Source organism: Megalopta genalis, chromosome 6, assembly GCF_051020955.1.
Source record: "Megalopta genalis isolate 19385.01 chromosome 6, iyMegGena1_principal, whole genome shotgun sequence".
Classification (NCBI taxonomy): domain Eukaryota; kingdom Metazoa; phylum Arthropoda; class Insecta; order Hymenoptera; family Halictidae; genus Megalopta; species Megalopta genalis.
The window spans coordinates 26,484,723-26,556,811 of NC_135018.1; the positions used below are offsets into that span (position 1 = coordinate 26,484,723).

The window sequence follows — 72,089 nt, forward strand, 5'->3', positions numbered from 1 at the left end:
CCTGTGCCGTAGCAGTAAAGGAAAGTGCATAAAGCTGTAGAGTGTCTCCACTTGGAAGGTGGTGCTTGTACCTCGGGCTGTCTTTTCTTGACGGGGTGGAGACGAGGGAGAAAGAGAGAGAGGGAGAAAGAGAGAGAGAGAGAGAGAGAGAGAGAGAGAGAGAGAGAGAGAGGACAATTCGGTGCGAACGTTTCGCTCGGTAAAGAAATGCCGCGGATCTTTATTTGCGGCGTTGCACTAGCCACCCCCTGCGCACTACCTTTCATTCGGTATCGCCCAGTTCGCCTTTTAATTAAAATTTCAACAGCGAAAGGTGTCACCGGGCTTGGCGATACGGGATAAAGAGAAGTGGCCCACGAAGTTTTATAGAGTCACCTGGAGGACTCGGCCTGAGTTTATTATCCCGCGCATGACCATGGACCCTGGCGACCTAGGGGTGCGTAAGAATACTCTCTCTCTCTCTCTCTCTCTCTCTCTCTCTCTCTCTCTCTCTCTCTCTCTCTGTACGGGTAAACAGATGAACTGACTCGCGATTGCGTGAAACTTCTGATGGTGTATATCTGATAGTATTGAAGAGAATAGATGGACGATGTGTTCAGGATAGCATAGTCTTAATTCTAAGTATACTCAAGATGTTAGACTAGTTGTTCCTAAGGAGAAAAAACGTCAACGTGACGGGTTGGTTGCTTTCTTTTAAAGAGAGAATATTTCGTCAAAGGTGTGGCTATCTATTGAGCTTCACTGTTTCATACACCAAGCGTACTATAATTATTGTACAACAAGTATAGAAAAATCGATTAGGCTCGGAAAGCAATCGTTACGAGTCCCTGAGCACAGATATATTGGCAATAAAGAATTCCTCAAACGGCAGAAAGAAATTACACTGATAAGCTCCTGAGCCCTCGAAATGCTTATAGACTTTGAAAGAGCACTTCTGTACCGAAGTATCCCGGAGGCTGATATGAATCGCAGTGGCCCGGGATCAGCGCATGACCATGGACCCCGGTGACCCCAGGGGTGCGTAACAATATCCCCGCCGAACGGATAAACAAATGAAGGAACTTACGATTGCGTAAAACTGCGAAGTGCCTGTGGTTTGTTTGTCGGCGGGAGCGTTCTCGTGGCGAAGACCCGGGTAGCGAGTGCGTGAACAGGCCAACAGCGGCGAAGAACGAGGAAGATAGAGCGGGAGAGGCATAGAGCGCGACAGAGAAAGAGCGAGTGAGAGAGGGAACGGGAGAGAGTCTGTCGGAGTTGAGAAGGAGAACGCCGGTGAGAGGGGTGGCCGAGGAGAGACGGGTTTAGGTAGGCGAGTCGCGAAGGATGGGTGAAGAGGACGCGGAGGGAGGCACAGCCGTAGAAGGAGGAGAAGGTGGAAGAGGTAGAGAAGGTTGGAAAGGGGGTGGAAGGGGCGGAAGACCACGAATGTCGGGGGGAAAAGAGGGAAAGAGGAGGCGGGCGAGAGAGGAACGGCCAGGAGAGGGAACGAGTCGGAGGAGATAGATGTATGTAGGAGGGCCGCTCGATACAGCCCCAGCAACCCCCTCTTCCACCCCCTCCCGAAGCCAAGCATCGCATCGCGAGGTTAAAGTGAGAAAAGTCAACCCCAGTCACTCGCCGAGTTCTCTTACGCTGGAATATCGAGAGGGTAGCCGCGACTCCGATCTGGATCGACCCTGGACCGATCGTCTGGAGAAGGTAACTACCCTCCCATACTTTTTGGTACCACTTTCGTTCGGATCGCCCCGACACTCGAACACATCCTTCAACATTCGATAAATTCTCATCGTCTCAAACGTCGAGTAGGCAGAGTTAAGAGGTTGGGCAACTGGAAGGGGTAACTGCTCTCTGTACTTTCTGGTACCGGTCACTCGAGTCGTCTTTACACCTGGATACTCGAACGCGTGATCGTGTGATCAATCCTTTCGCGGATAGAGCGAAATGTCTTGGACGTTGTCAGGGTAGACGAGGTCTGAACAGGATAAGCAGGAAGCATCTTTGCATTTTCACCTCAATACTTAAGGATATAGGTAGGACTTTCTCGAAAGCGGATAAATGTCTTGATATAAAGCAAATTGTTTTCATTCCAATTATGGAGACGGTAGACAGGTCACCATCAAGAAGGATGACCTTCCGATACTTTTAGCATCGTTTGTCCAGATCGTCTCTATTACTTGATTGGATCGCTTGCCAGTAAATGGATGTCCGAATAAATCGATATCGTTCAAATATCTGACGCCTCCATCGAATGGAGATGAGCACCCGAAGAAGTCGAAGCTGTCCATGATTTTCAGTTCTCAAACATCGAAAAAGCTTCAAATAGACGAGCTTGTGGGGCATACAGGAGAAGACGGGGCGCGATTTAACGGCTGAAAACGATCGCAGCTTCGAGCCGAACTCGTGAAGGTTTCGCGGGAGTAACCGGAACGCGAGCTAGCAGTCAGTAGGTGGATGCAGTCCCCGTCAGGCTATCACGCCGCCACTTATCGAGAGACTTTTAAACCCACTTTTCCGAGTTGGCTGCCTTTCAAAATTCGAGTCGAGAGGCGTTCTCTCGCTGGCAGGTCTCTGCCAGCAGGAGACCTGCCGGGTTGTCACTTGGCTGGTTATCCAGGCACTTCCATGCCCGGCCACGCGGATACGAGTGCATAAACATGCGAGCGAACGCCATCCTAGCTAAAGAGTACCTTTATCTCTATCCAGCCGCTCCTGCCCCCACTGCGTCCCCCTGTCCCCTTCGCCGCCCCCCCCGTCGGCCCCGTGGTCCTTCTCTTTTCCTTTCAGCCGGCTCGGCCTCTCTTTCGTCCTGTCCCTTTCTCGTTTGCCTATCCTCCCCGCGCTCTCGTCCTCCTGCCACCCTCCGAACACCCAGGCATTCTCCTCGTGTGACGCTGTCGTGGGTGGAGGACAGGGAGCAGGAGGCGACGGCGGAGGACGAGGAGGAGGAAGAGGAGGAAGCTCACGTAGGTTACTCCTTTCTGCCGGCAGAGGATATTGTGATTTTAGCGTCTGTGTAATTATGGAAATTAGCGACATGGAAAGCCTAGGATAAAAGGGTTGATTATAATCCGGCCGCGGGGGTGAGCACCGACCTCCAACGTCCCGCTCCTCCTACCGACCATAGATTAAAACGCTCCTTCTACGCTAGCGCCTTTGCTTCCACCGACTACCCCTATCCGACGTCCTCCCACCGCCACCCCTCGGCCATCCTGCGCCATTCACTCTCGCAGCGTCACCCCCTGTCCCATTCTCTGGCATCTCAATTTTTCTCCCGATCGTGTGTCCATCCTATGAGTACGACAGATAAGGTCTGCCACGGTCCGAGTCATCCCCGGGATGACTCCGTTCACCCGGAAGCTCGGGAATAAAGTGCCAAGTGGTTAACGTTGAACTTGGCTTCGTCGGAAGCACCTCCTTAGCCGAGTAAAACTACTGATCAGCTTACAAGGAAACTTGTGAACTTCCCATCCGGGGGAGAAAGTTTGATGTCCTCGACTCAGCGTTTGACACCCCGAAGCGTTGGTCCATCGATGATTGTGGATTTTATGGAGGAGGTAGCCTCCGGGAGGACACGGGTTAGAAGAAAAAATGGCGCGGCCAACGAGGAATTGTTTTCCACCAGGCTTGGGTGCAATTGTCCCCCGACCTATAACGGTTTCTCTTTTACCCCCTCGTGTCGCCACGACATTGGCGCGGGTGTTCCTCTCCCTCCGGCGTGTTCATCCCTTTCCATGCATCCCCTCCCTCCCCCGGGCCATGGTCTCCTCTCTCCTCGCCGCTTTTTCCCATCTGGCTATTGGACTCTACCTTTGGGTGTTTCGGCGCGGCGGCGACGGCAGCGGCGGGCAGGAACCTATGATGCGATCGGATATCGAATATCGGCTGGCTCTCTGATTGGTCGTTCTACCGCGCACGGTCGCAGCCGGAGCGCGCCAGTTACGACTGATTTGTTACGTAAAAACGTCGATACCTTCTATACCCTCTCTTGTCCCACCCCCGGCGCCGCCACGCTCCCTCCACTCTCCTTCCGGCCGCCCGGCCGCCCCGGCCGCCCCTACCTCGCCACCCCCGGAGACACGCTCTTCCCGCCACCTTGTTCTCTCCTTCCTTCTTTCACGGCCACCCTTCGCCCGACCGGTCTGGCCACCCCTTCGACGGTCCTCGTCATGCCGCCACCGCCCCCAACGGCATCGCGCGCGATAGACGAAGGAATGGAAGAGAGAAAGGAAGAGAACTCGTCTTTTTTATCGGCGCTGTGCGCCACTGCCTCCTCGTTCGGTCGGGCATGAACGCATTATCGGAGCAATGGCTGGTCCACCGCGCTGCCGATTCTGATCAACCTTTCCGTGTTCCTTCAATCATTGAAAAGTACCGACAAATGACTGATTTTATGCGGATGTTGTTGGCAATTTGCATCGCGTTGTAGGGAAATTTGTGCAATGACTCGCCACCCTCACCTGATCGCGCCGCAGATTCTAAACAAATTTTCTTAAGTCTTTCGATAATTGAAAGATCCTAACAAGTTACTAAATGTTTTCTTTGTGGTTACATTTTAATGCGGGGAAATTGATATTGAATGAGGATGTTTTGTTTAGTGATTTTTTAGGAGTTAATGTTAAAAAGGAGTGCATTCAGTTTATCAACTTATTTTAGTATATTAATTTTATGACTTTTGGTTTTTAGTTTGTAATCTATCTTTTTGGTTTGTAATGTAATGTTGTGCTTTAAATTCATTCATTTTATCAGGTAAAATCAGAACCAGATCTTTCAAAATAAATTTTGAAGACTTCTTCTACCATTTTGCAAGTGACACCAAAGAATTTCTTCAAACTTCTATAATTATTTTTAAAATGATCTGAATAACTCTTTCGTTAATCATTTTTGAAATGAATGTTGTTAATCTGTTCTATTTATTCCCTCCTTGAAACATTAATAATATTTGTTGCAAACTCAATAAGAAATACTATAATTTGAATGATATAGTAATCCCTGTCCACACATACTATTCCATAATATACCATGAGTCTCCTTTGTTTCCTTGGTTCTCTGACCAGAACCGTCCACGTGTACTTAACCAATAAATTCTTTATCGCGCGATTGCACTCGGTTAAACCGATTGATAATTCTTGTTTAACTCTTCCACTCTCGGTAATTCCAAGGCAAAATTATTATAAGTTAGAAGTAAATTTACTTTGAAGAGGTTAAAGGAGGTCGACCGCGACGTCAAGATATCGCAGGAGGAAATCGATAGCCGGAGGTGTCTGATGGAGTTCAGGGTCACTTCTATTTTCCTAAGCATCACCAACAGTGCGGTTGCAACCCTGTTTGTCTCCGTACCAATATTTCGCGTTCTCTACACAATCAATCTACATGTCAATGTATGCAGCCCAAAGAAGCGTAGAAATTTGTTTAAACAAATAAGTCAGAGTTCTAATTTAATCAAAACCAACTTGCGTCAATGTGGCAGATGGTCTACGATATTTTATATTATCTTATCTCAGTGTAGAATTGTTGCGGAACGTTTCCTTTTAAAATTGGAAGTTAACGACTCCTCGGACAGACCAAAAAAGCAAGAAATAGGAACAATAAACAACATCCGCGTACTTGACGGCAAAACGACCAGGTTTCCAGCGCAAGAATGAGTCTTTGGCCCGTAATTATCGATTTCGGGTGGCCCGAAACACTTTCGACTGGATATCCGCTGGTTCGAGGTCGGGCCCGTTCCAGTTCACCGTATCGCTGGAACATTTCCGAGACGCAAGAAGGCTCGCGGCTTCGAATATTCGTATCACGGCGGAGGCAAACAGCCGCGTTACGTAGCCGCCGCGCGCGCTGACCGTATTGTAGAAGCGTATTCAATGGCCGGCCGCCATTTAACACCCCGGCAAGCCGCGAAGTTTCCTGCAATGAAAGCACCGGCGCGGAACCTATTGTGAAAATATCTGACCACTGTCCGGTGCAATGAGGTATGGCTGACCCCGGGGCCGGCGGGTCGGACCTCGGGTACAATGCACGCGCGTGCTAGTGGCCGCTCGTTGCGAAAATATTTCACGCGGCCGCTGCTAAAGGGACATAAACGCACTTAACGACAGTTCCATGTCACCGAGCCGAGCGCCCGTTCCACGTTCCGCTCGGTTTTAACGACGCGGATCGACGCCCCTGTTCCGTGTCGGCATCCTGCATTTTCCTAAGAAAAAATCAACTCTTCCGGTCCTGTTGAAACAAATTTCAAAAATCGAGATGATCAGCTGGATAAGAAGTTCGCGTAGACGCAATGCTCTGAATCTGGATCTGGTTCTGAGTCTGGACCCTGGTCTTGTATCGGGTGTTGCAATAGTCGCAATTGCTTCGTCTGTTACCTGATTCAATTTTTCAAAATAGAACAGAAAAAATTAAGTAACTAATTATAATAAGTTTCTCGGATAGAGTGAGCAATGCAGACGCGGCAACTTGGGTACATCTTTATAGACCGCAAATCTATTTTTCAACTGGTTCCACAAATGGTAAGAAAAAAAAAGGAAATAATGCAATTCATCACGAAAATCGAACGATATGGATATGACAAATTGATCGTCACGTTAGTTTAAAAGTTACTTGAGCACCCGTCTAGCCTTCAATTTTACATTTACAGCTGTCAAAGTCCCACTTTTTACGATGTGTTTCAATCCTTAATTGTGCTGACCGATGACAAGAAGAAAAGAGACTAATTTAGTTTAGCTCATTGGGATTGGAATGATATAATGCGCTACTCTTACTTGGACCCTACATCTGCCTCGACACAGCCTCGACAGCTCTTTTGGCAACTAGCCTGCATCTCAGCTTGTTTTAATCAAGTCTAGTAAACCCAATCAATGGACACCAGGTATAAAGATACCATACAAAAATATTTAGAAAACTTGCTACCATAGAATCCGAATGGACTCGATCATTATCTCTTATGAACTAGTCTGATAATAAAACCGATCAAAATACAATAGGAATAAAAATATTATACAAGGCTATGTAGAAAAATTTCTACCGCGGAATCAAAATGGACAAAATTATAATCCTCGACGAACTAGTCTGCCAAAATCGATAAATGTGCACGACGAATAATACCGTAGAAGGCTATTTAGAAAAATTGCTACCATAGGATCGGAATGGACCCAATCGTCCCCTATAGAGGCATCAAGATCATCTTTTTAGCTTCCCGGTACCATAAAAATGGCTTGCCAGGCGAAGAACCGTGTGTTTCGCGCGAGCATGCTAGGGGAATATCGGCGAAAGAAGGAGTCTGAGGGAAGGAGCTCGGCGGGGGTGGGTACCAGGGAGGGCGGAAAAGAAGTGCGTCCCGAAGATCGGCAGGGAGACGAGGTAGGAGGCCAGCCGGGCGACGAAACGACCGACGAGCCCCGTCGAAGGTATAGAGAGCGCAGACTCAATATCTCCGAACCGAACCCTCCGATAGGTCGAGGTTCGACTTCGAGGGTGGGAATAGATTTCCAATCGCGCGGGGGGTGGTCCTCCGGCGGCGGATGCTCACCGGGCGAGCACCCTGTTAAACCTCCTGCCTGCTTCGGTATGCCGGGGTCCACCCTTTCCTCTATAGGTGGACCGAAACGCACCTACACGCACTCTCCTCTCCTCTCTCTGCCGCAACCCTGCGCCGCTCTACCCCTTTCCGATTCGACGCTGCCGAAGCGGACTGTCCGAGAGAGGGGCAGAAGCTACGACTACAAACAGGAGACAGAACGATTCTATTGACCAGGCTTCGATGCGCGCATCTGGGCGTAACCCATTCGTTCGTTCCGTCGGTCCGAAGTCGGAGAGAGAAACAGAGACAGAGTGAGTAAGAGTGGCACAGAGGGAGAAAGAGAGTCGGATAGACGGGGGTGGAAGAGAGCCAGCCGTGGAATGCGACCGGCTGAGAGAGAAAGAGAGAGAGAGAGCGAGAGAGAGAGTGAGAGAGAGAGTGAGAGAGAGAGAGAGAGAGAGAGAGAGAACAGAAGACTGTACCGCGCCTGCGAATTGTCGTCAGGGCGATGGCGACACTGGAAAAATCGAACTGAAATAAACCGAAGCGTTTTCTTCGCGGAACTCTCGAGAGTACCGGTTCTACCCCTGTCCTCCTCCCGCCAGAGTCCTACACTCCTACTTACCCGTTGGACCTTTCGCTCTCGCTCCACCTCCAGTTTTTATCCTCGTCCTTCTACCCCCGCGCCGCGGCTGCGACGCTGTCGACCGTTCCACTGACGGTCCCCCACGCCGCCGAACCTCTCTCACCTATGATACGGCCCGCGTTCCTTCCTCCCTGCACCGCCAGTTGCGTTACTGCCGGACTTTCTTTGCATCTTCAATCGACGCGATCGAACAATTTATATCTTCCAGGCGACCATTTTTGTATCCTCCCCGCACTTTGCTGGTCCATACGTGGCCTGTGTTAACTGTGCTCTTATAGTTTTCTTTCGTTCCTTTAATGGGAGAACACAACTTTTGCCAGTATGGAATAAGGTTTCATTACGATATAAAAAGATGCACGACAAAATAGCGACGTCAGATGGACTGTGAATTTGGTGCACTTAGAACAAACACGAATAGATGAGATTTGAAACAGTAAAGGCATTAAGAATGTGAATTGACGGATTAAGTTTAAGAATATTTTTAGTGAAAATTCATCGTGAACATTTGAACGGATCTAGCTGTCCTACTGTAATTAATAAAAAAATATCCGCTGCCTCGGGGAAAAGTGGGTAGATACCAAATGTTCTTAGACAGTGAACGTATTGCACCAAAATACATTTACAACAAAAGCCGCTATCAACAAAATGATAATAAAACATATGTATTAGCTTGGAGGCAACGAGCGTAGTGCGAGTGGTATCAGGTTATCAGCTAGACAAGAGTGTGGCGTTCGCGTTGGATTTGATTTAGGTATAGTCTAAGTCTCGGTTGAGGAGCATCAGGTTGTCAGTGGCGAAGGAGGCAGGATTCTCGGGAAGAAAGAAATGGACACAAAGACCCTCGGAAGCTTCTCGGTCGCAGCGGAGGAGGGAGGGAGGGGTTGTAACTCACGTATATTCGCGGCACATAATCTGAGATACCGCGGCAAGGCGGTCTAGCCTCCGGACACGAACAACCCCCTTCGCGTCCAACCCCCCCGTCCGCGACCAACCCCCGCGAGCAGCTCCGGGGCCGAGTTGTAGCTGCTAACTTAGTTTGTGAACTGCAAAATCCTCCGCCACCCACGAGGGCATACAAATAATAATTCTTTGTTTCGCGGGGGCACGGAGACGTGTAAATACCGGCGTGGTTTTCTCCGACTTGCACGGAGCCCTGCCAGACAAGGTACAAGTGAGAAAGAGCTGGCCCCGTTGTGGAGAGAGCGGACCATTCTTCCCGCGGTACCGCCTAAATCGCTCCGACAACTCATCCGCTGAAAGTTGCGACGAGCTTCGCGGGTCTACGACGGAGCTTCGCCTCTTTCCTTGCAAAACACTGCTTCATGGCCTCTTATCCCTCTGTTCCTCTTCCGGCCTAGGGATTTTAGGCTCTGGACCCCGAATCTTCGGTTCTCGATTTCAGGATTCCGAGCTCGATATCCGGTGTCTTCGATTTGAACTCTGAGCTTCGAGATGATATATTCAAGATTTTCGGTTTCGGTTCTGCGCGCCGTGTTCTAGTTTCCAAGATTTGCTTTCTGGGTTTAAAGTTCTAGTTCCGGAGCTTCGGATTCTGGATTCAAGGTCTACGATGCAAGGTTTAACATTTAACGAACGATGTTCCAGATTTAAAATTGAAAGTGCAAAGTTCTGCGTTACAATTAAAATTTATTTTGATCCTGGGTTTATCGTTCGAGGTTCGGGGGATCCAATGTTTAATGGTCAAGATTCAATGTCTATAACCGAAGATACATAATGTTCGAGGTTTCAAGTTCAAGGTTCATGGATCTTGATTTCTAGTTGTAGGTTTTACAATTTGGGTTTTAAGCGCTTCTACAATTTCCCAAAATCGTGAACCCATCTTGTTAGTAAACCGAAGGACGCAATCTACGCACTTGCCATGATTAAATCGCGAAGAAGTCCGGCGTATCGGGAGCTAATAGATCAAAATTGGAACAATTGGTTAGTCAAGAAAGTTCGCTAACGAACCTGCTTGTAACAGAAGCGTCGTGGACAACGACTTGCGGCGACGTCAGAGAAATAAATTCAGCAGAAGAACTACTTGCGAAGATTCGGGACAAGGTTCCGCAATGTCGTAGGGCGAATTTCCACGTTTCTTCTCTACCTGACGAAAGGAAACGCCGTTCGAGTTAGATAGAGAGAAAGAGAAAAAGAGAGAGAGAGAGAGTAAAGGAGGAGGAGACGAAGAGCGAGAGAGAGAGAGAGAGAGAGAGAGAGAGAGAGAGAGAGTGTTCCAAGACTCTGAGAGGTCTCAGTCCGGGGACTTCTACGGAGAACCCAGGGGGTCGTGATGGGGCGGTCGGTCGGAGGTATTGATCTCAACTCTTGCTTTTCTCAACTTTTTATCCGGCAGAACCGACCGGCACCACCACCATCGCCGACCTCGACGACGACTGCCGGAGTCGGCAAAGCCGCAACTTACTTCAATTCCTCATTCCCGTGCGAATTCTTGGCTTGAACTTATGACCGGCTCTCCCAGCCCCCGTGCCTCCAGTCGTCTGGCTGCTCGATGCCTTCCTTTCGCCTCTCTCGAACAGTGAACGCTAAACGAGCCGCCACGAATTCCTCTTTTACCTTTCGTTTCCTTTCCTTTCCTATTCGTTCGCTTCTTTTTCCCCTTCTTTCGACCGGCATTCGGAAAGCGGGGAACTTTGCGCGATTTTCCGGTGAAATTGTGACGACAGTGACCGGAATTTGTTGAAGAGAGCAGCCGACAATTTCTCCAAGTTTACCGACTGACAACTCTGTTTCCTCTTCGAATCTATGGACAAGCGGCAGTTAACGAACATCGATATTAAAACATTCTAAATGGAACTCGATAATTCAATCTGGAATAAGGGTCTTGAGCACATTTGACGCATTTCGAGGTACAGTAAACTCTCCCTAATTGTCCAAGTTGTTTTTTCAAAACTGTCCATGTGTACACTATAAAAACATATCACACTCAATATCAAAATTCCAAAGATAATATGTTCATATAATATGCTAAATATTTATGTTGTTCACTTTTAAATGGAAATGAAATTCAATTTTCCTGTTGTCTATAATATTTTGCAGTTACAATTAACCTAGACATAAAACAAACGTAAATGTTCTTTTTCGTGTAGGAATTTATTAACGATAGAAGAATGTGAATCGACGCAACTATGAAAGAAATCATAGCGCACGGGATATAAGCAATTAAAAAACTGTGCAGTACAAGATTCCTTCACCGTTGACAGTGTCCACAAAAATCTGGTAATCGTTACTCAGAAATGAAATTTTCGGATACAGTTTGAAACGTCATCGAGATTGTCGGTGGCTGCGGGGTTGGGATCAAACGATGGGAAACAATTTACTGGCGCGAAAAATTGTTGGCGGAAAGAATGTTGGTACAGTCACGTAGCAGTTGTACTTAATTCGACGTTCTGCAGCCAGCTGGATTACGGTAGACGGATCCCGGTGGATGTAATAAAGCGTATCTGTCGTACATTATGTGGCGGAGTAGGTAATCGAGGCATGTAGATACACGCTCCTGAGAATTAAAATTCAGTTTCGCGGAGTCTAGCCGGTAAGCAAGCCACGAAGCAAACTCTCATTTCCCATCCGGTGAAATATCGTGTATTTATTTGTCTGTGAAGCCCCCGGTTCCTCGTCTCGACCACCTTCCACCCCAGACTCTCCGATGTGCCGCCTCTTTTGGGCACGGAAGCCCGCAGAAGCCGGGGTTTGCCGGTGCTCTGCCGAGGCAGCAGCTCTCTACGTTTCCACCGTTTTCGCGAAATTAATATATCCCTCATATACTTTGCATATTATTGCAATATTCCGTAGCTATTACTCGTCCGCCTTTTCCCAACCCCCGCCCCGACGTCCCTTCGCCCCGCGAAAGGTGAGCTCGTGCATTCGAATCCACATCGTGAACCGAAAGTAGATTTCCCCTATCCACGTCTCTCACCCTCTCTATCACCCACTTTCTCTCTCTCCCTCTCTCTCTCCCCAGCATCCCGCTTCGATTCCTGGTGTTTAAATTCCCATTCGTCGGAATTTCGACACATAATCGAAGCCATGAATGAAAAATCTCGTTTGGATACGAGCCTTCTAGAAATCTGTATCATTGGTGGTTGAATTTCGAGCATGAAATTCGCTGGCGTTAATTGCCGGATTTTTATGTGTACTCGTCGATTACTCTACTCTGTATTGAAAACTGCTGGAACGAACATTACCGCTAGCATTATTACCATTTGAGAAATTTTCCTTTGCTTCCAATTTTATTGCGCACTCATCCGCTTTCCCGATACTGTTGCTGCGAACTGTTTCACGACTATTCTATCTTCATTTCAACATAGAGTATTAGTACGCTTTTATAGTATTTAGTAACGTAATACCGTTTTAATGAGAGATAATGAGGGAACACTTCATTTGGGACGAGCTGGTAAACAAAATAAAATAAACATTAATGGGATATTAATAATTAGAACGACTTGTTAGAATAATTCTTCTCTGATTGCCGAAAATGACGCGAACAATGTGGTCAGGTATCACAGAATTAGTCATTCTCTCATGTTTAACGTGTTCTCATGTTCTAGAGTCTACTATTTCTCTTTGCTGAATTATTTGAGTAATTTATAAAGGAGGTACAATAGGAGGTATAAATAAAATACGTTAAAGCACAAAAGATATACAAACGATTCCTGAACATGCAACACCATCGCGATGCACTTTCAATTTCATGAAAATGAAGCACATTAACCTTCTGCACCGTAACAACGAATCAAGCTTGTGCTGGAGATTCCACAGATAATCATCTAAATATTGTTACGGCGACTTGTCCAAATCAAGTCGCTGTAATGTGAAACTGCCCTGTTGTGAACAACTCCTTAAAGAATAATAGAAGATAGGGGTTGCCACGGAAAAGAGTGTTACCAACGGACAATCGAAGAGTCGAGATCGGACCGTCGAACGAGCAACATTTCAAATTGAAAGATCTAAGACGTAATTGTATCGAGTTGTGTTATAGTTAATATTCTTTATTGTAAATATAAAATGCCGCGACGCGAGAGAAATGGAGTAATTCGCAACAATATGAATGCTGGTCATTTCTTCCAATTCGAAAGAATATTCTTCTGCTGTTAAACTCTAGGAATAAAAGTAAACGAAGACATAAAGGAAATAGAAATTGAAATAAATCGTAATGCCAATGACGTGCCATAATGATAAATATAAATACGCTTCGAAACGAGAACTTAAACAGAGTTAAATGGTTTATATCCCGTTGTTTTCGGCACGCCGATCCTTCGTTATTGATAAAATCGAGGTCGAACAGTCTGCATCGGCACAAATATAGCAAAATTTCACCAGGACCTGCGTCGGTATCAGCGGAATTAATTAGCAGCCAGTTCAGTGACACTCGCAATTGATTTAGAAATAGAAGAGTCTGGCCTGTTTCTATTTAAAGTTGCTCCGCTCAATAAACAACTTCAATATGCTTGAACATTGTTCGTCTGTCGACCGTCGCAATTTTACATTTTCGAAATTTATTTTCGGCGGTGTCGTAGCCGGGCGATCGAAATACCACGTCGTAATTTTCATTGGGCGACGTTTGGCGATTGCGAACGATTGAATAGCAGCGTGGCGAGAGGCGCAATGATGTTCGAGCAATTAATCGAACACACGGGGAAAGACCGTTCCGAAATGCACCGCGAAATCGTCCTCGACTTGGCACGAATCGGCTGTGGCCCGCAACGTCGGAGCATAGAGCGCGAAACTAACGCGTGGCAAGCCAGCGGAAATAGTAACTTAAGGCTGCACGCTAATAAATAACCTCGCCACTTTAAAATTGTTAACACAGTAGACGCCTCGATTTACACTGACACTTCGAAACTGGCACGGGTCTGTTCGTCAAACGTCGTTTCAAAATTCAACATCCACGATCTTGGTCGTCGCTCGACCGTTTCGAGTCAAAAAAATCTCACTAACTCTGATCCAAATTCGAACTATCAAATGAAACATACACTGAGAGATCAGAGATGCCTGATCCTATCACTAACCCTGACACTTATTGCCACAGTAGAACCTTGATGATTTGAATTAATCTGGGGAATTGTGCAGTATATACAGTGGTCCACGAATATATCGTGATAGAAATTCATCTTAAATCACCTCTAGTTGCTACTTTAAATCGTATAGAAACTAGAAGATCAACGTTTGTTGCAGTCATTACGAGCTCACGCTCTTTCCATCGAATATATCTCAACACACACAGTATCTCATATTATATAAACAACAGTACCAGAAAAATTGGTTTTTAACTGCTGCAGGGGGAATGAATTACATTTGTAACAAATCGTGTAATCGCATTTTTAAGTGAAACTAAAAGATATAAACATGTATAACAACTATTACTATTTTAACTTTCGTGTATTGAATGATTACCAACAAAACTTGTTTGCTACTTATGTAAACGTAAGAATTAACGTTTAATACTACAGACTGGAGTTTAAGATTAAAGACTGCACGAAATATGTTTTAGATAGTGCTAGTTCAATCTCTTTACGTTGATTAATTTTCGATAAAACTTGCTTTACTATAGTAAACCGTGTCCGTGATGGACTGCCTAACAATAAACGTATCTCCACGATACTCGGTCCAAAGAAAATTATGTAAATATAAAAGCACAGCGTAAAAGTAGGGGGAGACGATTCTGCAATAAATCATGGATCGGAGAAACAATTTACGGTCGGGGAAAAAGGTCTCGGCCTCGCTAATTGCTCGCAGCCGGTCCCCACGGGTCTAGAAAAATCCTGGACGGATGATCTATTTTAATCCGTCGGATCGACGATACGCATAAAATGCTGCAATTAATAAATCCGTTCGCGCGTTCACGTGAAACGAGAGACGGTCGCGGGACTCGGTCGCACGTGCGAGCGTAGAGGATTTCTTTGACGATTTCCATTCCTCGAATGGCGGTCCGCGTACGAGAGCATAACGAACCGTGTCCTGGCAGTCGTGGCGCAGGAACAAATGCGGCGTGTTAGCATAAATCTCGAAATCCATTTGAAAGCGGGAGCCTATTATCGCTCCCGGACTACCGAGATCGTCTCTCTGTGGCGGATTCTGGCTAATTAAACAAATGATTCGCCTGGAAATCGCGGGCTCACCCTTTGAGCTTGATCACCGAGTCGCCGGACAACCGCAGCGGTCTCTCTGTCCTTGAGGAAGCCTTCTTTAACTCGAGAATTATGCTCTCCGTGTGCCTCCCAGAAGGCCATACCAGTTTTTCACTCATTTGCCTTATTTGTTTACCGTGTCATTTTACTTTCTAGCTGATTCTAATTCCGTCGCTGACCTCGACCTTTGATTCGTTCTGTGTCGTTACTCGCTACTCCGATGATAGAAGCATTTCTTTCTGTACATTGGTTTTGATTACGTTTGTTCAATATTTTATTTCAACAATTTTACAGTTTGTCATAGAGAAATAATCATTAGGAGATGAATATAATTATTAAGGTCAGTTGTCGTCGGGAAATTGAAAGAGTTCGATGAAAATTCTGATGGCCTAGGTCATTTTATTGGCAAGTTCTGCAATCTATTTTCCTGCGAAAATTACGTATTATTTGAGGCAAGAGAAGATTCACGGACACCGAAGGTTATGGTCGTTGTTTTCTCCCACTCTTCAGACTCGTACATTATGAGTAACTAATGCGTATTGCTTCATAACGATGAAAAGACCTATTTATTTAGACTGTTTGTGATTTTTATTATAATGTATGCTCGGTAATGCTCGGATCAAATATTTTTTATGAAAGTGTCTTTACAATTTTAGCGACTTTAGCACCAAAAATTGCGAAACCGGTAGGTTTAGTGTTGATATTTCGATTACATCAACGATATCTCAGTTCTAGTCCAATTAATTTTTGCATCGCTTCGCGAACAGACTGCAGAACGAGCTCCGTAGAAATAAATCTATTAAACTGTAAGGAGCATTTTCCGAGTACCGAGAATTTTCCTAGGCTACCGCCACGATAGCAATTCCTCGGGGACAATTCAAATTACGAATCCGCCTCGACAAAGACGGGATTACAATCAATATAGGTCTTCCCGGAGGTCGTCTCCGATGGTGTACATAATTTAGGCAATAAAATACGAGAAGCGGGTGACGTTGGTGCTATTAGCGCGAGGGGGGTGTGCTAACGGGTGACGCCACCCGATGCAATTATACTTTATGCCTCCCGCCATCCCCCGCCAACGTCTCTCCGCTATATTCCGGCAACCTTCATTTTCGAAAGAGGAGACGCTCTTTCTTTCCGTCCCGGCTGTCTATCTCCTCCTCTTTTTCTCTCCACCGAGTCAACCCTCCCCAACCTTCTAACCACCCCCCATAGCTCGGTATATCTCCGGTGGCGAGTATAGATTTATAACTACTTAAAGTTTCGCGATTTATTTCCCGCTTATCGTTCGGCCGGATATGTTTACGGAAGTTTACTTATCACTTAGCGAATGCAAATGAAGGCAGCGGAGGGACGGTTCGATTTAAATTAAGCCGGCATCGATTTGACAGCTGCGCGCCCCGGAAATTGACGTTGATCGCCCGCCGACTTTCGGCGTGACGCGGCGCGGCAGGGCGCGGCGTCCGCTGCTAATCGCCGGCGATTAATATTCTCGTGGAGAAAGTTCTCGACACCACTCGTTAAGCAAAACTATTCCTAAGCTCGCGGTCGAGCCTGGAACTCTCGCTTTTGCTGGAAAAATTCAGTCCCCCGAAACCAAACCAGATTCACCGTTCTCTTTATTGTTTGGTAGAAATTTTGTGAATCTATTGAAAAAAAGATCGAGCTGCGAGTAGACAGTTCGATGGCTGCCAGCAAAAATTGTTTGCCTTTAATTAGCAGGCATTCGTGGCGAATACTTTCAACGAAGGAACTTGGAGCATTTGTATACTGAAATTGAATATTATTTTAATCGTTAACGTTTCTGTATATTAGTGTCAAAAATTAACATCCACGTCTTTATGAATCCATCCAATTATCTAGTGTCACTACGTTTGGTCAAAATTGGAAATTATATGATCCTCAGTAGGCAAAACTTGTTCTTCTCTGGTTACATCGCTAGACTACGAATAACAGATTTATAAAATCCATGGAAACCTATGTGTTAATAAAAAAATGTATAAATATGTTAAAGACAAGAACTATCCTTGTCGAAAAACCAATTCTCCCCCGATTTGATTTCCAACGAAATGAGCGGTAAGAAATCGAATTTTCGTAAATATCCCTAGTCGACACGTGATAAATACGTTTGCAATTACTTTGCAGTAAAAATAAAAATCATAGCTGGGTACGAATGTGCACAAATATCTGCAGTCTATATCCATCACTTAAAAGCTGCTACAACTCGAGCAGTGCAAATAGAAATGAATTCGCGCGCATCGTTTCTAAATATTATACTAACAACATTCCCGATGTCGACGTTTTCGGATCGGAGATTCAACAGTTTTAAAAATTGTCCACGTCTCTAAAGGAACCCGTCAAGAAGCAGACAAGCTGTCAGCCGGATTGACTCGATAATATCCGACAGCGAACAATCACGCGGGTAAACCGTTTCGTAGACGGAACAAGCAACGAGACGACGATCGTAGATATATTTGAATCTTCAGTGTCGGATAATTAAAAGAGTAATCCGAGTTTCGCCGGTGGGTTATCCTACGAAAATAACCGGCGATTTTCTATCTGCGATTGTTGTCGCGTCGCGTGCGTGTGAAAGAGCCGTCTTCGATTTCCACTCTATTTCCTGCGTTTTCCTCGAGGAATCTCGGAATCTCCCCTCGTCGGGCGAAACCGAAAATAAACGTCGGCCGTTTATATCGGGCGCATACATTATTCGATTCTTTACGAGACCCGCGTCTCCTCGAATGACTAATTGGAATAACAACAATGGATATATTTTACAGAGCAGAGCGGAGGTGGCCGCGGAGAACCCGTAGGAGCTTTGAAATACATTTATTGCCGCGGCCCGAGACACAATCGAATCCTGTCGGACAAGAAGAGGACCCCACCGCTCTTCCTTATCTTTCGTCGTAAATTAATCTGCCGCGTTTCACCCTCCGGTTGGTTCGCCGGGCTTTCCTCTCCTCTTATTCTGCCTCTCTCTCTCTCTCTCTCTCTCTCTTCCCCTCTTTCTCTGTCTCTTCCTCTGTTTTGCTCGCTAATATCTCTAAAACATCCCCCACCCCACGGTCGAGACGGGGTCCGCTGCAAACGAGACTCTTAAATATTGTTTTCTTTCTCCTCGGATTGCCGCGTGTATTTTTTTCATTTTTTCTCGCGACAAACGCCGAACCAGCACCAGAAGCCTGAGCAAATTTTATTCGCTATACTAGAGCTGCTAAACAAGACGGAATAACCCATTTTTGGAGCTTTCAGTTTGTTAGCGAAATTATAGTGAAGCTTCAGCTGGCGAAATTATTGAGCTCATTTGCGACCTCGATATCTTTGACGAACTGCTCGAGCAATCTTCATTGTTCTATGAATCGTCCTTTGGGATTGATAGCTTCAAAATGCATGGAACAATCCTTATATAGAGCCATTTTAGAATTTTCATTAATTGCTAGTGGTTTATTAATTCTTAATCGAGGTAGTAGGATCGCAAGAAATTTTGTACGATGTTGTAAATTTTTGTTACATAGTATATAGTAGTATCTTGCGAATAACTATGTTTAATGTGCATGTAGAAACCTTATAAGGATTATTTGTACAATTTGCACTGTTTTTTAGTGCTTCAACAGCCCTTAATTGCGTTACGACGTGTAAGATATTTAATCTACAGTCAAACGTGCTCTTGTAATTCGTATTAAATTGTAATTTCTTGTATTTTAAAGATACTATCGAGAAACAATCCTAACACGGTACAGTAACATCTCCCTATTTTGCGCTTAGATTGCGCATAAAAGTGAACAATTTGGGAAGAGGAGAAACGATTATTCGAGCCTTGCGGCTCGTTTTTATTGTTACCGATTGTCAACGAGTTGCAAGGCTCGAATAACCGTATCTCCTGTTCCCAAATTGCCCATTTTTGTGCACAATTTGAGCGCGAATTAGGGGGAAATTACTGTATCATCAACAGTCTTCTCGAGTATCCATGGTCTCTCGAAACGATCATTGACAACCAATGATTCCAATGTAGCCCGATATTTTTAGATCGTATGTGCGAAAAGGTGGAGATTGTTTGGCGAACGAGACGCGGATGGTCCGAGTTCTCGAAAAGATCGGTGTGCGATTCGGTCTAATTTATTACTAACTGTGCAGTAGGACGCCCACTTTGTGCGGAGAACAGGCGTGACCCATCGGTGTCGAAAATAGTGTCGGCAAAGGAAAGTCCAACGTTTTGTCCTGTCGATCGTCTAATCGGGAATTGGTCGCCATGCCCTGAGCGGCAACGTGGCGTCAGCGTGGCCCGAGCCAAGACGACTTGTTCGTGCCTCGTCTCTGTGAAATTGAATTCCCTCGCACACGAGGACAGTTCAATTATTTCCCCCCGAACTCGCCGCCGTTCGTCGATCCCATTCTCGCCGGCCATCATCGGCCACCATCGGCCACCGACGGTGACAGATTGTTTATTTACCGCGTAAATAAACGGTCCATCTAGCCGGTTTTTATTGGACACATTATCGCCGCGGACATTTATTCCCGACTGCGGGCGATTTAAAATGAATTTTCGGATTTACGAGGCTTATTTTTAGCCACTCGTTTCCCGAGATTCACTGCTCCACCGCTGAGTAGGTGTAACGGGCTTAGACACCTTCTAGTCGCTGAAAGGATCAGAGGCGAGATTGATTTGTTTGCCACGTCGACACGGTTGTATTGTGCAATCGGAGGGTTTCGCGATTCAGTATTTTGGAAAATTAAGAGGTTTGAGATTTTCAGGATATCGCATTCGAACTTTAATGCGTGAAATCTACGAAGTCTGTACAGTTGCAGATTTTGTAATTTTAGTATTGAGAAATGAAGAGATTTGAGGATTTCAGGAAGTGGTATTGGAATTTTATCACTCGATCAGCGGAGCACGGGTCGCGATTTGGACCAAAAGAATGAAGAATGAAATATGATTACCTTGTTTCTGACAATTAATTGAAATTTATCGTGTTTCGAAGTACTTTAGATAGTATGTGGAAAATATTTGATAAATAAAATTATAAATAATCTCAAACATACTCAGTTCACTCAGATCATGTATATTCTTGTTGAGAAAGTACATGTAGAATTCATTTTACGCAGATGTCTCTTAACAAATTATCAGATGAATAAACTTGTTCAGGCTTCAAAGTGATCTTAACACAAGATTGCCCATTTTGGACAGAAACCAATGAAAATAATTGACAACAATAAATACCTGCCTTGCTTATTTCAATCTTAAAAAATTGAATGGCACACGAACACCGATGAAAACTACACAGAATTAAAACAATCGGTATACATAACAAAAGAGGAATCAACAAATCAAGACTTATCCTATTTACTCGGACTCTAATTATTTTTACAAGTGCTGCAAAAAGTTCATTAAATTCTTAACAGGTTGTAACGCTTCTGCAGCAATGCCAGTGTTGTTGCAGAATACCAAAAATCCTCGGCTCAGCGATCTCTATGTACTACTGTGATCAAAAAGTAAGGTGAAATTGTCATTTAAAACTCCCGGACATTAGGAAGGCAGGCAATTGTTTTTTTCCTAGGTTGGTAGGACTGTCTATAACAATTGCCAAGCGTCTGTTTGTTAAAAGGTTTAATTATCTCCGAGTTACATGTGTTTTAGTAAACGACCAAAAGTGAATTTTTCGATTTTTACAATGGGTGATTTTGTTGAGCAAAGAACTTGCATCAAATTTTGTTTGCGGAACGAATATTCTTGTGCGGACACGTTGAAAATGTTGCGGAAGGCCTTTGGTGATCAAACTATGGCACAAAAAAACGTTTATAAGTGGTACAACGAGTTCAAAGCGGGCCGAGAACGCGTTGAAGACGAACCGCGCTCTGGACGACCATCAACGTCTACCGACGAGGGCCACGTCCAAAAAATCGAAGATTTGGTGCTTGAAAATCGTCGATTGACAATAAGAGACCTCGCTGATAGTGTTGGAATATCATTTGGCTCAATCCAAACCATTTTGAAGGATGTTTTGTGTCTCAAACGCGTCAAGTCTCGATTGGTGCCATGTCATACTGCATTGGTTCTTCGCGACTTTTTTGAAAAAACTTTTTCGAAAAACTCGACTCATATCGTTCCGCAACCACCGTATTCGCCTGATTTGGCTCCGTGCGACTTCTGGTTATTCAGCAAACTCAAAAAGCCAATGCGGGGACGCCGTTTTGACACGATTGAGGAGATAAAAACCGAATCGAAGAAGGTCTTGAAGGCTATACCGGAAAAAGACTATTCCGACTGTTTCGAGGACTGGAAAAAGCGTCGGAAACAGTGCGTTTTATCGGACGGGGATTACTTTGAAGGGGATGAAATTGATTTGGAAGAATAAATAAAGAATTTACATTTTATAAACAAATTCACCTTACTTTTTGATCACAGTAGTATATCACCCCTCTCGCGTCTCCGAGTACCCAAGAAATTCTTCAATGTGGTAAAAGTTGGTGTACGGCTCTCGAAAAATAATTGTGTCAGCCAGATGTGACACTTTGGCAGTCAAGCTGCAACCCTCCATCAATCGTAGAAGATTTGTAGCAGAGAACTGTTAGAGGAAACATAGAGTGGCACGGTCACAGACGATTTCCGTGAGTCACAGGGGCCGAAAGTCAGTTCGAACATGGTTTGGAGACGTTCGCGGAACAACAAATATCTTTTCCAAGCCGATGATCGAGGAAGTCGCTGGCCATGATAGGTGGAACGCTTAGGGATCAATTAATATCCGCGTCACGGGCCTTGATTCGGGGAAAAACCAGCGGTGCCTTACGATGGAGCGTTATGAATTTGTTCGGATGCGGCCCGCCGACGACGTTCCCGATGCCGGGCCGGATATTATTGGATCGAATGCATCACGTCAAACGATACGTGAAATAAGTTATAGGTTAGTGGCTGCATTGGCACCGCTCGTGACAGCCTATTCCTGGAATGCACGGCCTCTATAGAAGTCGCGAACTACCAGTCGCTCAAGACCACAGTTCACCAATCCAAACAAGAAATTGCTCCTGCTTCGTGAAAAATCGGAGAAAAGAAAACTGGATTGAAAGTCAATGCACTTGATCGAAGCGACGCAAGTATTTCGATAGACAGAATGTTGAGACGAAAACAGCAGCTGAGATTCGGAGTAGAAAAAAGTTTACCGGATGACTGCAATTTTTATATATGATTCGATTAGGGTTACACGTGGTTAAGTCGAATCGACATAAATTGATAGATGTTGTTAATAGAGACTGTGATGCTAGCTTTTTTATGAAGATTTAACGCGGATGCTGGCACAGTGAGAATTTAGATACGAAGGCAACAGCTGTCATTTAGGCCCCTTTGCACGCATGCGTTTTTTGACGTATGGCGACGGTGTGTTAAAAAGACAGATGCGTACAGCCGGTCGTACGTTCGCATAAAGAACTGTGGTAAAGTATGGTAAAATAGCATGCAACATCAACATGCAGCGTCGCAATGATGCTCGAAGCAAATATGCATCGTCTAATTTAAACCATAATATTTCGGAGCATGATTACGCCTGAAAGCAATAGGATTGACCTAGTGAAATATAAAGTAGCTATGACTGTCATATAATTTACTTCAGATTAAGCACATGATTGTGCTTGGAATGATTTTTGTGGAGATTGCGGGCTTCGGATCAGTTAGTTGAATTATTGCGAACAGAGCTGCAAGTACTGCTGAACTATATCAACCGTACCGTCCGCAAACACCCGTGTTAATCAACAAAGCGACTAAACATCCGTTTCGCTGGTCATCTCCAAAAATATTGAGTCAACAGAAAATTTATCGCGTGATACACAACTTCACCGAAGATCGCCACCGGTTCCAATTTCAAACTTTGGCCGGCAACGTGCGCGTGTAACAAATGCGAAACATCTGCAGTCAAGCACGATTTGGTACAATTATGTGTGTTTTCGTCTTATTTTACTTGTCGCTCGTCCATCTAGGCCGGATTAACTGTTGTATCCTGGATTTTACAATTTTTTAATGTGTCGTCTCTTCTAACGCCGACGATACACTCGATCATAATTTACTGGAGAAAAGATCGAAAAAAAGAAAGAATTTCGCATCGAGGAGGATGCGTAGGCTCGCGTTTGTCATAACGACGCGACGTGTCCATCAGACGCGACGTGTCCGTCAGCCGCTGTGTGTGTCCATCGTCACCTAGAAGATCAAACTTTTGCTTCAGTGTCTGACGGAAGTCGAGAAGCAGGGAATTGTGACTATAGTCTGTGGAATGTTTGGACGGGGGACCGAAGTTTGTATTCCATTTTTGTTGAAACAAATAACTCGGAAAAATCGCGTTTGACAGTAGATATTCAATGGAGAGGAGAATTGCAGTGGCGATAGTCCAGAAAGTTGATCGAGCTGTCCAGAGATATTGATCGAAAAACTTTCTAGGAATTTTAATTGTTTCATTCGCCATTTTATAGAGATTTGAAAACAAAAATTTCTTGCAGCCGTTTTCACTTACACCCGTATTCTCCTGCATTCGTCAAATTTGCGCATGTTATAATCCTATAACAACATTCACGTTCTAATTATACAACAATTGAAATTGATCGATTTTAAAGAAATCATAGGATTTAATATTATTAAAATCAAGAATCTATTGAAGACAGAGATGTAAATTACGTCTTTTCCACACAAAAAAAAGATGAGAAAAATTTTGCGATTGCTCTAAAATGTTTGGTCGTTACAAACTTGTTTTTAATGGACAAGAATATGTTAATCGATGACAAGATTGAATGCGAGAGAGTAAATAAAATAGTGGTTTTGTCGGCGATCGTCGAATGTGTGAACTTATTTTTGCGGATAAAAATTGGACACAGTTTCGTGGGGATCTCTTTGTCGCGCTGGGTGTTTGCACAGTTCTCCCGCGACAATGCATACGTAACGCCGGACTACTTCCATCTTCTGTCGGATATGTTTGCCGCGCTCTCTGAAGCCGGCTGCTAAAACAACAAACCGAAGAAGAGTAGCCGGCGCAGGACTCAGCTGACTTAAAGCGCGGCGCAGATGTTACTCCCATCAATTTGGAACGGGCAAACATTAAAATCCTACGTGTAACTGATGGACTGCGTTCGTTTCCGAACTTCATTCCGCCCTGACGACGATCGCGCGAACACCGAGCCCTGATGTCTTCCTTTTGCTGCCGTAACTACATAATAAATCCAATATTCTATTATCTCAAATCTACCTTTGCCAAAAATGTATTTCTTTAAGATTTAACCGAAATATTTCTTTGTGCGTTGATGCGATTGTAAGACAACGATAGGAAAAACGATAAAAGAAAATAGAAACTATCTCCACTCCGCCAAATTTATTTCTTTATCTCCAAGGAAATTTTTTCAAATTTTTTTTCAAAGTTTAAGGTAACTTTCTATTTTATCTCGCTGTGTCTAGAAATCTGAAAGCTCCATAACCCTTAATTAAATTGCTCAATTTCCGATTAATATTGAAATTGCGATGTCAAATTTTACCTATCTCTTCATGAAGAAACAACATTAAATGATAAATATTATAATTGTATATCTTAAAAATGTATTTCCTGGACTCTTAAGGGAACTATGCAACAATCCGAAGTCTCAAGACGATAATTACGCAATAGTGGATCATTGCATCATTGCAACTCTTTTAAAACGTATCCACCAGTTCCCTTGACCTTACAATGCTACTAACGCTTCGCAACAAAATTGTTTTCGATAACAATCAACGTTAGATGAATGAGCGGTATCTAGTCAGCGAGTTAGGGGTTGAATCGTACACGAGAGCCTATTCCTGGCCCATGAGGTGGTACACAATGTGTTTCTGTGGGGGTTGAATTACAATCGGTGGCCGAGAACAGCATAAAATTGTAAGTGCATCTGATTAAATGCGGATTAATTTCTAAATAGTGACAGCGGTTTCGGGTACCGTAGACATAATGGAGATTTATGCAAAGCAATCAGGCTTCGTCATGGTCACCGGCGCTGCGTGGCAACAAAATGATTCATTCCCTGCCATCACTGGATGAAACTTTGTGGGCACCAGTTTACAACAGTCCGCGCGCAATGTACCGAACATTTATTACACTCTTGTTGTTTTATTGACACGGAAGGTGGGCGAAACGTAGAAACGACCGATCGACGAAAGCATCGTCGCTCCTTCGGACGAACAGAAAGCCACAGAGAGGGAGAGAAAGAGAGGTAGGAGAAAGAGAGAGAGAGAGAGAGAGAGAGAGAGAGAGAGAGAAACGACAGACTTGCGGATCCAAAATGGAGACACGGCCAGGCCTTTGTCGTGCCAAAATTCTCCGCGGCAGAGCGTTGAAGAGGCAGAGACAAAGGCACGAAGGCATTACCACGAAACTTCGACAGAGGCCGCGGATTATGTATCTGGCACAAAGAGAAAAACGCCGTATCCATTATGGCCGAAACGCCGATGCAACGAGAGGATGCATTAACTCCGTGTAGAACCACCCCCGGGTTGCGTGCATCGGCTTCGGCTATAAATAGATCACGTTCGTCCCGATGAAACCACGTTAATCGGACCACATTCAACATTTATTCCATTTGCATACGCTGGAAAACAGATTACGTCCCTTCCTTCGACTTAACGCATCGAAAGTGTCGGTGCAATTCTGAATATTAATCGAGACTGATCTTTGTAGCCGTCGACCTCGTGTTCGTTTCTATCAGCGATGCGCACGCGCGCAATACCGTGAAATAGCCAAACCTCTTTGGTTCTCCGATGCATTCTTAGTGTCTGAATTCACGAAACATCATACATAATTTTTAAGTGGTCACACGGGAATACGAACACGTCAAATAAGACAATGATAGAATAGCACTATTTTATTACGAGTTTACTATCCAAGATTTGTAGTTCGACTGAAAGATTATTTCGGCGAGATTACAGCATGCAAGAGCATGCTGTCGTAGGATCCACGTGTTACATTAATCCACGAATTTAAAATCCAGGCAATTAGCGACTGGAGGGGAAGGATTGATTAATCGATCGAGGGGGATTAATATCTATTGGCGGTGGCTCGCGAAAGAGAAACGGAATTTCACTTCCGGTGAATCCTTTTGCTCCTTTTGTCGCGACGGCACCGCGAGACGAAGGTACGTGGCCGGTCTATTTCTGCCGGATGCCCGCGGGGCGAATTTGATTCTGCAATTATCGTATTTCCAGATAGAGAACTCGTGGTCAGCCGGCGTTTGACAGAATTATGGTTATCACTTTCGTCTCAACATTGTCACGCGACGTTAAACGCACGTCCCGCAACAAAAACTCGACGTATCCTTGCATTAAGGCCAGGTCCCCCTTCGAGGGTGGGAGGTGGACGGAGTGCCTGCCGAGTTTCCTGAAAATCGACCGGGATTATTGCCAAGGCAATCGGTAATTTATTTTCCGGCCGATTTAACGTCCCGGCGACGTGACGGTCGCCGAATTAAGTGCATAGCAATTTCGGACGATAACAACGCCGTGTATCGTTTCTCTCGCTGGGTTCTAGTGAAACCTGATTTATAGGATCGGCTGCCGAAAGTGCCGGCGAAGTCGAAATAGAGCGGCCGCTTGAAATATTCAACGGGATCCCAGCCGGATTGTACTACTTTTTTTATTCCACGCCGAAACTGCAACTACTGAGGGGTGAGTCGCGCGATTCTGCGATTCCTATTATTATCTCAGCCGGTGAGGTAATTACAATCTTTTTATACACTCCACCATCGAACAGCCGTTCGATGTTTCACCTGAACGTATATGTGTACCTTGATTTCTCGAAATGCCGCTGGCAACTTAATTCGACGAACTTCGATATTTCACGAATTTTGAAGCGTAATTTGATAGGACACTTGAGTCGAGCCGGTTATGCATTTATACTCGACCGAAGTCTTCGATTTTCTAAGAATAAAAGCATGTGATTTGCCGAGAAAGTTCAGGTGACGTAGTCATATATTTATGCTCGACAGAGGTGTTCAATTTTTTAGGAAGGGAGATACGGTTCGATGAGAAAGGGCAATGAGAGTTTCTAAAAATAAAAGTACCTGATTTGATAACAAAATTGAGGTGGTACAGTTATACATAGATTTATGTTCGAGTTTATTGCTGGGGCTACAGCGATGATCAAAATAATCGAGATTATGTGAACCAAGCTGTACGACATCCCAGTAAAAATCATATTTAGTTTATAGTGAAAAAAAAAGTATTTCGTAAATAGTGAAAATTTCCTTTCATTTCAAAAGAATAGAAAAATTAACAAAAATAAGAGAAAAGTTACAGTAGTTTATGAAATAAAAATTTTAATATGTGGAGTATTCTGAAACAACAAAATTCAAATAAATTTTGTTACAGTTACTGTATAAGATTACAAACTACTGTACAAAATTGAACGAACATTAAAACATGACCAAAAAATTGTTGATTTTTCAACTCCTGTAACGTTCTATAGAAAAATCTTTTGTGTGTTCAGAGTGTAAATGTACGGACACTATTCTTCAAAATACTACGGAAGATCGGAGTTCAACAGTTTTCCGATCACAATTTCATTTTCTGAAGTCGTTAATTATACAGAATTATACGAGATGAAAATCTCGCAAGGAAGGCGGTTTTCCGAGTAGCTGAAAGGTTAAAAATGAAGCTGCTTTCGGTGCGATTGGACGGCCAGTCGATAGCGTCGCCATTCAATCGCTCGGGGTAGCCACCCCCTGATCGATAACCGATAGAAGCCGGTCTTAGGGCGGTTCTGCGTCAGCGTTCCGTGGGCGTCGGATCCGATAGAACCGCCCCTGAATCCGTTCGATGGGACGCAACGAACTGCAATCTCGAAGTGCAACGACGCGCGTTGCTTTATTCGCGACACTTTATGTGTCGTCATATCTTAACTGTTGCCGCTCGCGCTCCTCGCCACGACAGAGACACGCATATTTATCGTCCAGCACGCTGGCGACGTCAACGAACAACGACGAAAACCATGAGGGCCAAGGAGGAAGAAGTTTGTCCGCTGATGAATATTTTTAGGCTCCTTTACGTCGTCGGCCGTTAACCATCACCGGAAAATCAATTCGCAATAAAATTAAAAAAGAAATAGAAAGTAGAACGATACGCAAGTTATAAGACTCATTGGAACCACTTTCAATTGTGTTATGTCAGTCAAAAATGAAATATAGCAGAGTTGGGCAAAATTTTATTCGCATACAAATTTATCTAGATAACAATTGATCCGAATAAGAATTTATTGGATTAAGATCTCACTCGAGTATGTATTTATTTGTACAAGGATTAATTGTGAGAAAATAATTGATTTGTATAAAAATGACAGAATATAAAGTGTTGTTCTTAAAATAATTTATTGATTCGTGCTTTCCTATTAATTTTTACAAGTCACTTTTTTCAATTGTTGTATCGGAAAGCGTCGTCGTTGTAAAAATGACAAGTAAAAATAAGAAGTAAACATGCACGTAGTATCATTAGCAGTATAGTGAAAATTAAACCAACACTGAAATATATTCTTACAAAATTACGTTCAAATAGAAACGCACTATTGTTCGAATAATTTTACAATCTCTATTTAGATAATTTACTAGAATGAAGAATAGAGTAGTGTACGGATAATTGGATGAAATCATTTGTTAGAAATAACGAATTACTGTTATTCGAATAAAATATCCGATTATAAAGAATTCATTCGAATAATTACTTTGAATAAATATTTATTCGAAACAATTCGAATAATGCCCAACTCTGGCATGTAGTCTGCAGTATCAAAAGCTTGGAACCACTGTCTGAGTCGAGCTTTAAATTATTAAGAGCACGAACTAGAATTACTCGTCATCCTTTTTTAAAAATATCAGCACAAATCGTTACTGTCTATTCCAACTTGCTTCGAAGCTGACCGTTTCGTTGCAAGAACTTTGTAAACGGTAACGATTAAAGTAACGATTTCCAGAAAGCGACGCGACGTGCAATTAATTTAGAAACAAGATCGAGCAAACTCGATCGTTTACTCGGGCTTACTCCCACGAAATAATGACACGCACTTTGCCGTTCGATGGAAGCCAAAGCAGAAAATAATGATTGCTCGCTCTGTAATCGGCAGCTGTCGGTATCGCGGCGGAAAACCGGCCGACGGAATTAATGATATCGACTGACTTAAGAGAGCAGTGGCCCGCGTTGATGAATAACGATCGTGCCACCAAAGTTTGCTGTTTTTTTCGTCCGACGCGTCTGTCGCGCTCGTATCGTTAGCAGTTTCGCTGGCCACAGGAATTTCATGAGTAGTCACTCGAGAAGACCAGTGAACGCTCGCTGCGGTATCCTACGAGGTTTGATCTATTCGGACGTTTACGAGCACTATGAAACCGTCGGGGCCATTACCTTGCAGATTCTAGGCTGGCAAATTCGAAGGTGACGATTTCTGCGTCGCGGAAACGTTCCTGACTTCTTTGATAAAGCACTGAAGACCAGAGGGGGAGTGAAAGCAAACTGGACCCGACTGAAAGTAACACCGAGTCGTTCCAGTAACTAGACACACTGTAGTTTCTTCTACGGTACGGCCTATCATCGAATCGATACAGATTCCTAAAATGTTTGAAACTTGTAAGTATGCAAACGATAAGAAGTCGACGAGAGATTGCTGAAAGTAGCAAGCACCTTCGTTGCCAACAATAAAAGCATTCTTCGTACGTGTGACAATTTTGCAAGAAAAATCGGGAACAAATCATTTTAGATCTTACGTCTCCTATTTGCAGACATAAATTAAGACTGTTTTCAATCGATACGCGAATCCCGCGTTTTTAAAATATTGTACAAGCTTGTCTTCTTTCCACGTTCAAGCTAATCACATTTCTTAAATAACTGGACCAAAACCAATGTAATCAAACGAAAAAAAATATAGCGCCTTGTATGCTAATACAAAATCGATCCGACACAACAAAGCTGTGATTCAGCATGATTTTGCAGCATGCAACAGGAGACATATACCAAGAGAATCTATAAATTTTTCCAATAAAGTCACTATATGCGATCTTTGATTGTCTAGCATTGCTTAAAAATGAATTTAGATTAAGATGAATTTGGACCAGCTGAAAAATCGTATCGACAGCTTGCTCGATAAGATCCCGAACGGTCGCTTTCGAACCGTGGAATGATTTTCTGAACGCAATAATGACTGCGATCTGAATCGGAGATCGATCTTGCGCATTGTGCTCGGCGAAATTGGCGTGACTCCGGCGAAAAAGATCATAATTCCGCTTCATTGGAACGATAAATATAAACAGCCGGTTGGCAAGGCTTGCATTATTCCCCGGTTAAGCGGGCTTTAAATCAGATCGGTTGTCTTCGTAACTCTCGGAAACGCGGCCGAGCCGTCACCTTCATCTCGAAGATCGTCGCCGGGAGATCAGCGGCCATGAATCTCTTCGACGAATCGAGGACGTCACGCGGGGGCCCTGCTAAACCGTGCTCCGCACGCGGGAAAAATAGCGTGCTGAATTCTTGCCAAAAGCGCAACGGCACGGCAACGACGACGGTCTGCACCCACGATCGGAATGTATCCCGCCATCTTCGTTCCAATGCTCTCAAACATCCTCTTTACGTCTGCGCTCGGGTTACAGACGGACTCGTCCACCATTCTTCAACTTCTTCGCCGAAAAGGAAGATCAAAGTGCCATTACCATTTTCGCTCGCAATCGCTGTTGTACGCCGATCTTCACTGTTAGAAGAAAAATTGGTTTCTACTTCCGTTCTGGTACGTTTCCGATATTTTTACCGTTTTAGTCTTCACTGAATTCGTTTTTGTTCCAGACACAAATTCTGCGGATCTATTAATTACGTAAACATACAAATATGCGTTTCTAGCCTCCAATAGATTGTCTTCGGATTTTATGCATTTACGACAGAAACGAATAGATGGAACCGAGAATAGTGATACTATTAGAGCAATTCAGAACAATTTCATTATATTATTCATAACTAATTAAAATTGCTTGAGACAGGGATAAATGTCTATGCAGTTCTTGTCTCTTGTAATCGATGTACACGATTCTTATTTTACATAAAGATCCGCAGTCTATTCTTATGGTTAAGAAGTGTTATATGGTCGAAGCGTTATTGAAAGCAACAATCCGGTTTTTAATATTTCTAATTAGCGGATAGAAAGAAACTGATCTCCACGATCTTGATGATCGATGAAATGTTAATTATCGAAGATGGAAACTATGGAAGATTCATGGCCGCCACAAGTGTTTTAAAGTTTCTTGTATAAAATTGATACTATGATGGTCATAGTCGATGTTCTAGCATTCCCAGCTAATAGCCTAAGTAGCTTAATCTTCGGTTTTGTCTAGAGATAGAAGAAGGAGTATCCACAAAGACAGAAACTATAAAGCAACCGATACAAATTAGAATAATATCTTGTTGAAACGTCTCGTAGTCGAATTGTCAACATTTTCAGCTAATGGCCTGAAGAAGCCTAATCCGTGGTCGTTCCAGGGTTAATGGGGTAGTCTTCAAAGGCCGGCGAAGCCGCGAGTAGATGAAGTCGCAGCTGGGAGGGATGGTCGAAGTTAAATATACGTAGCAAGGAGTGAAGTTCTAAATCACGTGTAGCAAAGGTAGCGAGACATGGCATTGTAATGAATCATATTTTACAAATGACGGATGTCAACGTTTTCGGTGTACGTTCGCTGCGTCATCCGGGCCAAACGGATAGGTGGTGAATAGTAGGTGCCAAACGGATGAAAAGATAATCTTGGTCCGGGCGGGTACGCGACAAGGGAATATATATCCGAGGATTAGGGGTCAGCCGCGATCTTCGGCCAAGAATCAAACGGATGGAATTAATTGGTCGCATATTCAGACATCGACCGACCGCGAAGAAGACGGCGAAGTAGCGAAAAACCACGCTGACTAGGCTGCTATTCTGAGCGCAGCGGCCGAGGGGTTCACGGCTTCTTTTTCCCTTGGTTTCCGTCTCCCGATTCGTTCCTTCTCGCGGAAAGACGGATCGGTTCTCTAAATAAAATGACTCGGTTATTCATCGGCGCATTTGTACGCGTCAAGGTCGGCCTCGCTTTTCTCTGCAGGTCTCTTTGTATCCGCGGGGTTAATTGGCCAGAATTATTCGCCGCTCCCGGGGGCTGAGTACTCACCCCCTGCCGGCAAGGCTCAGCTGACGCTGTACGCTTTCGTACGAATTTCTTCGGGTGCTACGAAATGTGCTGAAAATTCGATACTTTTGAATTATCGACAAATCTTGCACGCTTTCTGGACGCTTGTCCAAACTCGAAGCAAGTCCTAATCTTTTTCTATTATCGTTAACCCTTTGCTCGAGAATGGTGGCACTGCGGTGACACGAAAGCTACGATCAATCTCGAACAATTCTTACGTTATCGTTTCTATTTCATAAGTTGCCGAGAATGTAAGTATGGCGTAAGTAATAAATGCACTCGTTTTCGTTTCTTTGTGTGTAAAATGTTCCGAATTGGATAAAACGTAATCATTCGAGATAATTTTTAAATTTTTTAACCAAGATGACTTTCAGTGCTAAAGCTTATATTTTGTTCAGCATAAAACAACTGCGAGCATCCTGTAAGATAGACAATAATGGCTTTAGACACAGACAAGTTTTTGCGTTCGTTTATTTGTTTCACGTATCGTGACGTAAGGTTCTATCGACTTCTAACTTCATTTGAAATTAATTGTAACGGTTCGAGTTATTTTCTTTGGTAATCGCTACTTTATTCATCGTTGTCTTTAATCTTGTATGGTTTCGATGTTGCTTCACATATTTTAAATATTCTTTCCTTACTTGTATTTTTGCTCATTTTCTATTGCCACTGTTAGAAGTACATACTTTGCGGATTATTAAGGAGAATAGATCGTGCAGATTTCTTAAAGAACTCAGAGAATACAGTCGATCATTCAGCGAAGTAACGCAAGAAGACTATAAAGCGAGATTACTAGGAAGAGTCCGTAAAAGCCTATGAATTAACCCTTTATGTCTTCAAGATACTTTGAAGTACCTCTTCTAGTAAAATGCTGCCGTGAATCGATGCTTAGAAGCTTTTTTGAAATATCTTCATGTGAATCTATATGCTAACCAGACGATTAAATATTTCACACGTATTCATTCGGTCTGCAGCTGCATACGTAATCAACGCTCTAAAATGTGGAACAACAATTCGTATTTATAACAAATAACCATCGAGTAATTGGTCAAATATTTTTTCGAAGAGACCAGAGTATACAAAAATTGTACAAGTGTTCGGATCGATTCACATATAGTTTCATTGAAAATATCTAATATTTCATTGGTCATTTAACAAATAATAAAAAATTCTCCTAGGGAGCCCGGAACAATGACTCGAAATATAAAAAAGTTAAAATGAGTGAATTTCCATATGTATTCGTAAATTATTTCACAATAAAGTCCAGAGGTCCGCTCATCATGAAGCAATTGGTTAAACATTTTTCCGAGGCAAATAGAAAGGAGTCAATTTCCTCATAGATTCGCAAATAGTTCCCTGAAAATCCCAGATGTCTATTGGCCATGAAACAACGAGTCAAATGCATTCTTCGAAAGTCCAAAACGGAGAAGAATAAAAATAAGGCAATTTCCACCTGCATTCGCAAACGTTTCTACCGCAAAGTCCGCAAATCTATTGACCATGGAAATGGAACACTTTTTTTAACACGTGGAAGTCTAACGGACCCCTACCGTCAGAAAACCTGATCTCTCTCCGCCTATTTATATTATATTAAAGTGAATAAACAAATGTGAATAAACAGACGTAAAATATACATTGATACTCATATATTGTTATCAATAAATGTCATTTCTTAATGAGCGTTCACGAGCACCGAGCGTGGGTACTTTTGTTTCAGAAGTTGACGCGTGTATGGCCGAGTTAATGGAAATCCAGAACGTTAAAACTAAAAACAATTGAATTTTTGCATCGGTTAGGCGAGGCGTTTAAGCGATCGGTAGACAGCGAAATAGAATACGGTGCAAATGCAACGATTTAGAGGTCGCGGGGTAGAAGGAGGTTGCGAAACAGAGTGTCGGTGGAGTCGCCGGCAATTTGGTGGCGGCTCGGAGGCGTTCCTCCCGCTTTCGCGAGCTGTTTCGCGAGCCGGTTCGGCGCGTCGCGACGCCGCGTCCCGTTCCATCAAACGCGACGACCGAAGGAGAGAAAACGGTGCACGTCTCCCGGAGGGCCGAATCTGATAGCATTCGCAAGTCTATATTAAGACGATGGCACGCCATGGAAATAAGCGGGGTTAGTGCTGCGAGCTGGCAGCCAGAGGGACGCGTTAAACGAGGCCGGCATCCCCGGCCACAAAGACAGTTCGCTTTGGCATAAGTCAAAATCTTTGGTTCGGTATGCGCGAAGCGTGCGGGGGCGGGGACGAAAGACTGCGGCCGCCGCGTGGCCGGACAACGGTGACACTTCAACCACGGTTTATTTCCGAGTCAATTAGCCACGTTTGTTTGCCGGGGCCACGCTCCTCCCGGGCAATTACAGCTTCGTTAACGCCGCAATTCCTGTGGGCAGGTAGCCGATCAGAACGGCAGCCAGGAACGCGACACTGGCATCGCAAATATCTCGAGAGTTCCGGGGTTCTGGACCGGTTCACGCTGACGGCCGTAGGCTCGCGATCGGCTACCCGGCTGACAACTTGAAAATACCACCCTCGATCCACTGGCATTAATCTGCATCAGTCGCATAATCTACTCTTCGCGAGCGTTGTCTCCACTGCGATGCTAAGTACTCGGACTCTGAACGGAGTAACATGCTTGCACGTAATTTGATATGAGTCTATAATGATTTTAAACGATTTGTGTCGTACCATTTTACTCACAGCTAAAGTGATTAGAAATTTTCCGATTTATTCTGATCTTGACTCTGACTTTTTGATCAGTCTTTGCACGATGATAGGAACTGCGAATACTGTAGCTAATGTTGCTACCTTTGTGGGGCGGACGGTTATAATTACTAAAATAATAATAATAATGAAATATATATTTATCGTGCGCTAACATTTACTTGCTTCCTCGATCCTGACCAAGAGAGAACAGAATTTTATTCGGATTTAAAAGAGCGAGATAACATTTATATCGATCAAATTATTATCCCTAAACATTTCAGTTCGATAGAGCGATGTCTAAAAGTGATAGGACAGAAAAGGATAGAACTGAAATTTAAACGTACCGAATGCAGACTTTCGGTCGTGCTGATGTCGGCACAGGTTTCATTCAAGTACGATAAAGCGACGAGAAAAAATTTAGGAGCTTGTCGTAGTTCCGTTGATGAACAAAATTTCTATAGTCTGTAGAGACATCTAAATTTACAATTCGAGTCGAAACTTTTCAAGAATGTTATCTGTCTTTACTTGCACGCATCAGGCGTCGCTGGAGGATGTACAAATTTTTGTTAGAAAAATGATTTTGGGAAAGCGAAACCTAAGATTTCATGTTTAAACCATGTTAAACCTAAGATTTCTAGATAGATTGCTGGCCGATTTTTGTTCGCAGAAGTGCAACAGTTTAAATACAACTACAATTATCTCCGATTGTAATAATCAACAATAACAATTTTGCAACAAATTGCACATACCGTATCCAAGTATACAAGAAATGTTTGAAGATTTAATGAAATTCGATACGATTCTTTTTTCATTTTCGGTCTCCGTAAACTCCTAATAGGAAAGCAAAGCTAAGCTAAAGTTACATGTTTACGATTCTAAGACAACAATGAAGATCAGCCTAAGAATTGGTAATGCAAGGCTGCGCCAGTAATTCGGACAATCTACAGCGACGAGTAGCCGGCTAAACCTCATAGAGCTGAATTACGTGCGAATAAAATCACCGAATTTAACTCGAGGCGAGAGATAATGGATGACAGGCGTTAGTTGCAGCATAAAACAGAAGGATACTAATAGAAAGGCTTCGCATACCGGTGTCCAATAACTAACAGAGTACGCCGGCATACAGAGACGATGTAACACTCGAAGGATAATCTAATGGCGTTTCGCGAGGTCGAGTGTTGTCGAGAAACAGTTACAAATCCAAGTCTGCAAAGCAACCCCCGTTGACGCATCGCGGCCAATAACTCAGCGGGCCCAGTGCCGAGTCTTAAAACTCGCGGTTGCCTTATTTCGGACGATCGCTGTAAAGTGGCATAACTGCTTGACCGCATAAATAACAAGCAAAGCCGCGGTGAAATGTGGGGACGATTACTTGCGTCCATCGCCGGGCATAGATCCCGCAATTTTTCCCCGGCCTTTATCCCCGAAATTAGGGGCCGCCGCGCCGTCTCTCTGGGCCCTCTCTTTCCCCCCTGCGCTCTCGCTCCTCCTCTCTCTCTCTCTCTCTCTCTCTCTCTCACGGTTTCTCTCTTTCTCTCTGTCGCCGGATTTACGTTCGTTTGCACGCCGATGCGAGCCGATAACTCTCGCGAGACAAACGAGCCGCGCCGGCGACCACGAAAAACTTGTATCTCCGAAGAACGAAAATAAACGCTTCGCCACCGAGGAATCGAACATCCTCTGAAGCCCAGAGGCTGAAAGAAACTCCGCGAAACATTGCCCTACACTTTAAACAACTGCTTCGGTTTTCTTGAATTTTCGTTTACATAGCGTCGGATTCGCGTGTGGACATTGACAATGGTACTTCAGAATCATTAGAAAACTATTCAGAGTCATTATTGGTTCTATGATGTTTGAAGACAGCATTGTCGATGATAGTAACGCATCGAACATTACAATTCTGTGGAATTGGTCACAGAGTCAGCTGTGTGGAGAGTGATTTTTTAATTTTGAAATATGTCTGGTCACGAAAGATATTATAAATGAATTTTTAATGGCCTTCCATGTTTCTAGTATAGATTAATAATTAATTAGTATTAATGTCATTCTTTTTTTTTTACTGTGTACCAAGAGTTTGTGTTTCTCGGTGAAAATTACATGGATCGTTGTATTTTCAAAGTCTGATTTAACAGTGATTTTACAAATGACATCCTTTAAGATTCTTATTTAAAATTATTTTCTGAATTCAATAACTTTTTCAATTCAATAACTGAATTCAATTCGCTTTCCAACTTCTCCAATAATAACTATAAAATTAATTTGGTATTAATAGGTGCGTGCAAAAGATCGGTTAGAATAGTATTAAAGTTCCCATTTCGACGATCAAATGAACCGGCCGCTTCTCAAGAAGATCGGTGCAGCTGAAAAGCGTAGGATAACGATCGGAGAATCCTGAGCAGCGGAGGGTAATCATCGCTATCGATACGGGGAGCCCAAAGTTGCGAGGAAAGAGACAGACGAGTCCGAGAGACGCTCGGAACGTGGGTGTAATTGCAGAAAGAGAAGCCAGCAGGAGTGGTAGGAGGAGGTTAGAGAGGTTTTCGCTTCTGCAGCGTGGTCTCTGCTCGTCGTCACGCTGTTAGCGCCGAGTTAATCGGGGCCGGAAATGAAGTGAGGGATAGAGGAATATTAATAACTGAATCTAATCAATTCCATGAAACGAGGCTGGCCACCCCGCGCAACTCGAAAGAGCAAAGCACTCTCCCTCCTGTGCTCACCTTCTCTCGCTCCTCCCTTCGGTATTTCCTCCTACGAGCTGCTCCGCGCGCAGCGATCTAATCAAATGCATCGCATTAAGCTAATTTAGTGGCGCTGCTAGCGTGGCGAACCGCTTCTCCGCTTCTCTCTGTCCCCGGCGCCCCTCTTTCGTCGCCGCAAGAGAGAGAAGCTTCGCGGGTTAACGCGGTTCGTGCTGGCGACAAATTTCAATCGGTAACGGCTTCGCCGGAGCTGCAAACAACGATCCTCCTACACACGATCGACCAGCCTTAGCCACGCCAACCCCGATCGCAGGGTTCCAAATTGTACACCCGTTATATTACTGTAACGAAAAGTAATGCCTATGTTTTCGTATAAGCGGTTTCCAAATCTTTCGTGCACGCAAATTGTGATTAGTTTCAACGTTTACGTATAAAAGTATCCAAAGAGTTATTGCCAATAAGAGTTGTTAAGATAACTCGACTCAGACAGCTCTGATCGCTGGATTTTTACTTTTACCCCTTTCAGAGCCCGCCGAGGTTTCTTGGTTCTCTAGAAGTTTGAGGACATCTAGGCGTATTTATTGATACAGCATAATGTTTCTCTTTATTTTTGACATTTTACGAAGTGAGCTCCACCGGTAGCAGGGCGAAAAAAAGTTTTTAATACATTAAAGTAAGAAAGTCCATCAAAAATTCATTTCTAGTGAATATATAAAAGAGTTTTCATCGATCGAAGAATTTGGTACCAACATTCAATTATACAGAACGCTAACCTACCCCAATCTTGTCTAAATGCACTGCGAAGCCCACGCGTCTTCTTTCGAACCAACCGTTTAAATTGGCATACCTTGCACAATAAAACGAGAAGCTTCGCTGAAAAATTCATCAAAAGTAAACGTAGAAAAACAGTCATTAATTTGGAAGCTCATCTGTATCTGACGAGAATGATTTCTCTGATTTTTATTTGAAAGTTTTCAATATTGTAGGCCTAGTATCAACGAATAGCCACATCGAATATTTATTTCATAGCTCGCGCACAAAGCAGATTCGACGATGAATCCTGATAGATCCGTGAAAAAGAGTGAACATGATCAAATAAGACGTGCAATGATTTGTAATTAAAGGTGCGCGGGCAGTTGATAGGACAAAGATGGCGACACGACGTTGGTGGGCTCTAGACGCACGATTTTTCCGACGCGTTCGGTTAATATCGGCACACGGTAGCCCGTGTCCTCTTGCAAATACATCGTCTATATTTACGGGACGTATATTTAGTGTGTATTCGCGTGCGACACTACTTTACCACGAAGGAAGACGAGGTGGGTGTGTCCGGGCCGCTCACACGCTAGTCGCGGGACGATCCGTCATTTTGAAGCTTCGGGTCGCGTCGAAATTGTCGTGGATTCCTTCCTCCTGTCTTGCGTCTGTCGCGTTTCAAACGAGCTTCATTAGCAGGGAGCTAGTCACGGGGGCGGAGATCCTGCGGTATTATAATACCGTCGAAAGAACCTCTTAAAAAAACGCCACACAATGTTTCAAAACCCGGTTCGATAAAACGTGCGACACGTTTAGACACCCAGACGACCGTGCAGACTCGTGTCAATCTCTCATCTCGAAATGAACACGAGACGCTGTCGACCAGCAATTTGGAATTCAAGGTAAAAATGACTTTGTCCAGTCAGATCCATGCACGTAATATTAGTGATATTTAGACCATAATTCGTAACAATTGTGTGAGTATTCATAGAAATCTCACAATAACGCTGTTTATTTGAATTCTGTTCTAGAAAATGAATCTAGTGTCACCATCTGTCATCACCGAGTCGAACGATGTTCTAGAATGTTCAAATCGTATTCTCAAATGTTTGGGTCCCAATAATCCTAGCTTTTGTGCGACAGTTCTTTAAAGACTGAATTAGGTCTGAATGGCCTATTCTGAAATTGACCCTTCGGTATCGTCCTATATCGTGAACTAATTGCAATCATTTCGCAGCTCCAATCGAACACTTAAATTTTATAGACACAAAAACTATATACCTGCAAGTAACATCGTGAAGTTTTACAGAATTTCTGACACATACTGAACGTGCATAAAATCCGTACAAAGGCAGAGTACTAGTTTCGAAGGAAAGGCAAGAAACAAGAATGAAAGTAATTGAAACATAATCTATAATAAATTCTAAATGGCTTTCTTTTTACCTTCAATCGGAGATCCATGCTTGTCCTATTTTCAGACATTTTGTGCAAGCGATTTATAAGTTTTTCTGTTTCTGTGGTGCAGCAAGACAGCTTCCGCAGAGGCCGGAGCAAACAGAGAGCCTTTCACCGCGATCGGAGAGTTTCCACGCGATCGGTTGATTTCCAGGCAACCGATACCGCTCCCTCAAAGCGTTTCGCCGGTGAAAAATCGGCGGCAAAGACGCGGATAGGCTACGAGGAAAACAGGGAGTCGCGGCCAAAGCAAACAGAACGCTGGCTCTCGTCGGAACCGACGGTTGACGTTGTAATATGGTAAACGTTTTATTGCAATGGTACAGCAGTAATGCGTCAACCAGAGGATGTACTCCGCCCGATTGTGTTTGTTTGAATTCTAAGGCCGAACGCCGCTCAAGAATTGAGTGGTAATTTGGAGCCAGGGACAAGCGTGTACAGCTGCGAGGATGCTCAAAGGGAGAATAGTTGAACGCGAGCCGAACACGGCGGTCCTTAAACGCTTCTTATCGACCATTCTGCAACCACGCGATCTTTTCAGTAATTTTCACCAGCTAGGACAATTCCGGAAACCTTGAGCTTCATTTTAAACTTCATCCCTCTCAGAATCCTTGGAAGATTCTGAAATATTGAGAGACTTTCAGTTCCATATATTAATTTCCTTCACAAAAATTCAATATCAAAATATAATAGTATATTTCATAAAACAAATATTAATAAGTGCAGATATATCTCAACTACTCTTTTGTGACTCTTGTAACATCGTTTTAACCTCTCGCGCTGGAATGACGTACTATGTACAAGCGCTCCCTTGGCTCAGGAACAAGAAAATAAATAAATAATTAAACTAGCTAGAACATAAGAAACGTCTCGTTGCATTGTGCATTTTGCATCGTGCCGAAGTTTATCGCATCGAACAGAATTGATAATAGAGATTTTATTTATACACTGGTAATCTCGTAAATAACTATTTTAGAAGGATTCTAACGCAATAGGTCAAAGGAATTATGCCTTGAAGAATTTTCAAGAATTAATTTTGATCCTGAAAAACGTATGTGAGCCAAATATTTTCCGGTAATTATTCAATGAATTCTATCACTTGCTAAAATAATTCGAATCTGTAAAAATTGATAAATTTCCAATTCTTCGAGGAACTGTCTTGAACGAAAAATGATTTTCCTTCTGAACGAACAAAGTGCGTAGAGAATTTAGTGAAAAATCAGGTAAAAAATGCGGAACGAAATAATTAATTCGATGACGGTGGAGGTTCCGCATAGCTAGAGAATCTGAAACCGCGTGCCGGGTAGGAAATTAAATATTGCGAAGAATTTAATAGGGATGCACGGGTGAGTGGACGCGCGTTCTCATCCAATTTTATCGCGGCCTCTTATTATCGGTTAAAGGAGCGAGCTCATTCGATTACTCCACATGACTATTCCACCTTGTCTTATTACGCTGTTACTTGGAACTGCTAGATCTATCTGCGCTTTACTTCGGGATTACTCGGCTGAAAACTAGAATAGTTCTATCACGGATAATATCCATTAACAGTTACGTTACGAGCCGCGAAGCATCGTTTCTACGACGCTCTCGCTACAATTAATTATCAACAACATGCGCGTCTGTAAATCTCAACGATTCCGCCACCAATTCCTTGCTCCTCGGCCTTCTCCACTCTTTCTATCTTATGACCGCTCGTAACGTCTGCGCGAGATTCGCATTCTCTGTCCCGCGAATCCTGCTACAAACGCGTTCGTTCTTGTCACGGTATTCTTATCACTCTACCAATAAATTGCCCATGCTTTCGAGTCATAAGCGAAATGTTCGGTAAGCGTCATTTTTTGGTCATTTTGGAACTGCTTTGTCATCTCAGTTGAACAGACTTTCGAAATCTTAAAATTCAAAGAGCGAAACGAAATGAAAGTTGATATATTTATTCCTTCATTACTAGGTGTACTAAACGTGTAATTGAAATTGTGATGCAAGGTTATAGATAAGGAAAGGTAATTGCTGAGAATGCCATGGCTAATATTTTAAAGCAAGATAAAAATTAATCGTTTTTTCTTTCATGAAAACATACATGTTTACAAGATTTATTCATTTTGTAGTTCCAGAGATGATAAATTACATGTATTCTGTCGACATCGATATAAAAATTATTTATGGTTGGATTTTGTCAAATATAGATGTGTGTATGTGTATCACCAATTCTATATTTTTAGTTTATAAAATATATTTATTCATTTATTTATTAATAGTTTTAATAAACCAATTGATACATAAAGTTAGTTAAACATGTAGGTCATATAATGTTTAGTGTCGAGATAAAATAAAACTTATGGTATAGATCTTTTTTTTTAAAAAATAAGAGATTAAGCCATGGGAATGAGTCCAAGCTAAAACATATCCCACCCTGAAGGGACAATATTGACGCAGCTTCAATTAATATAAAAACGAACCGTTAACCACGCTAACGTCATTAAGTAAGTAGCTATCAGCAACAAAGGAAGCTTCAAGATAAAAGTATTAAATCGTTATCACTTTTTTTTTTAGATTTTTCCCTACTTCATCACCAATTGCATTTATTCAGCGACAAATACACAGCTCTCTTTACCATCAACTAAAATTGCAAAATAGATTGGAGAATCGTTTGTTATGGATCGGAGAACCGAAAATCGATTCGTAAGGCTGAATCGGTAATCTCCTCGATTCTAACATCGTTCTCCTTTCTACGAAGGGCAGACGTCGCAATTCCAGAGGATCGGAAGCGCAGCGTCTCCTCTCATTTCCCCGATAAATTTCCATTTTCCCGATCCGTCGGTTCCGCTCCATTTCTAGCGTACTCCAGCAACCCCGTGCCTCGGCAGCGGGCGGAAACTCCTTTTAAACAGCTCTTTCTCGCGAGATCGGCTTGGTTGCGGTCTCGGAAGGCCAGCGGTTGCTAAACAGTGCGCGTCGGAGTTCTTCGGAGTCGTGGAAACCGTTTTCCTTCCGCGGAAGGAACGGCCGGAAAAGCGGCTCTCGGCTCCGTTCGGCGCGTCGAAGCCGAGACAAGCGTATTCAAAATTCAAAGAGAGCGCGCGGCGCGGCGAGGCGGTCCGCTCGTTTTCGTTGGCCCTCTTCCCAGGCGAAGAAAGAGGCCTCAGAGCCCGACGAAAAAAAGGCAAGCCGTGGGTTGGGGGGGGGGGGGGATGAAAAGGAACACGGCTTAGAGGGAGAGCCGCGTGTATCGCACATGCTTGGCTCCGCACCGCTCCGCTCCGCTCCGTTTCTGCTCCAGTCGTCGCCGTCGCAACGCGAACGCCGACCGCCGCCGAACGATTCAATCTTCTGCCGATTGTAAAAATAAACGGGACTCAGTTTTTCTCCGAGCAGCTTCGATCTCAGAAGAGGGCCGAAAGATTCCTTCTATTTCCGGCGGCCCGTGGAAACCCGATTTCCAGAACGCGAGGACGTTGCACCGACCGCGAATATTCCGCTTCCCGCGTCGCCACCGACTCGACAGGTGCATTGATCCGCGGGGCGATGCTACTTTCAGATACCTTGCCAGATTCTAAACGCCTTTCCTCGCTGTCGTCGACTAACGAATTTATTGTAGTGGAACGAAAGGAATCCTCGTTTTTGCGACACGATTGCTCTAATCAAATTGACAACTGCGGGCAAAAGGGCCCACGGGAAGTTCGCTATCTTGAATTATGTCGGCCAGGTCAAGTCTCCAAGTTTGGTTACATTTGTCGATGTTCTAATTGAGTTTTGAAGATGATACGTTATTCGGTATAAATTTAAAAAACGTTATACATCCGAACAATATTTTTAGTTAGATTTAACGAAACACCGCCACTCTCAAAGTAACATAAACATCGCCAAACTAAATCAAAACGTACAAATACTATATTGTAATATTCAGGGACGAAACCCAGTTCCGCTGATTGGCTCGGCCGCCTCGCACCAGCCGAGCTCGCCTCTCATTAGTCACTGTTTTTCGTTAATAACTCGTAAACAAAGCCGCGGATTGCATTTTCGCTGAGGAAAAAGTTACTTCAAATGACCTCAGGAATCATCAATTTCCGGGTGTTGATATAATTATGGGACACCCTGTATAACCGTATGAATACTTCAGCTGATAAACCTTGTCAAACTTAGTTCAAAGGTACTTCAAACGGTGCAATAGACGACGTAAACTGCTTTGATCAATATTACGATGTTATTTCGATTGATATCTTTGAAAATGGTTTTGATGCAAATGTATCACAATCTTTTAAACAATATCATTTTAATTTTAATCAATATCATCATTAATATATTTCCATTAATATCTTGAAAGTGAAAGCCCGCAGTGTTACATACACGTTGCATGATTAAGAAATCGAGGATTTTACGCACTCACGAGAAAATTGATTACATGAAATAGGAGAGAAGAATTTTCTATTTAATCTCTTGCAAATAATCTAGAAAATTTCGTACAAAACATACACATTACTAATAAATTATATAATCCAAGACTTCTGCAACCGGAAGAATAACTGCGTTTCCGGCGAACTGCATCGAGTATACCGTTTAAAAACGCGAATGTATTTTCCACCGCAGAAACGCGTCGAGCAATTAGATATATCAGTTTGCCATTAATTACGAACGAATCTCGAAAACGGTACCGGCGAATTAATATTTAATTGGCCGGCGATAGAATCCGCATTAAAATTAATCAGCAATTGTTCTTAATAGGTTCGGGGAGGACTGTTATTTTATTCGGCGCGTTTACCCGATCTCGCGATCCGTGTCTCGCGTGCTGGATACTTCATTTTGTCATAAATTATCAGAGCTGATCTAGGCGATTCCTCCACGCCGAGCAAAATCGGCCGAGAGCCGCGTGCCGTTTTCTTTAATTTTTCCTATTTCTCTTTGTTGCTTCGCGTGCAAAAACACGGATTAATACGTCGGACGGCGATTATGCAATGTTTTCGCGAGAATGCGTGCTCCAGTTTTCTACTATACGGTTCGTTCCGCGTCGAGTGATCCACCATATGTACACGCCATGTCGCAAATGTGTATACTGTATCGTTCTTTCGAATACAAGAGATTACAATCTTCGACTTTCCAAAACGGAAACGGAAATTCCACGCAGAGCTGGGGAAAATTTGAAATAATCTGATAGAGGATATAGAGTTAACATTAAAATATTTGCATAAGGAAATACTATTTGTAAATACAATTTCGTGAAATGTTTAAATCATGAGAAAATACTATTTACTATTTACACTCGGATTTAAATATAGAAAATAACGAACTGAAAATAAGACACAGAAATATATTTTAAAACTAAACATATTTCGCAACTGTCACTCGCTATCTTCTATACGAATAAAGATTTCTTGCAAATATTTCTCAACGCAGACACATATGGTTACATACATTTTTTGTGTTGTGTTGTAGACTAGTGCTATAAAAAGCTAAAGAAGAAAAACTTCTAAAGAAGAAAAAATACTATTAGTTGCAATGTGACGAAATATTATTTTTCTATACGTTAATGAAATACTTACTTCACAATACTATCTCCATATGTAACTACATACATGAGAAAATAAAAGTATATTTACATTCTATTTACTATCTCATATTTACTATTTTTCATCGGCCCTGATTCCACGGAATCGGGCCACGGCGAAATGGTGAAACAAAATCGCGACTCGTCGAGCGCCAACGGTGTTCGGAGAAATAGAATGCTCGGACATGAATTCGCTGATTCTAATCGGAGCTGGCAATCTTTTATTTCTCTATGAGGCACTTCTAATTTGAAAATAAATCATTCGGACACTTTGGTTTACACCTACGGCCGGAAATATTTAACGAAACGTCTTAATTATATCAGGACTTCCTCGAACCTGCTGCTGAGAATGCGGACTTCGCATTTTTATGCTTTTATGGCTACCGTAGATTCCTGAATTATAAGAAAGTGTTTGTATTAGTTTGTATTAAAGTAATGATGTTGCTATCTCGGATGGGAAGGTGGGGTAGATTCAGAAAATTATACTATTAACATTTTGCTATCATTGTAATACCTTTGGTATTATCTCTTAAGAAAATCGTGCTCGTGTGATCATTAAATTGTGGACTTTAATACAAGATTCGATACATTTCTTTATTATTTCTTAATTTACTGAAAATATGAATATGCAAAATAATGTTCATTTGACTATTTATCGTGAAGGGCTCAACTTTTGTCTCGATAAGTAAATAAATTTAGTGTTCACGCGTAAATGGTACTCATACCTCATTCTTCGTTAGCGGCAGCCACTTTTATTCAACAGAAAATATTGAGAAAATCAACTGTGACGTGAATAAACTTTAACGTATATACCAAATACATTTTTCTACGCTTGAAACTATCCTTATTTGAATTGTCAAATGCTAAATAAATGAAAGAGAAAAACGGCGTATAGGATTCTGAAATAATTCAGAACTCGTGCAAAAACGACAATAATAATACGAAACAGCGAAGTGAACATTTTAATCAACGTTTAATTTAATTTAAATCGATATATAAGAAGATGCGTTTAGACGAAGTCTTGGTGTTCACCAGGCTTCGGCGTGAGCAACCGCGCGAGAAAATGACCAGTCAGCCTCCGTCGTGAATCATCGACGTATCGGCGATGACTGGGGTTAAAGTAACGGCGCTCGGCGTCGATCCGTTGACGTTCGGTGATCGCAGCTTCCTGGAGTCGGTCGGGTTCGGTTCATTCGCTGTGTATTTATAGTTTAATTTGTGGCCTAGGGCCACGCTGAGGGTCGCGGGTATATTTACTTGGCCGGCCTGGCTTCGGGAGCCTCGAAATCCGTTTACTCCCGGTCTTTCTCGCCACGGTGGCCGAACGAAAGAATTTTTATGAGGACGTTAAACGAGCGGCCGATGTATCTCTGGAGTCTCCGGGGCCCGCCACGATCGGTTTATCGTTCACCGAACGATCGGCCCCTGCTCCCCTTTCTTCGCTTTCCTGCAAGGCGACGGCGACAACACGCTTTCGCGAGACCCGGTGGAACGACCCGAATGTTTCTAATTTTGGCGGTGGAGGGGCCGATTTTAAAGATCGGTTATAAGAAGTGCCGGGGGAACGTGACCAGAAAAAAATAACGGAACTCGAAGTCGTCTCCTTCTACCAATAATACCGGAACAGGACATTGTGTTCCACCAAACACGATTTATTACCTGTTTCTGAATTCATCGGTTTTACGTTCAATTTATATGTTACTGCGTATTGTATTAAGTCGCAGAGTGCTTGCATCTTTAAGAGCTTGAGCACGTTTAACATTCGGTTTGGGGATAATGCAACTTTTTTGGGTTAGAAAGTCACTGTGATCTAGAACCCCGAAGAGTAAATTATAGATCGTTCACACTTACGACGAGCAGAAATTTTTAACATATTATACATAGAACGAGCATGTGCATTTACAGAATTTGGCACTACAGCGGTATGTTGCTTATTCAAATTGATGTGGGCATTAGCGTTCCTAATTACTACTATAAACAGGTGTTATATACAGATCAAACTATTTACATGTAAAATGTGTTCGAATAACAAAGAATTATGGGAAAAAGCCTTATTTCGTGTTTTATGGGTAAAGAAACCCACAAACATAAACATTATTTCTCTAAAAATGAGCTTTCTAAAATTAACCGATGAACCTCGATTATCATTGATCGATCTCGAACGAAACAGCATCGCAAACACCAAAAAATTCACGGAACACTCGCAGGAAAAAGCGTTAAACGAATCAGGACAGACTAATATGTTTGTCGGAACTTTTGTATCTAAAGTGTTACTAAGGACTAACTGTGTGCTAATAGTAGACAGCATGCCAAGCAGTATAATTCTCTCGCTTTGAAGTCTGTCGAATATTCTCCGACCGTCGCCGGTCCCCAAATATTGTCAAATTCAAGCGATCCGACAAAAAGAGGAAATCAGGGAGCAACTGTGTAGCGAGTAACGTTTGTCATTGTATCAATATCATCAAACGCTGGCGGTTCATCGTTGAAAACGCTCTTGGCGTCTACATGGTCGCCCCGAGCAAGAGGTGAGGCACTTAAAGTCGAGTAACTCGACTGGCGCGGGGAAGTGGACGGATAACGAGCAGTCGGAGATTGATCGTATTGCGGCCGCGAATTCGAAATTCAGCGAGGACCGAGCTTTATCCGCCGAGAATTCGCTGATGTTATCCGGTGTATCGGTTGAGGCCGAGAAAACGATGTCCAGCCGATGTGTCATATACATACAGGGTGTTCCACAATTATTTTAACAGCCGAAAATGAGGGATAGCTGAGGTCATTTGAAGTAACTTTTTCCTTTGCGAAAATGCAATCTGCGGCTTTGTTTACGAGTCATTAATGGAAAACTCTGACCAATGAGAGGTGACGGCGCGAAGTTCGAGAGCCCGCAGCACGAGGCTTTGACAGATGGTCGGGACGGACTCGAGCCGCGTTCGAAGTATTGAACAAATCACGAAGCAAGAACTTTCCGGATTTTTTTTTACTACGTAATAGTGATATTTTAAAGGTTATGTCAAGGCTATGTCGAGGTCATGTCGAGGTCATGTCGAGGTTATGTCGAGGTTATGTCAAGGTCATGTCAAGGTCATGTCGAGGTTATGTCGAGGTTATGTCAAGGTCAACATATGAATTGCCTGTCCGGAAACATCCCTCTGTTCGTCGCCGTCGGATTCATGAAGAGGATTTTACAACTAAATGGGTGAGTATCTTATTGATATTAATATTCTTCATATTTCTCTAACAAACATATCCCTTACGTCCTTTAACACGATTATTATTCATTAAATTAGCTTTGCGGATCATTCGTTGAACTGTGTTCGGACAGGGAATTATTTTAATTAAAATATCATTTACGTACTTTGTTATAATCTTCACTGTACACCTTGGTTAAAAATTTAATAACTCGTAAACAAAGCCGCAGATTGCATTTTCGCAAAGGGAAAAGTTACTCCAAATGACCTCAGCCACCCCTCATTTTCGGCTGTTAAAATAATTGTGGTACATCCTGTATATTCGCGAATGCACAGCTGCTTCGCGATCCGATCGACGGATCAAATATTTCTGTCGATGACCTGTCTTGCTTCGAGAAGCAACGACACAAAATAATTGGGAAGGACAAGAGTCCAGTAATTTCTTTCATAAATTCGGAAAGCAATAAATTGTGACGGGTTCAAATCTTGCTAAAGATTTTTATCAAATGTCTGATTTTTGACTGAATCGTTGGTTACTAAATATGTACACTAAGTGAGAAGAATCTTCGGTAGAAGACTAATATAAATTCGCTTAGATAGGCCTTTTACTAAAGATTCTTACGAAAAGTTAGCAAAATCATTGGTTTCTAGAAGATCAATTCAATAAATCACTGATTTCTAAATAAGGATGCAGAGGTACACACATTTGAGCCTATCTCGATTTATTAAATATTCTCAAATTATTAATGTCATTGAAACGATCGCTCAGTCTAGTTAATTTAGAAGAATAAATGTCCCGAAAATATCGATGAAATATATGTTGCCTTTCGAATACTTTTGGTCTGACATAAATGTAGATATTTTAGTTACCAATTTAACAATTTCTACTACTTTATTTGTGGATAAAAAGGTCGTTCTTATTCATAGTATCCAGTTACAGAAGAATCCAGCATCTAATGCCGCTTTAATTTTAATAAAGGTAAGTTATTGATTGATTATCGATATCTCGATAGAGAAAAACGGAAAAATTAGATGAAGCGAATCTGATCAGAAGAGATGACTGAAACGTTTAAATCGCAGACTTCGCAGCGGCAGCGTATCTGCGTCATCTCGGATGACGCGTCACCGGGGGGGGGGGGCTAACACCCCGGACAAAGAAACATCCATCGGGATCGAGCAGTTCGAAGGAAGCGGCAGACTTTGGCAAGAGGAATAAGAAAAGTTGGGAAGCGATAGCTCGTTGGCAGAACCGTAGTTCCTGCGAAGCATCAATCTCTTGCGAGCAAAGTGCGTCGTCGCCGCGGCCCCGTCTCCGGTTTCGGCCGCGTAGAAACGAGACAAAGTAAAAAGCCGGTAATCCGATTTTCGCGACAGGTCGATCTCACGCGTGGTTTGGCGAACGGTACCGGGCTCGGCCCGAACCGGCGTAAATCAGGGGTTTATGGTCACGGGACAGAAGTCAAAGGAGGCTTTGCCCGTCGCTTCGACCGTCACACATTTTACCGAAATCGTCGCGGCGCGCGGTGCCGCGCGATATATGCCGTCCGCGCGGTCCGCACCGTGCGTTCGCCGGAAAATTACTGTTGGTGAATCATCCACTATGTGGACGGCCTGTGCACGATCCGCAGAATATGTATATCCATTCCTCGACAGCGTTGCTAACTGTCCTTTCTTCATTCCTCCGATCCTCTTCAATTACTCTTCCCGATCAAAAATTTACTAGATTGCGCTGTCAAGCGATACTTTGGTCTGGCTATTCTTCTGATCTGAAATTGATTGATTACTAGCTTCAGAGCCGGATTTAGATTTTTACAGCCCTAGGTTAACATGCTTTTGCCAACACGCAATGAAAAGAGAAGGTAGGGTGATCCTAAGCATTAAAAAAAAAATACTAGATTTAGCATTTTTATGGAAACACAATTATGTATTATTTAAATACTCTTGCGTCCTATCAAGGTCTTCACCAAACGATTGATCCAGTCGAAATGTAATGTAAATAATACATAGGAAATAATTAATAGTTTTTGTTCAATTCGTAATAATCAGTTGTAAAAGTACTTAAGGTCGTATGATTTTTTACCATGAAAGATCTAAAGCGGAATTTTTTTCCACCGCCCCCTAAACTGCCCCCCCCCCCAGGGGGGATTAATAAGCTAATCTCTGATTAGCTTATTAATCTTCCAGAATCTGCCGTCGCAGGACGTCCAGAACGAGGTACATTTTTCAAGTTTAAAACCATCCTTAAATTTTTTGAACCATTTCCTACACGTTGATTCGTCGATTGCATCGTCTCTGTACACGCCACGAATTTTTAGACATGTTTTTTTACGCATTCTCACCTTTGCTGTTGTAAAAAACCAAAATATGAAGGAAATGTTCTTCATTTGCAGTCGTTCAAAAACTTTTATACACAGTAGTAAAGACCACCGATTGTAAACAGACTTGTGCAAAAGTAATCACTGAAACCTAAACGAAAAAAAAGAGAGGTAATTCACTTGACGGCGTGGAGTTGACAATGAATTAGCATAGCATTGTTACGCAATTAACCTTTTAGGTACGGCTGAATTCTGCGCGAGGCTATTTCTCTGGACGGCAGAGTCTGATATGTACTGTACAAAGTCTGATACTGTATATTCTGTCTGTATATCGTTAAGACAAATCGATGCGAAGACAAAAGAAGTGTGAAACAATGCATATGAAGACGTTTATTTGATTCAAACGATGAGCGATCGCATAAGAGATGACATCCGCGGGAGCCACTATAGTGGCGCGTCGTGCCTAAAAGGTTAAGTAACAAAGCCGGACGAACTTCGCAAACCTTTATTTTTATGGGTCCCGTGAAGCTAAGACTAATTATGTTGGGAAGGTCTTGCTAAAGATGTTTTTTCGATGAACAGCTCGGTTCGTTCGATTCTCTTAGATTACCTGTTTCAAGGGATCGGTCAAAGTTTGGTCACTCTGCTACTCCAGAGAACATGGCGCCATTAAGGATTGAATGAACCAAACTATTGCACACACATTTTCGTATTCAAAAACAAATTTCTTTACTCAAAAATGAAAGATTAAAAAATTGTAATATGTCTTCTTCGATGAATATGAAGTTAATTACACCCGAAAACGAACCGAAGGCATAGAAATTGATCGTGCCACAGTAACTAAGTACCCCACTACCGTACATTCGATCGTAAATGGATAACGCAGGACGGAGATTAAAACCGAGCCGATTTCTTGGAATACAGACCCGGAAATGGCGGTCGGGTTCGACGGAATCAAACGGAAAGTTGAAGTCGGTCGGGCGGCGATCGTGATGGTTAAACCGCGCGGCAGAATTTAGAATTCGTGACCACCGATTAATCTCTGGATGGTCGTTATCCGTCAGGTTCTCCACGCTGGTCGTACCCGGTGTTTAAGTGCTCTGCCCCGGTGGATGGTCTACGATGGTTCCCGGAAGTGTTTTCCACGCTATTGCGACGCACGATATGAATTGACTGTCGCCGAAACGGAGACGAAGCAGCGGCGAATAATTTTTCACGGTCGACTTTGTCCTCCGCGGAATTGACGGTGAAATATCACGTTTGCACTTTCTCCGTATTCGACGAACGAGAAGTCCAACCTGCCAAAAAGTTCAGTCGTCTTCAACAACGTTTGACGACCCCGTCACGTAGTTTGACAGCGCGGAAACCCGGGCAACGCATGTAATGTTATCCTCCTTCTAAATCAGTCGTTCCGCTACTTATTTCTGATTTCGCCATCTTTCGGCTCGCTGCATTTTAATGCCATAAATTTTAGATGTACGTTTTGTTGAATCGAATATTTCATTCGGCGAGCCAAGAATAACGCGTTCTTCCGTTCCCCGTCTCGCAAAATACCGGTGGAAATATATACATATATATCGATGGAACAAAAAACAATGAGATCCGAAGTAATAAGAATATGAATAAAATGCACGAAACGGGTTGTCCCGATAATTTAAATTAATTATAAAATATAGGAAAGCTCTCTCTGACACGTCGCACGTTTATTCATAGTTTCACCTGTTTTCTGTAGCGTTCTTACTGTTCGTTTATTTTCTGCCAGTGAACTCTGCTTGAAACTAATCCGTAAATGTCATTAAAAATTCTTTCATTTAAATTCAATCCGTTTTATTTAAATCCTTCTGTATTCAAAATACTGTAAATGTACCAGTTTTTTTTACCAGTTTGATTTTTCACCGTTTCGCTGAAGAGGACGAATTTAACGCCTCATTTCAGTGCGCTATCGTATTATAGGAATCTCTTAGTGTCTCATAGTATTCGCACTGGTATAAACTATATTGTAACGTCGGTTGCAACAAAATCTCTGTTAGGCCAGTTTTACTTGCTCTGCGTTTCGTGTTCGCAGACGTTCAAGAAATTAAAGTCGCTCAGCGACAGACATCAAATGTTATGCATTATCTGAACATGGTGAGTGAGCGAACTTTCACCCTGTGGAACGTAATAGAATTAAGAATTCTTTAGTCACTAATGTACATACGGCATGACCTAATTTCTGATTGATAATACTCGAGCTTGACGAAATTCTGAACAAATAAATTCTATATTAACGGCGTAAATCGCGACGAATTAAATTGATTTTAGCGAGAAGATTTCCAGATTATTTATGCGAAGATGCGGGTGTTCTGTTGATCGGGATTAACGGTTGCTAGAAATGAGATTTAGGGGGTCGCCGCGATTATTTTGGTCGAATCGGCGATCGATTCGAGCCGCGATGCGAAAACACGTGCGCCGCGTTTCGTTCCAACGATTGTCACGCACGTCGCACGCCGGCTCCCTGGCCGCAATAAGGTCGATATAATTGATGATTAATACTGCCAAGTTCTAAATCCGCCGTTCCCATTAGTTTTAACGAGCGGCCGTTTCCGAGTATCGAAATCCGTCATCTGTCCCGTGCAATTTGCGCGCTTATCAAACGCCTTTTCGTTCGCTTTCCACGTTCAATGACCGCCGCGCTGGCCCAAAATCTCGTATTATAGAATCAACTTTAACCCTTAACTGATATACTGAAATATTGAGCGATCCTTTCGCGACAACAAAGTTTTCCTTTCCACATTTCTTTTTATTTTATAAACTAACTAAGAATAAGATATCGATGGAGCGTTTATCTAGAATTAGATTAATACAATTTTGCGCACGTTTTATTTGGGCTTTGTCATGATCCCAGTATATCAGTCATTTTTTTCTTCAGTTTCTGTACCGTTTAAGGGTTGACACGGTGTTCTTTCCAGATTAACTTATTAGCTGCGAATAACGAGTATACTCGTCGTGAGGGAATAGGAATTTTACGTGTTACGACAAACATGCTCGTCCTGCGATTAAAGAAAAACTTACTAGAAAAACGTGAACGTAGCATGATCGATAAAATGCATGCGAGGTTTGTCTAAAAAATTCGACAGAGCACATGTGAAATCTACGTCGATACTATCTTACGCGTAATTATATTGGGTTGACAACTAAGTAATTGCCGATTTGTTCAATGAAATAAAAAATTTTTTTACTTGGAATGAAGTTTCATCTGTAATGTATTTTCCATTTTGTTCGATGACCTTATGCCATTTCTCTGACAACTTGAAAATTCCACGCTCGTAGAAAGCCTGATCCTTTTCGGCCAAAAACTGAGTTAAGTGAGATTTTACAGCGTCATCATCATTAAAAGTTTTATCACAAAGGGAGTTGTCCAGGGATCGAAATACGTGGTAATCCGATGGCACGAGATCAGGGCTATGTGGTGGATGTAACATCAACTCCCAACCAATATCCATCAATTTTTGCCGAGTGGACAAAGACGTGTGCGGCCTAGCAGTGTCCTGCTGGAAAATGACACCTTTACGATTGACCAATTCTGGTCGCTTTTCCTTGACCGCTGCATTCAATTTGTCCAGTTGCTAACATTCACGGATAATAAAAAATGACATAATAATAATAATAATAATAATAATAATTTTATAATATAACGTTTACGATATCATAAAAATGGGAGTGATCGGCAACGGTAATCGGCAATTACTTAGTTGCCAACCCAATATTTAGAACATTTATCCCATTATGAATTGTGGGTGGAAACGGAGAAACTCGCATCGAAATTTCAGAAGATCGCAATACCATGTGGACGATCGATCTCTTTAATGCCGGATGCTTGCGCAATCGACAACGGTTTGCTGCCGTTGCTGTTTGTGCTGTTAGTTGGTCGGAGTAGCTTCGGAGACTCGAGGTGAACCGGATCCGAGCCAACTGGGATTATCGAAAACTGCTGTACGATTAAATAGGGAACCGGCCGCGAATAAATAACGCAAATAACACCGGCGCACTGAAATACAATGTTGTAAGCTGCGCCCAGATTCTGGCACAGTGATTATTCCCGCTGGAATGCGACGCCGGCGAATTTCGTGGGCAGCGTGGCTCCTCGAAAGTATTCGCAGGTTAAAGAACCACTGCCGACAATCCCTTCTTACTCTTACTGGCTCGGCTACAAATCAATTTTTTTCGCGTACAAGTTAATAATACAATGAACGCACCGAATCTTTTATTAGATTTACATGAGACGTTTTAATTAGGAACTTTCATGGACGAAATAAAAACACATCTTGTAGAAAGTACAGGTACAAATTGTGAATGTTTCTTTCCTTTTTTCGTGACTGCAAGATTTTATTTTTTGTCGAACAATCATTGTATTTTGTCTGATAGCATCAATTTTTAGTTTCATAAATAATCGTTGCTATAACTTACTGTCTCATGTAGTGAAAGTTATATTGTTCGGTCTACACTAATGAACACAATGTGTACAGTAAATACACATATTTAATTATTTTGTTGTTTAGTTAAGTTATACAAGCAATATTTTTTATGGGCAATGTATATCCACCATATTTGCTTGCAAACAATAATTAAATATAAAGAAAGATGATACGCTTTAGCAAAATGTGACCAATATTAATGTCAAATATGTATTATAAGTGCATGCAGTATCTACATAGAATATGTAAAGTACAAGCAAGAAATTCACAACAAAAATCCTTGATCCATTTGTATTTTTATTTTTCTCACATCTACATTGACTCTTTTGTCCTTCGATAAATTCCCTAGTAGAAAGAGACAATTTTGATTTCTTGTACGTCTCTGCATTTACATACTTCCATTTCTGTATTCTGATAACAGAAGAATCTGTTTTGATTTTGAAAGAAGTGGCTAACATTCACACTTACAATTAGTAAATTAAATATGAGATCTCTATCAGGAGACTTGTTATTACAGATGAAAGGAGTTAAAGGTTTTTTCTGCCGACACAAACGTGGTTCTGGAATATTTTGTAATGTCGCCACCTATAAGGGTCGCACCGTAATACCTCGATAGCGTTCCTGGCGGAGCCATAACAGCGTCTACTTAATTCACAGTCCGCTAAACTGTCCCATCGCAGCGTAAAATCCCGGCGATAGCTAACGGTTCGAGTTCGCGGTCGGGCTAGTCGAACACGCGAATGCCGCTAGAGTTGTTAATTAATATCGCGATAAATTAAAATGTATTATGCAAGTTAGGCAGTCTTGTCCGTAGCTTCTTCGGGACTTGCAGAGACTCCGCGTGGCTGCGGCTGCCGCGCAACCACCCCCGAGTTTTGCGCGCGCGTTCCGGCGCGGAGGTTGGTTGCTCTCATAGGAAGGAGGACGAGGATGAGGATGAGGATGAGGATGGGGATGAGGACGAGGACGGAGGTGGGAAGAGGGTGTTCGGAGGTAACGGGGTGCCGAACGGGGCTGGGTGGTAACGCGAGGCAAACAACAAGAGGTTTTCGTAGTCGGCTAACGGCGGAGTTTCCTCGTAAACTCTTAGAGAAGTTCCCAGACAAATACAGAAATATTTTGTAATGGAAACACGTCCCTCAGAAATTAAATATCGCGATGAAGGGGATGAAGTTGCCGGCGGGAGGCTCGCCGCGGGAACGAAGACTGCGTGAGAAGTCGGAAGTGGATTACGAAGAGCGAACGGGCATTAATTACCGGTGCTTTCGGGAATCTGGGGATTATTGCTTGCGCGCCGCGGGGATTGAAAACTGATGCAGTTTTTATTGAAAGAACCGGCCGTGATTTTAATTAGCGGCTGACTTACGTGTGCACCCTCGAGGATCTTGCTATCGACGATAGTAGATTCGACATAAACAGAAACGGCTGAACCTTGCATTTGCAACGCTCGGTTCAATCGTGAATATACTATGATTTGATCTGTTATAAAATATTGTGTATATCCTGGGGAAGGACTATCGATCTTCAACCCTTAATCGGAATATACGTTAATGGCGTTACTTAAAAGTCATGTAATCCTCTATTAACACATCAAATTTGAAATGTTTCAACGAACATTTACTTGCACTTACTAATTTGCAAATGTGCAATATATACTGAAACAATAACTGAGAGTTCCGTTAAGGGTTAATTATACTCTGATGGGATTGCTTCTTAGAAGCTTCCTAAAGACTGATACGAAGTCTTAGAATACCATAATATATACTAATTATAATATTTGCTGCCACACAAGTGTCCATAAAAATCATGTAAAATTAGAACAACTTATTTATCAATGTATAGGATGAGCCACTAAAAACAGAACACACGAATTTCTATGTTGGTGTGAATGGTATTCTACGCTAAATTTAAGTGTTATTACGACGCCAATTTTTGTTTAATTTTTAATGTTGAATGTCTGTTTAACACTGCATCGTTTGTGATTAAATGTTGCAGCTGTTGCATGCCATGCAAGCAGATTGCTCTAAGAAAAGACAAAGCGAGTTTCTTTTTTTGCTAGGAAGTACTACTGGCTTTGATTTATTGCTTCTTTTATTTATTATGAGATAAGACGGTGGGGGCTTGCACGACTGTCCCATTGTCACGTTGAGTGTTAGCATGATATCGTTGCGTTGCGAGCAGGAATCTGGGAATCGCAAAGACTGGCTCGCGTCCAATAAACATCTTTGCTATAATTTAACGACATTTCTACCCTCGACACCTACTCCTGCGCTCTGAGGTATAGGGATATCGATCCGTCGTGGATTTACACCAACATTTCACTATCGTAAATAGCAAACCACAAAATAAACGAAATTTTACAATAGTAAAAACCGAAAAGTTTACTAAAAGAATTCGATCAAACGGTGGCAATGCAAACAAATGAAAACTTGAAAGACAATTGAAAAATGTCAGGCAAGCATAGCAGGGACCATGTACGCAGCTAAAAACGTAAAAGTTAACTAAACAATTCAGGCGAGCGGAGGAAAAGGATACAAGAAACTAAAAATATGTAAACTATGAACAGTTTGCAACGAAAGAGAATTCTATCATTCTTGATGATAGAATAGAATTTATTAATTGGAAATATTATTTATATTATTAATTGGAATATATTTTTGATATATTAAATATTAGTTGGAACATATTAATAATATTGTTTAGTGTTTATTGTAGAAGCACTTGATAATTTAGCGTAGTTGATTGCAAAAGAAGAAAGAAGTTGCTCGTCTCGGCCCTATACGTTCTCCCAACGAAATTATTGTTTTTCTTGTGCAGCAGGGCTCTCGCGATGGCAGAAATAAGGAAAAGAAATTATCATGCTCGAGTCTCGCCGGAAGTGGCTTGTATAAATACAGCTGTCGCGCGCTACGCAAAGGGAGGTAAGTGCAAAACAACTTAGCCTATGTGTTTTGACTCTCTGTCACTTTTAGAGCCGGTGAACGGGGTAAGCGATACTGTGCCATCGCAGACGTTCTTTTATAGAGGGAAAGAAGCACAGAAGACGGCACGAGCACCATGTAAAGCTACGAGATTCCTGCAGTGGATACTTCTGTCGGACCTACCGAAGCCTCGAGTTCCCTTCTTTCTTGATTCTTTCTTCGTTTTCAATTCTTTTTTCATTTTGAATTCCTTCTCGTTTTTCTGCCTTCTTCAAAATAATTGTATTTGTTGCTATAACAAATTCCATCTCCATTCGAATAAAATCTTCAAAAAATCGTTTGGTGTATTTGAATCACTTGTCCCGAACACAGACACTAAACACCTTGACGTCCAAGTAGATAAAATAGACCTTTTTCAAAATTGAGGAAAGGATAAAATGATGGAATGCAAAAATGCTGTTAGACAAATCTGCCAATTTTTCGAGACTCGCGCTGACTGTCATCATACCATTACACCGTTCATCAATCACTCGAGATTATAAATAACACGGAGATGCTCGGAATGTTTGGAGGTACTCATATTTTTCTTTGAGAAGCAAACTATATATCGTACAATACATGGTTCTATGAATTATAATTAGACCGCGAACTTTATGCCTCGATAAAACAGCAAAGCGTAAATATTATACGTTAGAAAAAAGTACATTGCCACTTCTTCCTTAATTTATTAAATTTATTAAAAGGAAAATTACATGTTCATGTAATTTTTGTTTACTGCAATTGAATTCGAAAACTTTCGTTATGCATAAAGGTTCGCAGTTTATACTAATAGTTTATGGATGGAAACATTTCTAGAAGTGAAGTAACGGGTTTTAGGCATTTTTTAGAATTGATATCAGCATTTCACAAAGCGAGACAGACGTCGCATCGTTCTTACACGCAAATTAATTACCTACCGGCTTCGCAGCGGGTACATCGCCCCGGCAAAATGACGAAAAATGTCCTGCGCCAGTAATTCCGAGCGACAGCCTCAAAGGAAACGGTACAGAGCGGCGGAGGCGACGCGGAAAGAGTAAAAGAGACAATTGTGCAGCTAAGTATACTGTAATTAAACGGTAGGCGAAGGTGCGTTCGTTGATGAGGGAGCAGAGAATTCGAGCCTATTCGAGAGTCCGGCTGCTACCAACTGCTTGCGTGCACACTTGCACGCATCGTACAAGGGAAACGGGCTCCGTGTGTACACATACACGCGTGTTCACGCGTGTCACCTTCGCATACTCGCGCGAACCGGGGTACAGTATTAAAGCTACATACACGGTATACATACGTCGTTGTCCCGGAGGTAAAAGAGGGCTCGCCGTGGCCGAGGGAGAGACACTCTTAAAATGTTATGACGTGGAACTCGTGATTTCATGGAACATTTAATCACGATATTGGTAAATAGACGAGGCAGGGGTTCTCGGGCATCGGACGACAATCAGTTCCCTTGTAACTGCTCGATTCCGCCACTGTAATTGCTCAAACGGTCACTCGAACACCCTCCGACTAAATTCTCCGAGAAATTAATTCGAAACTTCAAATTTTATGGCGACGAATGTATGCAATTGATTAACATTAAACCTGTCGAACCTGTCAAAATGACAAATTACATAGTTTTTGTTTTAAAGTTACTCAACCCAGAAAGATTTTCCATTTCATTGAAAATGATTGAACTTTCTCAATGCAAGCACATCATTATAATAATATTAATATATTCAATGTTATAAAGCAACACATGTTAGTTACTTATAGGGATCGGCACGTTTAGTGAAAAAAGAGAATCAATTCTATTAGTTTAGTTGTAGCAAATGTAAATAGCTAATTCTTCTTCTTGCTTTCAATTTTAATTACTTATTGCAGTAATACAAGTAAAATTACTTTCGAGTTTAGTCGCAGCAATAGCAATTCTTTTCCAGTTTCTTTTTGAAGCATCGTGAAGGTTATGTCAATGCATAATGCTACAAATGAGTTATTGAATTTTCGATTTCGTAAATTTTATATACAGAAACAAAAATGTCCTTTCATAGCCTGAAAAGCAAGTGAAATCAACATTTTACTACTATATTACTATACTATTTCGATTCAAACACCATAGCCATAGTTATACTAAAGTAGACCATTGCTTATTTTTTGTCTTAGATCAGCAGAAGGTCCGAAATCGTAACAGGCAACACAATTTTTATAAAACACTCTAACTAAAAATACAACAATTTTGATTATTTTTAGAGGATCTTAAATAATTGCACGTGGATATCGCAAGTTCGATGTTAGCGGTGTGTGGAATAAAATATAAATAAGAACTGTCGATCTATCTGGGAGATTCGAGGTGCTGAAAATGATTAATTTAGAGGGTGGCCACCTCGTCGACAGTCGGAGCCGCGGCGAGGTATCGAGAACCACTGTATGCGGTCTCCTGCGAAGGTGCTTGAGCCAAATAGTTACACCGTAGAATCCCCTTTTCCCTTTCTCTCTCCGGCCGTGACAACTGCATCGGCGGAGCAGTTAGAGTGGCGGAAAAGCTCGGGGAAAGGCGAGGGACAGGGTTCGGGTCTCGCAGCGACGGGGGTGTGTACCAATTATACAGACACAACTATTGTGCGGCTCTCATTAAACGACGCCAACAAATTCGATTACTTCTGCTTCCAAATTTTGTTGGCCCGGTAAATGCCAGCATCGGCACCTTCAACCCTTGCTACGGCCAACCGAACGCTGCGGGGGTGGCAAAGTACGAACATTTTCCACGGTTCGAACTCTACCCTCCATCTCCCACCGCCAACCCACCACCTTTCGCTTGTCTCCCACCAACCCCCGGGAGCGGAGAATTTATTTTACGACTAAACAGAAAATTAGTGAGCGTTTGGGTTTGCGGTGTTTAGGTCTTTTACACGGCCGCGGTTCGAACCGCGGTCGAATCGGCCTCCAGGGGTACGGGGGTGGAAGCAACCCCGCGTTCCAGGGATGTCTCTGCCTGGATCGAAATTAATTGAGTTTTGCAGGGTTGTCTTACGGAATTGAAATATTTTTTACGGAATTAATCGACGGTGAACAAGGGGGTGACTTCACCCAATCTTGTTCTGCCGTCCATTTTGGATACTTTGCCTACAATTGTTTTTGCACGAACGTAATTCGATCACGAATATAAAATATTTTCTTCACGACGTGTAATATTTTTATCGTTATTGTAATCATTCAAATTTAAATGAATTTGACGGATACATTACTTGTGAGGTACATTTTTTTTATGATTTAGTTTTTTTCTCTTTATTTAGGATGGACAATAAGGAATGAAATTTATTGGACGGTAACATGATCATACTAAAAAAAGATACGTGACACGAACTGCAAAAGCGCTGAGATTGTCTCTCCAAAAGAAACTGTTTTATTATTTTAAGTGAACTAGTCGCTAGATAAATTTAACTATTTGATATTACCATTTTGATATGCTTCCTAATAGAAAATAATGTAGAACGCTTAGTGCATTAAAATAAATGGTTTCAATCACCGAATTGCAATCGATAAGTTAAGAAATGCACATTCAAAATAATGTTCTGAATTTTATATGCATTTCAATTAAAAATAATTGCGTGGCTCACGATTGACGCGGCTGACCAGTGCGTTGAAGAATATAGAATCTTGTCTGGAGAGAAATGTATCTCTGCAGATTGCAAGACCGCGGCGCAACGATATACCGTGGACGACATTTTTCAAACATTTTTATGTGACGACGAGGCGGGATGGACTTAGGAAAGAAGACTCGCCCGTATCGTTAAGAGAAAACATTTAATTGGCGGCGTGGAACCGGAGCGCAAACGAACTCAGACGCCCGGGCCGAGGGTGATTTATTATTTAATCTTCTAGACGAGTGATTTTTATCTGGACGTCTGCCACGGTTCCCGAGGTCGAAAAGCTACCCCTGCCCGTTACCGTTTACCGACCTCGGGTCAGTAATGGTTATGCTTGTCATTATCGCCGTGTCGCACGAATCGTCTGGCCGCTCGCAGACCCCGGGACCACGACCAATGGACTGCAGCACTTGAACTCGTTACGCCGTGTGGTGCAATTCCGCGACCGTTTCGGCCCATTCTCGCTTAAACGTTGCAAAAGGGGTTGGAGGCTCGAATTTACCGCTACACGCGACACAGCGAAAAACTTTCTTGGACGATACGCATCGAAGGAATCGACCACCCTCGCGCCACCCCCGAGATTCGGAGTCCGCAACTTCAATAGCCGGACAAGTCCTTAACCCTTTGTCCTGGAGGTTAAAGTACCATTGTCATGAAACTCTGCTGAGATTCTTTTCAAGATACCAGATGCTTTATCTAGCCATTGCGCACGTTCATTCGGACACCGTGGCAGTATTAATGAAATATTGCTTCGTGCGTGTTTTTGATTGAATAATTTCGTTTCAGATACTATTTATTCGATCTAGTGATATATTACATATTAGTGTGTGTGTGTTTTAAATATTGATAATAAAATTAGTAAAATTTGTACACGGTTAAATTGAATCTTGTAATATTTAGAAAGAGAAATACATTTTTATGCATTTACAGTATTCGATGATCGATATTGATCAGAATTTAATATATTTTCAAATTATTTTTCATTCGTGGAAGCCACTAGGATACAAAATGACTGGGATTTCCCTTCAATCTTTGAATACTGTAGCACATTTATATGTTTATCTAGAATATTTAATTCTAAATGTAATAAAGTTTGTTGAATGAAAACGTAAAAACAAGACTGAATGAATCGTAGGGTCTTTTATTGCTTCTGAGGTCCATAAATAAGAAAACAAAAATGTCTACAATAATGTCTAAATTGTTCTGCTATCGATTTAAAACTTTTAAAAATTGCGATAAAAAGATCAGCTCGACCACGCCATAAAAATGCAATATATCATATCTGAATAATTTACGATGGATAAATACGCTTATAAAGTTCACGAATTTCCTTATAATTCGATGGTAAAGAGATCTTTGTTCCCGTCGATGCAGCACCTCAAAATCGCGATCGAAGCTCGACGGTGACTTTTAGTAGCGATACGGAGATTTAATCGCGGGTGAATATTTATGGGGGTCGACGGTGTGTGTCTCAGCATTCGTTGGCATCAGGAAGGTACGGGGGCATACGTAGATCGCGGCGAGGCGGCAGCAAGCAGAAAAAGGCAGGACAATAAACGCACGAAGTCGGAAAATAAAACGGGTCGTATCGATCCTAGGCGAAGAGACAGCGGCACGGTCTTTCGTTCCGCTCGCCGTGAAAAGTTTAATGACTTTTTGTTAATTAACATCCCGTCGGACAGGTTTAGGGGAACGACGGTCACTTCGTTCTCCCTTTGCCCGGTCGCCCCACCCCCCGTGTCGTTTCTTCACCCATGCCGCCGCCCCCTCTGTTCTCCTGTGTTGCAACGCAACCCCCCGCGTCCACCCGCGCGGGTCTTGTTGACGTTTTCGTTGCGCGACGCAACATACGCGCGTATACCTCCTCGTCGTTTCGCGTGGAATCGCGAACACGCCGCGCGAAACAATTTACCAGACGATAAATTTTTATAGAAGGGCGCGCCAGGAGACCCGGCCTCGGAAAGGGGATGAGGGTGGTCACCGCTGAAACGGAATTGAATCGATATATTTACGTGCCGTTTACCAGAGGGAAAGGGTTGGGTGTTAGCGCTCGTGTAATTGCAGGACAACCTACATACGTGGACTGCCGGGAGGAGGGGGGGGGGGGGGCACGAGGGGGACCGTGGATTAGGGGTGTGTTCTAACTGCTGTACCCTGACTCTTGTTCCGCTGTCCATTCGGACAAAATGGTTTGACCCTTCGGATTCTTTAAAGGCTTCGCCCCTTGCGGTTCTCCTTCGGGAATTTACACTTTGCGTCTTATTGCTGCTACATATTTCGTTGCGACGCCGTTCAACAATTTTCACTTTTTCGCCGAGGCTTGATGGAACTGAGGACCATTTTTCGAGCGTTCAGACAGTGACTCGCTTTCAGTGACTTTTTACAAATAAATGCCCTGTATTTTATTTACTTTTTAATCATGGTTTAGTAAGATCGATCAGAAGAAACGAAATAAATACATAAACAATTGGTGAAACTTTTTGGTGAAAGATTTTTAGAAAATTCTAGACAGAGAACAATCTGGTTCCCCTGTCTGTTAGTTGTGTTGAAGTAGCCAAGAAATATTAAAACGTTATTATACTGTGTCGCATTGTTTATACAATGAAATGTCAATCAAGAGCACTATAAATGCATAAAATCTGAAATCTAGTTATGACGATTTTTAGAATGTGTTACCAAATCGATGTAATTACTACATGTTCCTTAATTCTGGTTGCAGAATGAAATGATTGCAATACATCATACACATATACCATATTTTTGTTTAATTCTTGTTTAAAGATTTATATTTTTGTGTTTTAATTTTCGATATTCTTTTCGTGAAATTACATTTCTACTACATTATGCGGTGCACAGTGTGGCAGCATAAGGCCGACGAGCACGCGTCGAAACGATTGGCGACAGCCCTTACGACATTCCGAGCATTCGTTTCGCAGGTTCGCCGCCCCGGCAATCATCATCGAAATGTCACGGAAACGATAACAGCGGAAAAGGAATGAACATGCGGAGGGGCTCGGGGGCCAACTGAAATTTCTCAGCTGCTGATATTTGTCGAGTTCGTCAACGACGATTGAACTTTAGAAGGCCGCGCACCTCGGGGACCGATAAAAGCCGATCCGTTCCATTATCGCGGCACGGGCTGACAGTACGCGCGGATTAATACCCGCTCGCGTGCCGACAGAGTAAACGGTGTCCTCGGAATTTATTGTAATTGGTCTTTTGATATAGCGTCGACCCACTCACGTGCCGGGCATTTCCGCTTTCCCTCTGCCCGTCCGGTCCCCCGTTAAAAACCCGCCCCTGAACGCTCGTTTCTCCGACAGTATTTTCTCGAATAACGATAACGCTTCGCGAATGAGGGATGAAACTCCAATCGATTAATTATCCCGGTGACTGGCGTGAAACGGCAGCGATAAACGATGCATCCTACAGCTAGAAAGTAGTAAACTGTAGCACATTTTAACGTTAGTTTCTTTAGATCCGAATTGATTCACACGATTTTAACTGGAATCAATAAACTGTATAAACTATTGTTTAGGACTGTATTAAATGATACTAAAAGGAAAGATTGAGATTAAAGAGTAGAGGAAATAACTGTTGGATTTTGTAGATAAAAGATGAATCCATTGTAATAATGATCGATGAGATAATACGTATACCAAGTTTAATAACGAGTGAGGTCGCGAAATTAATAAAAGAACCGAACATCTTGTGGTCTTGAAACACTGAGTGAATTAGGCACTCGTACCTGTCGTCGACACCTACAGTAACCCATAAAAGTATTCGTATACCTTTCAAAACGAAATAACTTTTTTGAAGCTGGACTAAGTGACTTGCTATTACTTGTAATGTTGTTGTTACGAGTTATAACAAATTAAAAATGACAGAAATCACAGTTTTATCACGATTTTGACCAAAAGTTGGAAGAAATCTTCTAGCATACAAAATTCTCTTGCTACCAGAAAAAACTATATTTTCTCATTAGAAACTGTACACAAATTACTGTCTTTCTGAAAACGATGTGCCTCTTGAACGGCCCTTAAGCCAACAGTTTATTATAACCAACCGGTGGTCGCAGCCTTGAACTGATAGATCCAGGACCGGAATCAGAAGGAACGCGCCGGCAGAAACAATCAGAGTCGGCGTGGGTCTCAGGGGGGTGGTTCAGCGGGTCGGGCCCGAAGAAGCCCGAGGACACCGCGTCTTCCGGTTCGTCCTTGATCGTCAGACGAATGTTCACTTGCACAGCGAAGAAGGTAGGAATTCCGTGGAACATCCTCGCCGAGGAGGAACAGGCTGCGGCGGGGGCAGGAGGGGGTGTATCTCGGCAAACGACTCGAACTCGAGAACCGAGGTCGTTTGGGGAACGTACGGGAGACGAAACGCTGGAAACTCGAAGGAAACGCGGCACCGGGAGGAGTAAAGAGGGGGCGTGGGAGGTGAAGAAGGTGGAGAAGGTGAAGGAGGAGGAGGGGGTGGTAGGACAGTCGAAGCCAAGGGAGCGGAAAGAGGGAAAGGGTAGTTCTGTTGCCGGTTCTGGAGACTTGGCGAGGAGGCCGGCGCAACGGCGGGAGGGGAACTGAAGAGGCAATATAGGAGAAAGCTTATTATTGGAGTTCGCTGCACCCGAGAAGAGAACAAAATACAGGCGAGCAGTGATTGCTGTTTCCAATTGAACCCCTCGTGCGCCACGCTCTCCACCTGAATGAACGAGCTAGCGGAAAATAATCAAGCTCCGCCCGGAGCTACTATCTAGCATTCGTGTATCCAACCCAGCCTTAACCTTCCACGTTCACCTCCGTTCGCCACCCCCGCAGCCCCCGTTCCCTGCCACCCCGGGGCCACCCCCGACGACTATCGGAGTCTCTGTTTCGCGTCGTCGTTTGTTTTAGACGTTCGACTAAAACTACCGATCGCTCGGTTCTTCCGTTGCTCCGGCAATTCTTGCCTATTTCCGCCGAGATCCACCGGTATCTACTGCCTAACCACACCTCCGACAACATTGATTCTCTAAACACGTTATCGTTGTTCGAACTCGCGACCGTTGCGTTCAACTTCGATTCCCCTCGGTTCTCCATTTTTTTTTTAATCGATTTGGCTGCCGTGATATCTGAAGTAATAATGCTTTATTATTGGACGCAGTGTTCGGAAGCGCACTTTCTGCAGAGGCACTAATTTTGTTTTGAGACACGTCTTTTTCGAGCATTACGGTAAAAATTGAACGAAAATTCTATTCATGTTTTATGCTATACTAATATTTTATGTATAAAGAATGATTTATACTGAAGAATGATATACATGTTTAATGAAGAAAGTCAAAGGCTCTAATAATCGTATCTTCTCTTTCCAAATTATTCATTTTTGTTTATAAGTTGAGGGACAATTAGAGCGAATTTACTGTATCAGAAGACGCTCCTCGCGTAATCGCTAACATCTGCAGGCGGACAGTTCGATCGCCGACCGTGTGCATCTACAAGTCTGGCACCCACGTGAATATAACTGTAGATCACACGAAGATCAAGTTATCGCGTCGATCATCTGGTAAATATCTAACACCTGGATTCCAGCCTAAAATTGAAACGTGAGATCGAATCATCGATGACCATTTCAATGACCAGTTCAATCCCTCGTTGGCCAACGAGGAGAATTCGTGGATTAGGTATAGCAAGGTAAGTATGGGAAAGGAACCGAGGGAAATTGGCCGCGGCCCACATGCTCGCGGGGGCAAAATATCTTGAAATTTCGACGATCGCGGGATTTTTCGGTGGCCGGGCTGAAGCGCAGGTGCACGTGTTTCCTGTCAACGACGAAACAGACAGTGCTTCTCCCGCAGTCAGTAGAAATCTACGCGGATTGCTACCGATTCCTCCCTTCTAAAGTTTCACCGGTTCTCTCTCTCCCCCTCCCCTCTATTTCTGCCTCCCTCTGGCTCCGTCGCGTAACCAGGATTCACGTGTCGGCTCGGTAGAAACAAGGGGCCAAGTGAACGGGGGTGAGGGGCGAGAGGGTGGCTGGCGTGGGTGGCAGAGAGAAAGAGAAAGAGAGAGTGATGGCGAGAGGCAACGCGGGAGGGAGAGAAATGAGCGGAGCCAGCCGGAGTCGGTCGATAGATGGTGCAGGAGGAAAGCACAGGAATATGAAACAATCGCTTCATTGGAAAGTCAAGAATCTCTTGAGCCCGTCGGCGTTTGACTTGCCATTAGGAGCGTCAGTTTTAATTGTGCCTGCACTCTCGTCCTCATCGTCGTCGACGTCGTCGTCGTCGTCTATCTCTTGCAGTCTGCAGTCTCAGGTGAAGTGTATCGCCTACCCCCCGTGTATATGCCTCCACCGTGTCTGTACCCACCCACCCTGTGCCCTTTAGCGATGTCTCATTAGTTGCAGCACTGCAACGGATGAGTACATCCTACTGCCACCCAACTACCACCGGCTCCAGTGCCGTGTCCCTCCCTTCTTCGTGTAACCCCATGCTCCCGGAGAGATAGGAGACCCGTGCCGCTGCCGACCCCCACCCCCCTCCAACGTCACTCGACTGCCACTTCCTTATCCCTGGCCACTTACTCTCTTTGCCAACAGGGGGACCTTGGTCTCGCGCCGTTTGATTTGTTGCGGGACCGACTACCACCCTTGGATCCACCGTGATCGATATTCTAGGACCTCTAGCCTCCTACAACCTGCCCTAGCTTCTGGATGGCTGTCACGTTTTCACTTAGTCTTGACGCCTTTCTTAACACCTTCAACCAATGCGAGTCAGCCGTATCAACGTATGAATCGATCTTTCTGATGGTGGTTGAAGTTCTTCTATCTCTTTGTTTTTCATCGAACTTCTGAAGATTCAAACATTACGCGTGCTACATCCAGGATTGGAAATGTGAACGATGGTCATGAATTATTTTAACCTTTTAGGTACGGCTGAATTCTGCGCGAGGCTATTTCTCTGGACGGCAGAGTCTGATATGTACTGAACAGAGTGTCTGCATATTCTGTCTGTATATTGTTAAGATACAGTTATATTGTTAACAGTTATATTGTTAAGATAAGTCTGTATATTGTAAATCGATGTGAAGACAAAAGAAGTGTGAAACAATGCATATGAAGACGATTATTTGATTCAAACGATGACCGAGTGAGCTACTAGAGTAAGCCACTATATTGATGCGTAGTTCAGAGAGATGACATCCGCGGAAGCCACTATAGTGGCGCGTCGTGCCTAAAGGCTTAAGGATTGTTAAATAGAAAATGTGTTAGAAAAGGAACCGACATTGTTCAGGATCCTCATGCAGCTGGGAGCAAATATTCACTGATTATGTTGGTTATAAGTTTAAAAGTGACTAATAATGTCAACAGATAAGTATTCGGGTAGTCCGCTCATTAGGACTCATTAGGTTTGCGCATTAAGACTTCGACCTGATAGACTGCGGAGACTTTATAACGTCTTAAACGTATACATATATTACATAAAATAGACACAAATAGTGAACAACTGATTTGTTTCACTGAACCAGGTCCACAGAAGTACATACTTAATTGTAAGAGGAAGAATAAACAATGACTGTCGAACGTCTCGACATCTTCTTATTAGACCAAATAAGAAAGAAGAAATCACTGCGCAGAGATACAGATCGACCAAAAATCAGCTACACATTTCTTGCTGAAGAAGAAGCAACTCTTCCACGGATTAACCGACCCATGAATTAAAGCACGAAGAAGCGTAAATCGCCCACTAATCAGAGAGAGTATGTAATCAGTGATCGGATTCATCTCCTTATTCGCCGATTAGCGCGAGTCTCTGAAAAGCCCGTAACCGAAGGCAAATGGAAGGCAAACAGGGGTTTGGCTAGTCGGTGCGGCGACGCAAACAATTCCCGCGAATCCTAGAGCGTCTTCTTTCATCGGGCGGCGTTTGCTTAAAGATTTGCTCCTCGTTAGCCGAGCACGAGCAAGGCGGCTACCGTTCACCGGAGGAACACGGCCGAAGGCGGGGGCCGCGTTTATGCATCCGTTGTTTTCCACCGAAAAATTTTTCTCTCCCCCCCTCAGGTTAGAGCAGAAGGAACAATTCGCCGGGTGTTTACCGACGGAAACTAGGACGAAGGACCAAACGAGAAAAAGGAGGCCTGCGAGGCAAGAAGAAAAAACCATGGACGCGGGGGCCTCCTTCATTTCGCGAAGGCTAATGGTTCAGCTCCCGGGAAGATTATTGTACGGGCCGGCACAAAAGCAATACCTTCGCAATTAAGGGAATAGCTGTAAACCTAGCCCCGGCTAGGATGTGTGTGCGGTGCGCATGTACACCTGTGTCAGGTACACACGTACACACACGTGTGTGTACTCGTAGCGAGAGAGAGAGAGAGAGAGAGAGAGGAGCGGGTGCATTGCACCGTTTCGCCCCGGCTTTGTTTGTACTACGCGATGAACTGAAAGACTCCAGCCCTCTCTTCTTTTCTCCGTGCTCCAATGGACTGGCCTGTCCCTCTGTCCGTGCAACTTTGATGTCACACTAATTCTAAAGGAATGGGTAATCACGAGCTGGTCACCGTGTAGACGAGCAGACATCCTCGACCCATTTGCCGATGCAGATTGGGTCACGTAGGTATAAAACGTCGGTGGAAATGAAACGGCCAGGCTCGAGTGGACCCAAGCTTCGTTAATGACAAGCCTATCGGAACCTGCGCCCTGCTTCGACCGGGACAGCCCTCTTTTTTCGCACCTTCGTTGCTAGCCGCAACAAGCCATATCTAACTACCCTGCATCGTGATACAACAGAATCATCTACCTAACTGTGAAGGCCGTGAAAGTTGCATTATTCTTAATGTTGGTATATACAACGATACTCACACACACACACACACACACACACGCGCGCGCGCGTCTACATAGGGGCAATAAATAAAGGTACAAGCCCGAGCTTCATAAATGCAGGTACAAGCCCGGTCTTCTCGGGGAAACATTAGGTACACATTAGGACTCTCATTTACCTGGAATTTACCTGAAGACACTTCTTCCCATAGAACTACAGAGGTGTTTATCAGCCTAGAAGACGATCAGTCAGACAGTATCTCCGCGACTTCACATACAGTTACTCTTCTTCTGTATTATATTTATATTGCATTATTAGTAAATAAACAATTACAAATTCCAACACTTAAGATGCCGATGCCCTCCGCTTACTCATTACACATGTCCATTGACATGTCAATAGGCGATTTGTATTAAACGTCTTCAAGTTTGCAATGATTGGAATCTGCACTGGTTCATGATGTGTTTAAATATTCAGCGAACTATTCTTTCAAGCTGCAACTTCATTGGCGTTGCCAAGAAGTGATGAATCCTAAGGCAAGTTACTCGAGATAACTCGCTTAAAAAAGATCCTAAATATCGTGAATTCTTAAGCTTTCGGACATCGTTGTACAAAATACAGTCAATAAGACCAAGAAAATTCCAGTCTCCATCATCGAATTAACTGCCATTTGAACTGGTTCCTCGGCCGAGAAAAAGTGCCGCAGAATCCGAGCATAACTGTTCTAAAATTTCTGTTGCAGTCACCGGCAACCACGCGAACCACGCGACATCGAAGTTCAAGGAATAGCGAAAGATGGAGAAGAAGGGCCGCACGGGTTCAGATCGGGCCAATAAGCATCGTTCTCGAAAGAAGGAATCGGGGAAGAGCCCGGTGTACGAAAAATTGGCCCAAGTGTAATCCGAGTGGGCCCTGTCTTCTTGCCAGACAAGCGCTTGCCTCGACGTATCAGTCCAAGTGTGCTTCTACTTAACAAGCTTTCGCGTATTGTGAGAAACATGCTTAAAAGGAAACCAAAAATGGGGACAAGTAGCGAGATACAGACGCGGGGCTGCGGGGCAGGGCATAGGGTGGCCGAGGGGGTGCGGTGGGTGGGGGGGGGTAGCGGCAGGTTGGGCTCGTA

The 72,089-nt window shown here is 43.1% G+C and overlaps 1 long non-coding RNA gene across 2 annotated transcripts; it reads left to right on the forward strand.

Moving 5' to 3' along the window:
• Positions 1–1,621: 1,621 nt before the first annotated feature.
• Positions 1,622–58,841, forward strand: LOC117222264 (uncharacterized). 2 transcript variants are annotated; one of them, XR_013033667.1, is made up of 3 exons: positions 1,622–1,698; positions 58,401–58,504; positions 58,556–58,841. It is a non-coding gene; the product is annotated as an uncharacterized LOC117222264 (long non-coding RNA). The 2 variants fall into 2 exon arrangements; XR_004490646.2 differs by having other exon boundaries at positions 58,401–58,841.
• Positions 58,842–72,089: the final 13,248 nt, after the last annotated feature.